Raw genomic sequence first — 70,623 nt, forward strand, 5'->3', positions numbered from 1 at the left:
TAATCTAAACTAATCTAATCTGCACCTTAAATGATGAGTTATGTTTTATTGGTTGTTTTATGTCAATCTTGATCGTGCATAGTGTGCGGTTAAGGCATGCCGTGTCTTGAATAGATCTATTGGCTAACGAAAACCGTTACATGGCCTGTTATCACAGCCTGTGTGATTCTACCTCACACCCCACTGTTAGCACCATGGAGCGGGGACTGTTATTTGGTAGATCTGTTCCTGATAGGGCATGACCTTAACTGTGCGCTATGCCTAAATCTGCTGTTTTAGCCGATATCGAGTGCTTTCACATATACAGTTCACGCCATGAGACCGTCGAAGTAAGGGTAGGTTGAAAGATATGTTAGCCCCCATGATCTTATTATTGTATTACAGCCTGCATGATTCTGCCTCATGCCCCACAGATATTAGTAATAAGTTAGGGTCGTCGAATCTATTGTTGTTTCTACGGCCTGCATGATTCTGCCTCATGCCCCACTGGTAATAGCGATAGATGAGATCTAATATGTTCATTAGATTTATCTTTATTAAATGGTTAAATGATGATGAACTGTTACCAAATATAAAAAGGGATTCGGTTACTTGTAGTCATTGGCTTAGCATAAACTGATTAGTGTTGACATCCTATTGTCATTGACTAATATTCGTCTAAACAATGATATTCATACTGAGCGATAACTAATTTTCCTTCCATAATTCCATGAGCTTTCACTGATTTATTCTTATGAGTATGCTGGAATCGACTATTTAGTCGATTTCCTTCCACATCGGCTCTCAGAGCCGCACATTAGGAACTGTCTGGCAAAACCGGCATGTTCTGCCTTAAATTACTGATTAATTTTCTCTCCTTGTCAATTGCAGGGTCAAATTGACTAGCACGTCTTGGGAGGAGTACGTAGGATCGATCATCCCCGTGTTGAAGGCAGGCGGATCTCTAGCTCCATCGAGCAGACCCTTCTGGCTTGCTTGTGTGCCCTCGGCATGAGACACGTTTTTGTGCCGACACAAATATATATATATCCAATAAATCATTCACAACTTGAATATGACACTTGTATGTTGTAGCACTTTTGGACTTCACTAATTTTTGGCTTGGCATTAGGATAGGATTGCATTAACCTTCAATACTTGGCTCAACATATGATGATCAATATGAAATCAATTGAATCAAGCCTCCAATACCGATGGTACCTACAAACAATCATCTACTTTTTGATGGTATCCAAACTAGTTTGGGTGCTCTCAAGTTAGGTGCAACATACTTAGGCAAGGCCCTAGTATGAGTAGCGGGATATTTTGCAATTACAACCAATGAGGTACCATTGCCATCCTTTCTAAGCATATTATTATCAACAATTGAAATAGGCTTAGAAGAGTTACATAGGGGACATGAATGAGCCATGTGTCCCCTTTCTCGACATGAGTAGCACTTTCTTTTTTATTTAGCCTTTTCTTTCTTGCTCATGTGGTGCTCCTCATTGCCTTGCCTCTCATGAGTTGCTTGAGCCTTCTTCTCAAGCTTGGTAGGACACCTTGAGGCAAAGTGTCCCATGTCTCCACACTTGAAGCACTTGATGTGATCATAGGCTTTCTTCTCATCTTCATTCTTGCTCATCATCTTGGTATCTTGGATTTGCAATGGATGCCTCGCCTTTCCACCCTTCTTGTTTTCTTCTTCTTCTTCATCAAGTCACCACCATCTTCATGGTTGATCTTGATTTATTCTTGGGGTGTCTTCTCTTGCTCAACTTGTGGCTTTGGTTGAGGCTCCTTTTGTTGCTTCACCAATTGCTTGGTTGGGCACATTGAGGTAAGGGACCCCAAGTGCGGCTCTTGAAGCACTTGACATGCTTTAGCTTCTCTTCTTCCTTCATCTTCTTGAGCTTCTCAATGTTTGCGCAACCATTTGCAAGATGTCCCGCTTCATAACATCAGTAGCACATGGAGTGAGACAACTTCAATTGTTGTTGCTTCTTCATCTTCTTTGCCCTTTTTCTTTCGCCCTTTGTCATCTTCTTCTTGAATCCAAGGCCACTCTTGTCACCGAAGTTTCTTTGAGTCTTCATCAAATGCTCAAAAGTGACTTTTGAGTTGTAGCACCTCTCTAGCTTGTTGCTTAATTTCTTCACTTCATTTTTGAGTTCATTGTTCTCCTTCAAAAGGTTAGTCTCACAAGAGAAGGAAGTAGAACAAGCATCTATATGTGAAGAGCATGGCATTTTTAATAAATCATCACAAGAGGTGGATACATACTTCTTCCCTACATCACAAGGATTAGCAATAGTATGTGATTGATCATGTGACCCATGTGATGAGCTCTCACTATTTTTAGATTTTTCATTTGAAAGTTCTTTAGTGAGAAAAGCATGGTCTTGTACCAAGTTATCATGAGTAACACTAAGTTCCTCATAAGCCAATTTTAGCTCCTCATGTGAACAAGTAGTAACATAAAGTAGATGCTTTTGTTGTTCACATGTGTTCTTTAGAAAAGGGTTTTCATTTTTCAATTTCTCGGTTTAGCCGTCTCTTTTTCTAAAGCTTTGATCATACAACCATATCTATCTAGAAGCTCCTCATATGAATCAAGATCAATCACATTTGCATTAGATACCTTAGTGTCACCTTGTGACATGAAGCAACGTGATGTAGTTGGAGAGCTTGAAGAAACATCACTCTCATAGCCCGAGCATGATCCATCATTATCACCATCAAGTGTGCACGGAGTAGCATCATCATTGGCATCACTTGTGGCATCATCATCAATCTTGTCAAGTGATCTTGTGGTATGATCATCATCACTTGACCATGAGGTGGAGCAATCTTCCACAATCACCAAATTATGGTCAAGCTCAACACACTCATGCACCTCCTCCTTCTTGAACTTGCCATCATCCCATGTGGAGGAATCACCAAAGTTGTGCTTGATTGATTCCCATATTTCATGAGCGGTTCCCACATAGTTTATCCTTTTCATCAAATCAAAGCTCAAAGCATCCATTATATAACAACAAGCATGTGCATCAAGTTCAAAGAGAACCTTTTGAGCTTCAGTTAGATTTCTATGGTCAAAGACATGAGTGAGACCACTAGTGACAATCCACCAAAACTTAGGTCCCTTTGCACGAAAATGATCAAGCATGTGATTTTTCCAAAGTGCAAAGTTTGTGCCATAAAAAATATGTGTCTCACAATCATCTAGCCCACTAGACGCCATCCTCTCGGGTCAGTGAAGACCACAAATGAGAGACCTTGCTCCGATACCAATTGAAAGGTCGAGATGGCGGACTAGAGGGGGGTGAATAGTCCTTTCTAAATTTAATCACACCGGCTAACCGAAACAAATGCAGAATTAAAACAATCGGTCTATCCAAGACTACACCACTCTATCAAAGTTCACAAGCACCTTATAAAGATCCTAATTAGCCAACAAATGTGCCAGGCTAGCTAGAGCTCACCTATCCAATTCTAGGAGCAAGGTCACACGAACCTATGCCACTAGTATTTTGCACACCGGGGAGCTCCTACACAATTCTAGTAAGCAAAAGCACAAAGCTCCTAAGCTCACTAGCAATGCTCAATAATAAGGCAACCAATGCCAAATTAGAGAGCGCAAATACTTAGCTACACAAACTAAGCAATGTGACTAATAAGGTTACACAAACTAAATTAGCCACGCAAGGGAGCTACTTCTATGCTATACAATCAAGAAGGTAACTAGTGAGCTACATAAGCTAACAAATTACAAGAGCAACTACACAAGCACAATGTATATGAAAGTAATTACAAGCGTGTGTAAGGGGATTGCAAACCAATGGAAAGAACAATGTTGACACAGTGATTTTTCTCCCGAGGTTCACGTGCTTGCCAACACGCTACGTCCATGTTGAGACAAGCTCCAAGGTTGCCGCCGGTCCTCTTGCAAGTGGTGACCCACAAGTCACACTCGCCCACGTGGAGTGCTTACCACAAGCTCTAGCACTTGACCTAGGCGGACCACTTGTTGCCCTTCACGTCTCGCTCTACTAGAGTTGCTCTTAGCGGCTCCCGTGGTGCGAGCACAATGCCCCTCACAAATCTCTTCTCCAGAGCACCGCACAAGCTTCTTGCGGGCTTCGACGGAGACCACTACCAAGCCATCTAGGAGGTGGCAACCTACAAGAGTAACAAGCACCATTGGCTTGCAAGATGACCACCTAGTGCCACTCGATGAATCCTCACGGTGCAATCGCACTTGAATCGCTCACTCACTCGATCGGATGAACACTATCAAGCTCAAGTAAGTTAGAGGGCTCCCAAGCACTCCCACATAAGCCACCAAGGCTCTAGTGTGCTCAGCGACAAGCCCAAGGCCGGTCAATGCTTGGTTTTATAGCCCCCAAGAAAATAGAGCCGTTGTACTCCTTCACTGGGCACAGCTCGGGGTGACCAGACGTGCAGGTCCAAGTGACCGGACGCGCCGGTCCCTATGTTCGGTCGCTGTACCGCCTCCACGTGGCACTAGCCGTTTGAAATAGCCATTGCCGCCAATGGCTACCTCGCGTGCGCGCCTTCATCCACCGATCGGACATGCTGCTTAGCTTGACCGGACTCACCATACCTCAACGTCCAGTCAACAACAGAGAGCTCCCAGAGCCTCCAAAACACGACCATATGCGTCCATTCGCATGTGACCGGACGCACCACCGCCTGAGTCCAGACGTTTCTAGAGAGCTCCCCAAGCCTCTATTTTGTGACCGGACACGTTAGGTGAGTCACGATCGGACACAACACCTGAGTCCTATCCTTCACCACCTACGACGTGTCAGAGCTACGCCCACGCCATTGTGTCAGCGTACATCAGAGATGACCGGACACGGCTCCTGCGCGTCAGGTCACTCTTCGCGCCAGTGTCCGGTCACAAGACCAAGACTGCACACTCTCTGCTGCCACTTGGCCGGACGCACCGGTCCTACCGAGGCCAGCGTCCGGTCACTCACAGTGACACCTTCTTGCCTCCATTTCTTCACCAAGTTGATCCACATCAACTCCAACTTCTTCTCCTTTGCAAATGTGCCAACACCACCAAGTGTACACCATCATGTGTATATGTGTTAGCTTTTCACAAACATTTTAAGGAGTTAGCCACTCAACTTGCCACGCCACTCAATCCTAGCAAGGATGCAAAGTTAGATCACTCAAGTGGCACTAGATGACCGATATGCAAACAAGTTTGCCCCTCTTGATAGTATGGCCATCTATCCTAAACCTGGTCATCAACTTCTCTACACACCTATGACCGGTGAAATGAAATGCCCTAGGTTATACCTTTGCCTTGCGCATTCCATTCCATCTCTTCCAATGTCGATGCAACATATGCACCAACACGATCAACAATGATATGATCCACTTCATATCATCACGTGATCATATTGGTTCATCGATCTTGACTTCACTTGCTCTTCATCGTTGCCTCGGTCCATCGGCGCCAAGTCATCACTCAACTTGCCCTTTACGCTTGCAACCGGCCCATCGAGCCAAGTCATGTCTTGATCTTCTCCACCTTGATCACATGACTCAATGTCATGTCTCATATGCAATGAGCTCCTTCATCATCACATGTGTGAGCTTTGCAACATCTCCGAGCCATTCCCACTTCCATGGCATATGTTGCTCACACACATGTACCTATGGACTAATCACCTGTGTATCTCACATAAACACAATTAGTCCACCTAGGGTTGTCACTCAATTACCAAAACCAATCAAGGACCTTTCAACACCACACCGTGCTGTACTCATCACAGCAGAATGGCGTGGTGGAGAGGCGGAACCAGACGGTGGTCGACATGGCTCGATCCATGATGAATGCCAAAAGCATGCCGACAAAGTTCTAGGGAGAGGCGGTGACCATGGCGGTGTTCATCATCAACCACGCGCCCACTAAGGCCCTAAAGGGCAAGACGCTGTTCGGGGCTTGGCATGGATGCAAGCCAAATGTGTCCTTCCTCAGGACATTTGGCTGCATCGGCCATGTGAAGAACACCAACCCTCACCTCCTCAAGCTAGAAGACAGGAGCACGCCGATGGTGCTCCTGGGCTATGAGGAGGGCACCAAAGCGTACCAGCTCTATGACCCACATGGAGGCAAGGTGGTTGTCTCGCGTGACGTCGTGTTCGACGAGAAGGTAGCCTAGGACTAGGACAGAACGGGCATGGGGGAAGCTGGCGGCTTCACTAGCACCTTCGTCGTCGAGCACTTGGTCATCCACAGTGGTGGAGACGATGGAGAGGAGGTGCCGACCACTCTAGCAACAGAGCCGAGTACCCCTGGGGCGGTGCCGACCACTCCGGAAGGGGTGCCGAGCACTCTAGGAGTGGTGCCGAGCGGTCCTGTAGTGGTGTCGACCACTCCAGGACTGGTGCCGAACGCTCCCGTAGCGGAGCCGAGAGGTCTTGTAGTGATGCCGACCACTCCAGGGCGGGTGTCGAACGCTCTCGTAGCGGAGCTGAGAGGTCTTGCAGTGGTGCCGACCACTCTAAGACTAGTGTCGAGCACTCCTACAATGGTTCCAACCACTTTAGGAGTGGTGATGAGTGGTCTAGGAGTAGTGCCAAGCACTACAGCCGGGGTTCCAGGCACTCCAGGTGCTGTGCCGACCACTCCGGTGGAACAAGGACTCCATCGACGTCGATCGAGTTCGCCTACCATGATGGTGAGGAGGTGCGGTTCCGTAGGCTGGATGACATCATCGGTGGCACGGGGTCCTCAAGCCTGGCGGGTCGGCTACTCAATGACATAGAGCTGCTTCTCGTCAGTGCAGAGGAACCACCCATGTTCGCACTGGCTGAGCGCGATGCAAATTGGCGATGAACAATGCTGGAGGAGATGAAGGCGATCGAGGAAAACGAGACTTGGGAGCTCATCGATCCACCTCTAGGATGCCGTCCGATCGGCTTGAAGTGGGTGTACATGGTCAAGCGGGGACGAACGCGGTGCCATTGTCAAGCACAAGGCGCACCTTGTTGCCCTAGGCTTTGTCCAATGTGAGGGCATCGACTTCGAGGAAGTCTTTGCGCCGGTAGCGCGCATGGAGTCTATCCGACTGCTGCTGGCTTTGGCAGTAGTGAAGGACTGGCGCGTCCATCACCTGGACATAAAATCAGCCTTCCTCAACGGCAAGCTGGCGGAGATGGTCTTTGTTAGGTAACCTCCGGGTTTTGCTGTCAAGGGAGCGGAGCACATGGTGCTCCGACTGCGGAAGTCGCTCTACGGGCTACGGTAGGCCCCGCGAGCGTGGAACGCCAAGCTTGACGCCACACTGGGCAAGTTTGGGTCCACGTGGTGCGCAACCTAGCATGTGCTCTACACGTGGCAACGGGGAAGGAGGAGCTCATCATCGGCGTGTATGTGGACGACTTGATCGTCACTAGCGCGCGTGTGGAGGACATCGACAGCTTCAAGTGCGAGATGGCGGCTTGTTTTCGAATGAGCGATCTCGATGCGCTCTCCTACTACCTCGACATCAAGGTGAGACAGGGGAAGGAGGCGCTCATGATCGATCAGAGCGCGTACGCCTTGAAGCTGTTGGAGCAGAGCGGCATGGCTGAGTGCAAACCGTGCGTCACTCCAATGGAGGAGCGGATGAAGCTGACGAAGGCCAGTACCACGGCGAAGGTAGATGCAACACTCAACTGGAGCATCGTCGATGGTCTACGCTACCTAGTCCACACGAGGCCGGACATTTCATTCACCGTGGGCTACGTCAGCCGCTTTATGGAAGATCCTCGAGAGGATCACTGGGCCACGGTGAAGCGGCTGCTGCGCTACGTCAAGGGGACGGTGGATCAGGTGATCGTCTTCCCTAAGACCGGCGAAAGTGGGCTGCAGCTCACTGTGTTCAGCGAGTAGACATGGCGGGGGACATCGACGGACGGCGGAGCACCTCTAGCGTGCTCGTCTTCCTCGGGTCAGCTCCAATCTCATGGTTGTCACTGAAACAGAAGGTGGTGGTGCTATCCACGTGCGAGGCAGAGTACGTGACGGCGGCCACAACGGCGTGCCAAGCTGTGTGGCTACGCCGGCTGCTGGACGAGCTGACCGGTGTGGAAGCTCACCCACTAGCACTGATGGTGGACAACTAGCCCGCCATCGCCCTCGCGAAGAATCCGGTTCTCCACGACCGGAGCAAGCACATCGACATCAAGTTCCACTTCCTCAGGGACTGTGTCGATGGAGGGCAGATCTTCATCGAGTTCGTTGAAACTGGTCCACAACTCGCGGACATCCTCACCAAGCTGCTCGTCCATCTTCGATTCACAGAGCTGAAGAAGATGATCGGCATGGTGGAGGTTTTAGAGTTAGCAGCAGGATTAGAGGAAGAATTGTAAAGTAATCTGCTGCTCTCCCTCTGTACACGCAGCAGGGGTAGGTGCCGAAAGGGCTTCCCTGCTGCTGCATTGTAGCCGCGGCAGGGGCAGACGCCGAAAGGCTCCCCTGCCGCACTGTAGCCACAGCAGGGGCATGCGCCAAAGTCAGCCCTGTTGTCACATCTAGTCACTGTAGCAGCCTGACATGTCTGTGTACTATGATTAGATGGGTAGAGTTCTATATATAGCTTCCCACTACAACTCACTGAAGAGAGTTCAGTTTTGCCATCTCCTATGCAGAGCTCCGACCAACGCTGGTGCATGTGCTGTGTGCGTGCGCTCGGTAATCCCTCCCTCTTCTACCTCCAGCCGTAGTGTGTGTGCGAGAACACCGGTGAGCAATCGGCTCACCCGTGCGGAAGATCTCAGAACCAACAAATAGGTGGTAGGATAATGAGTTGAATGTGCATATAAACTATTAGCAAGTATAAACCTGCTAATACGGCTAATAGTTAGCAGTCCTCCAATTAATAATTAGTATGTTCACTAGCAAGTCTGTTTAGATCCACTGGTAGTAATTTTAGCTGCTAATTTTAGTGTGAGCTGGAGAATTTTAGTGTGAGCTGGAGAAAGAAAAATGGTCAAGGGAAGTTACATTGTAATTATATGATCAGAAAAAATTGATATAGCCTTTGGCCATTTGAGGGATCCACTCCACTGTGACTGTAAAATTTGGAATTTCTTCCATTGCAAACCTTGGTTGAACTTCAATCTGTCCTGCTACAAGTATCGGCAGTCAAAAGTCAAACCACGACCACGCACGCAAAATGCATCTCTGGACGTCTCTGGCCATTCAATCAGGTGCCTGGTCCGAGCGGCCGCATGCGCACCCACGCGGCGCTGCTGCTGGGCACGCCGGCGTGCACCACGAACCACATGTAGTATCCGGGTGGCGCCACCCCGGGCGTCGGCGGCGCGGCGACCACGGCCTCGTAAACCCCGACGTCCAGCTTCGCCACCCTCCCCACGGCCAGCTCCACCACGCGCTGGTTCATCCCGAACGAGTGCGTCGCGAACGCCGGAGCCACCGCGGCCACCCGCACCACCTCCCCGCCCGCACCCGCACCCGCACCTTCCGCCATCATCCCGGCGGGTATCACGAACTTCACGGCCGTTGCCTCGCCGTACCCGACCTCAGCGGGCCCCAGCAGCACCCGCGGACGCGCGCTGTCGTGCCGCGGGTCCATGTACGGCGGCAGGAACGCCTCCATGCTCAGCTCCGTCGGGTACGTCACGTTGGCGAACACGTACCCGACGTGCGGGTTGCTGCCGCCCACCAGCACGCGGCCGTACGTGTCCAGCGCCGCCGACGAGTGGTACATCCGCGGCACCGCCGACGCCGCCAGCGGCGACGACTGATCGAACCGCGACCCCAGCGGCGCGTCGGGCCTGTACAGCACGGGCCGCGTGACCGGGTCCCGCCCCAGCTCCCACCCGGCGGTGCCCGCCGCGGCCCCGTTCACGATCAGCACGTCGCCCGTGGGCAGCAGCACCATGTCGCCCATCACCCGGGCCATCGGCATCTCCTCGATCGCCCACACCACCGGGTCCGGGTCCGTCGGCGCGACGCGCGCGCAGGTCCGGTCGGCGGCCACGAACGTGCCGTTCCGCAGCGCCAGGTGGTACGAGCCCCGCGGCGCGCCGCCGCAGACCAGCACATCGGCGTGCGCGGGCGCGTCGGGGCGGAGCGGGAGGAGCACGGACGAGCCCGACGACGGGTAGTTCCGCGGCACGCCGCCAGCGACGGGCGGGAGGCGGCGGAGCGGGGCGCGGTTGTAGGGGTCGAAGACGACGGCGCGGTCGTTGGCGAAGACGAAGACGGTGCCGTCGGGGAGCAGGTGGAGGAACGGGTACAGGTTGTTCTCGGCGTCCGGCTCCGTCGTCTCGTCCAGGAACGGGAAGAACGTCAGCGCCGGCGCGGCGTCGGCGTGCGGGAAGTACTCGAGGTTGAACTGCCGCCGCCCGCCGAGGATGAGCACGCTGCCGTCGGGGAGGATCATGTCGGTGGCGTACCACCGCCGCGCGGCGAGGAACGAGGGGAGCTCGACCCAGCCCGTGGCCGGCGAGAAGAGCCGCGCGACGCGGTCGCCGCTGGAGAAGCCGCCGGTCTGGAGGAGCGTGCCGTTGGGGAGCAGCTCCCCGGACGAGCACCACGGGTTGGTGGCGAGCGGGTACGGGTGCAGCACGTTGGAGCGGAGGTCCAGGAGCACCGAGTGCGCCGTGCAGTCGGCGCCGTCGACGGTGGCCGCGCACGGCGCCAGCGCGGCCAGCGAGATGTTGGAGGGGCCCGTGTCGGTGCGGTCGAACATGAGTACGAAGTCCCCCGGGAGCAGCTGCATGTGCATCGCCGATGCTCGCGTGGAGGAGCTGCCATTCTCCCTGGGATGGGGCATCATCGGCGGCGGCGGCATTGGCAATGCAGCTGGCGATCAGGAGAAGGTGGAGAAGGAAGGATCTTGGCATGGGCATGGCTGCTGAGCATGCGATCTTTAAGCCTTTTCATGCATCCTTGCAATGTGATAAGCTAAGGTAGGGTGTACAGAGTGTGTTGCATACTTGCATCGCATTGTGACGTTGTGTTGGTGGAGGGTTGGTACAGGGAAGGTTGTGGGGAAATGGGGAATACGCATTTCATGCTTGGAACCGGGTATGCGATTTAAATGATACAAACTTTTTGGACTCGACGGAATTAGGTGAATCTTGCAATTTTTGGACCTGCATTCATTCTGTTCACCAGTGAAAATATTCAGGTTTAGCTAATAATTAGCTGAATTTTTGCCAAAATTTGATCAAGAGGCCGGCATAAAGAGGAAACTAATGATTAGAAGTATGCACTTTTACACTGAAGGAAGAACTTGCGAGTTTGTTTGAACTCTAGACTAGACTAAAGTTCAAATCTTGTCCAACTTTTTGACTGGTGCAATGTTGTTTTAGCCCTCACCGAAATAGGTGAATTTTGCAGAAATTCAGATGTTTCGGACCAAATCCCGGAAACCTCCTGAGGTAGAATCACCCAATTTATAAGAGCTCAATTATGATGGTCGCCATCTTGAGGATTAATAGCAGCTGCGCACTTGAACTCTATAATCTAGTAGTCTGTTGAGGGTCGAAGGACCAGGATGACACCATCTATCGCAGTCTGGGATAGAGTACAACACATTGATACATAGGGTTACAATAGAAGTGGTTTACAAATTAGAGTGTGGAAGTATAATTTATTACACTAACTTGATTCAAATATAAGTAGTTCAAACCTACCTTGAAACACTCAAAATCAAGTAAGCCGGTAAAAGGATGTTCATTACGTATAAGATCAACATGAGAACCGAGGGATGTTAGAGCATATCTTCACCGGATTAAGAATAAAATGATCCCCTTTTTCTGTAACTAGTGATAATAAAGATTGAAGGCAAAAAGTAAACTCCACTAGACCCCTTTCTAATCTCCTTACACTATTGTTTTATTAATTGAGAAAACCACCCCTCAATCCCTCAAAAGAAAGGGGAGATCAAATCAATCCCCCTTCCCTTACCCTCCCCCCATGCAGTGGTGTGTAGTGGCTAGAAACATGGCGGAGAAGAGAGGGCCTTTGTTAAGATGCTAAATTTTGCTACAATCGTGACACAGGATTTCTTGGCTGCAATTTTTGTGAATGCGGTAGTTTATTTAATCTTAATTTTCTTTGAACTTTGTGACAAAGCTAAGCATCAACCAAATAGGCCATCGGTTTGTTTTGTGGCCAAAGGTTTAGCGTGCCATGCATGCTTTATGCACGGGCGTGCCTAGTGCCCGGACGTTCGGATGCCTACGCCCGCGACGCCTGCTGCGTCTGTCCCGCCTACCACGCTTGCTGCTAAGCCTGCCCTGCATGCAATTGCTGCGCCTACACGTCCACCCCGCTTGCCGCATGCAACTGCTAAGCCTGCACACCTGCCCCTGTAAGTTGATACGTCTTCGCATGCAGTTGTGCGCCTGATGCGCATGTAGGTGGGGAACACCCATGCCCGCTTCGCTAGCCACGCACGTGGGGACCACTGCGCCCCATGGACTGCCTCCGCATGCGCTCGCTTACTGCGCCTGCTAATGTTCCAACATGAAGCACTTCTGCAACATACGTCTGAAACAGGTGAAACATTTGCAACATATGTGTATAGCAACCGCAACATATGCAACATCTAGATAAAAACACTTGCAATATACGTCTGTGTATATAGCCATTGAAACATATGCAACATCCAAATAAAACACTTGCAACATACGTCTAAAACAGATGAAACATTTAAAATATACACTTGCAACATACTTGTATAACCATTGCAATATATGCAACGTCCAGATGAAACACATACAACATCCGGATGAAACACAGGCAACATCCAAATGAAACATATGAAATATACATCTAAACGCATGAAATATATGGAGCTGGTGCCATAGAGTATGCGGGCCCCGCGCTCCTTCTCTCTGCCGGTCCTTCTCTCTCTGGTCACAGCGCATGCAGAGGCCCTCACGCATTGCATGCACCCCACGCCGAGCGAGGCCAAATGCGCTCCCATGCGCTGCCCTACGCCCCACGCAGAACGAGTGGCCGCACGAGCTCCCATGCGCTGCCCCGTGCCGCATACACCCCACGCCGAACGAGAAGCCGCCCATGCTCCCATGAGCTGCCCCGTAGAAAAGGACCGGTGCAGGCCCCGCCTGACTGCAACTACACGCCCCGCTTTTTTTTTTCTTGGTCGTCACGTGCATGCGGGGGTTGGTCTAGACGGATGGACGGACGCCCTCAACCAAGCATTACCGTTTACGCATCCTCCGTGTGGATATGAATTTTGATCATGGGCCACCTAACTCGACCTTCCAAAAGTTTTTGACCTGACTTAACTGGCTGGTATGTCGGGTCAGATTCGAGTTATGATTTTAGACCCATGACCCGATCCAACCTGAGAAAGCTGACCCAAAGTAGTAAAACCTGATCTAATCCCATCTGCCAGTGCGTCGACGGACCAAAAATTTTGATATGACAATTTTTTATTGGCCCAAGTCGAGTCCGACCCGATCCCAGTGTTTAGCATCATCTAGCAGTTCCTTTTACTCCATTTCTTTCAAGACAACTTAAGACTCTTTCAATTCTTTTGGACACTTCTATCGGACCAACAACAAAGACGGGTCGGTCCTTACCAAGATCAAACAATAGACCTTATCTATAGAGATTCAAGTTCTATATATTTTCGGTCATTGTGTTTTTTTCGGTCATTGTGTGTGACCCGAAACTTGATAAAAATGAATTACAATGCTGCCACGTTCAACTAATCTAATCTAGGGGAAGAAACAAACTAAACTACTCCGACCTATAAAATACCAAAACGGCTGCCACTTGCATCCTTACTTTATGTCAGCCCAGTTGGCCCACTATGAAAATGGATCGCCATGCTCGAGCCCAAATGAGGTAATGAGTTAATTTCTGGTGAGTGTGTAACACTGAAGATATTGGTAGAAAGTTCAGTAGACCGTGGAATGAGTATGAACGTGTTTGAGACTTCATGTTATATGTCATCAACACAATAACACCTAACACAATTCATGTTCCTTGTTACATATAGTTCACGAATCAAAATATTTCATTATTAGGGTATAATTGTTTGGTGAGGAGAAGGCGTTGAAATAAATGCTGTAGTAGATTTTTTTTTTGCTGTAGTTGTTGTTTGGTCATGTATTCGTTCCACCACTATGTGCTTATAATTATTTAACAATGGTTATTTATTGTGCATAAATCGAAAGCTGCCTGTGTTCTGTACACGTATGTCTTACTTACTTATGCTAATAATAGAACTACTATTGAGGTCATTCATTCTAGAGAATTTTCATGATCTAGTTTATCGGTGGCAAGCATAAAGTGCCCTATGTAATGGTTTTTGGGTACAGTGTGAACTTACAATGCTTTGCTGATGCATTTAATGCACAGAATATGATGTTTGATCAAAATATTTGTCTATTTCTAAAATACTATTATATGAAATGGATGGCACTGGGATATGTAGCATCTGATGCAATGTACCATATCCTCACTTAATCCAGAGGTTTTCAGACATCACCATGGTGGCTCTTCTAATCATATATTACCCACATTTGGTTCTCTGTTTGTTAAATAATGTTATATGGGAAAGAGATATTACTAAATCATCTTGCATAAGTAACCGTCACTTTTCTATTTTTTTTAATTTCAGGATCAGATGATCTTTTCTGTTCTTGCTTTCTAAATTAATCTTATTTGGTATAGACCGTGTACAACAACACTACCACAAAAATGATTTCAGGAGACCGTGGGTTTTATTTACAGAGGTGGACATTTTCTTCCATTGCCTTTAAAAATCTCTCCCTGCCTCTATAAATAGATTTTCAAAGGTGTTAAAAAGACCATATCTGAAAATAAGGTCATTTTCAGAGATGGCCTTCTTATGAGGCCGTCTTTGAAAATCCAATTACAGAGGCAGTGTGTCACGCGGATTACAGAGGTGATTTCTTACACATAGGACTTCTTACACAGAAGCTTATGGCATGACCCTCGATAACTATTTTGCGGTTCGGGCAATCTTTTGCCCGAGTTATCGGCGGCCATGATTAATGTGCCAAAATGCTAAACTGAGGCCAGATGTATCTCTCCACATTTTTATTAATCAGAACAATCTTCGTGCCTAGCAGAGGCACTGCTTTTCCTGTTCGTCTTTTGCGACTGGGGAGACGAGCAACTGAGCACCAGCACCGTGCTCACCAGGCCCGAGCCGGTGGTCGCCCAGAGAGGCCGAAGGCCTGCGCCAAGCAGCAGGAGCCGCGTGCTGCCACAGCCCGAGCGGCGCTCGCCCAGGTGGCCAAGCAGCAGGAGCCGCGTGCAGCATCTGGCCGGCGGCGAGCAGACCCACCGCTGGTTGTTCCTCTCTCCATCTCCGCTCGGTACGTGCAACCCCGGGCCGTGCGGTAGCTGTTTCCCTCCGTTCGTGCGGTTTTTCTCTCGGTTCTGTTCGGCTGTCGGTCCGGATCGTGCGGTGCACCGCTCGGCAGTGTCTGGTGCCCTTCGGTGGTGTCCGGTGCCTGTCAAAAGTGCCGGCCCAATTTCCAGTCTGGCAGGTTCGAATTTCCAGCCCTGTTTTTTTTTTTGTTTCATCCGTGGTTTGCGTGTTTGTGCTCGGATTTAAGTTCCAGCGTTGGTTTTCCATCGATTCAAGGAACTTATCTAAGTATTCTCGTCACAAGTTGGCATGGATATTTTAGATTTGGGAACTTCTTTTGGTTTGCTTGTTTGGCGGTGATTTGGGGACAACGGCCAAATATTTCGAGAGAAATTTTACGGCTCCCATTTACCCCCTCTGGTCACCGTTTTCGGTGCTTTATATTGCTACTAATTTAAATATCTGAAAAATAAAAGGAGCCTCGTTAGGAAGCTGCATTCTCATGGCACTGGCAGCATATATATGAACATTTAGTTGGCAACCTACGTACATTTTCAGGCTCACAATGAATCCGCAAGCCGGAATAAGCTGTATCATAACATTTGTTTTGTAACATGACGACTCACAACTTAATTATATGTACAAGGCTCTGTATTCTCAGGTGGTAACCTGCATCCACAGTAACACAGATTCGAATAAAAAAACTAATTCACATCACATCGCATTCTAGTCACCATGAATTTATTTGCAGTGTCCAACATCTCACTGCCTCACGACGACCCGCAGCGTAGTAATCGGCTCCATTGCTTCTTCTTCGGCCGAAGCGATGATAGCTCCAGCCTCCAAGGCTGCTTTTTGTCCATGCGGCACTCCACCTGCAGGCGAGGTCTTTTATGCATTCTATAATCGATAGTGCTAGAGACGTATGTAGTAATAATAATATAGTCTTGGAGTAGCATGCATACTTTATTGTTACTCCCTCTGTTGTTCCACGATGAATTCCCTTCAAACTTGCTCCACTTTGTCCAATAACACCTCCTCTGTTTCATCCCCTGAAACGGACCGTCTACTCAAGTAACCAGATATTCCAATAGCAAGAAAGGTATATGCAACATATAACGCAGCAGTGTGCTGATGTTGGTCTTGAAGCTGAAAGGATCTATCGTGTACTTCACGTACCACTTCCTTTCAATGTTGTTGTCGTTATCATGTGCATATGCCTTGACCTGCTTGATATGGCTAAACTTGTCCCACTCAGGGCTAGATTTCCCTTTAGCTATGGAAGTGAGCAACAGGACATCACACTCTAGATCCAAATGCCTTGGCTTTACGTCCTGCAAATATCCAGGGAGTGTTTCCATGTCGTAGTCCTCCAGCTCGAGTCTCTGAAGTGCAGGCAAACCATCTATCACCTTCAACTCTGGGCATCTTATGATCCCGAGATACTGCAATTTTGGCAGATTACTGATCCTCTCCAGGCTAAGACATCCAGCGACCTGAATTTTCAAATCAGAACCAAAGTTTTCCAAAGTGCTTGGGTGCTCATGATGGTGTGGTAGTAAGAACTCTGGCCCAACATGCTTGATGGCTGGGGCGCTTTTAATCTGTAGGAACTCCAAGCTGGGGAGCTGGAACAAGCTGTCAGGTAGCTCTATGCAATAAGGCAAGTCTTCCATGAATAGAATCCTCAAGCATCCAAGGGACACAATTGCTGTCGACGTCATCCACCGTGGAAGTCGTTGACCAAAGTACCCTTCGATTACTAGTTTTTCTAAGCAAGGTGGAGGGCAGAGCTCATCAAACACCTTCTCGATTTGTTGCTGCTCTTCCTGTTTCACCAACCGGTGAGCACCTCCACTACTACTAGTGCACTGTAAGCATAGATCGCTGAGGCACACCTTTTCACCAAGCCTGGCTTTTATAGCAAATGAGGAAGAAGATACATTCTCCAGGCCATGTATACGAAGACGCATGAGCTGGTTAAGAGGTCCTAATTCTTCCAAACTACACCAATCACCCTCCACGTGGGCAGGAAACCCATCCAATACCCTTAAATTAGTTAGGCCACTGAAACCCCTGGGTATATTATTTATACAATTTCGACAAGCTCTCATCATCTGACTAACGATTAACTTAAAGATAAAACAGACATAAGGAAAACTAATATCAAAAGAAATAAATCTTTTTGCCAACTAATAAGATGAATGATAATGGAATAAATTTGAAGTATTCATAAACTCCAAACTCAAGAATATTTGTTCAAAATACAAAATGTATCTCAAACTAAGATGACTTAAGCATCATTAAGGACTAAATTTTAAACTAATCTAAATGCGAAGCTCCAAGGCTTGACTTCATCTTTATTCCATCAATGGCTCCTTAGACTTTTGTCCCCTTGCTCCCCTTATTACTTATGGTTTGGCAAAACCTGAGGAGAAATTAAGATGTGCATTACTGCACCTTAGTTAATCCACCATATTTTGGGGAATATCTTAAGTAAAACTTATGAGACAACTTAAGTTACCTGTCTTTCGAAGCCATTCTTATACTTATCATCATTTTGGTAACTTGCAAAATTTGCAGACCATTGGAACCTTATCACTTTGGGCATGTTTGGTATGGTTTTCTGGCATAGAACTCGTAAGGCAATTTACCATAAACTCATTGGACACATCTAATCCAAGTGCCTTCAATTCATAAGCCATATCAAACAAGCTTTTAACGTGGTTACCTAGACCACTTATCCCATCATAATGGGAATTAATTAACTTATCAAAAGGAAAACCTTTTCTAAAGTTTGCTTTTATGGAGTTGTGAAGCTCCTTAGCACTTAATCCCTCGGAGTTCTTTCCATTAGAAAGAAACCATTTCATCATCTGGATGCACTGGTGGCAGTGCTAAATTAGTAAGCGATTCTAATAACATATTATTTTCTAATCACACATACCGTTTTCTAATGTTTCTCCCTTTAATGTTGCTCAGTGTCCGAAGAAGACATATCTGTGGGACGCTGGTCCCATTCAAGGTTGTTGAAATGGAGGGAAAGTACCTATCACAGCCGGCGGGAAACAATGAATGCGGGTTTTATGTAATGTGGGCAATGCTTCGCTACATCGGCGGGAAATTGGAAGAAGCCGATAAGTTGGTGTGTATAATCCCCATTTCATTTATGTTTGTTAATAATTCAACAAAATGATTTACTATTCCTCTTTGGATATCATCTTTTTTGAACGACAACGCAAGAAATATAACCACGAAAGGCTGTTAGACATGGAGATCGTCACACTGCAATCGGAGCTGGCAAAATTCATCTTAGCCGAGGTACTCGAAAAATATGGAGTATTTTCCATTGTACAATCCGTGAAGTACAAGGACCAGTATGGCCCAGAGCGGCTCGCCAAATTATTGTAAGAAGTCCGAGAAGCATTGTACAATTTGTGAAGTCCGAGAAGATTTCTTTTTTATTTTAAGGGATCGAGATCTGAATAAGAACATTTGAATTGTAACCGTAACATTTGTAATGTTTAATATTGATGGACATGTCGTCTACGTAGCGTATATAAAGCGAAACCCGATTTCACGAAGAAATATAAATTAAAATCAATTATAAAACAATAAAATACGAACGTGACATCACTGCCGATTATCAGGAACCGGCAGTGTTGTCGTAAACATCACTGTCGGTTATCAACAAAATCGGCAATGATGGCACAGCCGGCTCGAGCTACAAACCGACAGCGTTGGCTTAGCCATCACTGCCGGTTCTTGTCATAAACTGGCCGTGATTCTTACTATAACACTGCCGGTTGAAACACAAATCAACAGTGTTGTTGGAACTGAACTCTACCGGGTGGTCTTATGAACCGACAGTGAGGTTGAAGAACACTGCCGGTTTGTAGGAACCGACAGTGATAGCTTACCCTCATCACTGCCGGTATGGTTGTGCCGGTTCAAAATCTGGCAGTGATGGGATATTTTGAACCGGCAGTGAAGTGCTATTCTGACGTAGTGGGTAAAGCTTTTTTCCCGTTATCTTACCCATGGGTAAAAAAAATAGCCATACCCTTGCCCTAATGGTTGTTCCTCAATCCATCTCCGCTCGGTACATGCAACCCAGTGCCGTGCAGTAGCTGTTTCCCTCCGTTCGTGCGGTTTTTCTCTCGGTTCTGTTCGGCTGTCGGTGTACACCGCCTCCTGATCGTGCGGTGCACCGCTCGGCAGTGTCTAGTGCCCTTCGGTGGTGTCCGGTGCCTGTGCCTGTCAAAAGTGCCGGCCCAATTTCCAGTCTGGCAGGTTCGGATTTCCAGCCCTATTTTTTTTTGTTTCATCCGTGGTTTGCGCGTTTGTGCTCGGATTTAAGTTCCATCTTTTGCGTTGTTTTTCCATCGATTCAAGGAACTTATCTAAGTATTCTCGTCACCAGTTGGCATGGATATTTTAGATTTGAGAACTTCATTTGGTTTGCTTGTTTGATGGTGATTTTGGGATAGCGGCCAAATATTTCAAGAGAAAATTTACGGCTCCCATTCACCCTCCTCTGGTCACTATTTTTGGTCCTTTATATTGCTACTAATTTAAAAATCTGAAAAATAAAAGGAGCCTCGTTAGGAAGCTGCATTCTCATGGCACTGGCAGCATATATATGAACATTTAGTTGGCAACCTACGTACATTTTCAGGCTCACAATGAATCCGCAAGCCGGAATAAGCTGTATCATAACATTTGTTTTGTAACATGACGACTCACAACTTAATTATATGTACAAGGCTATGTATTCTCAGGTTGTAACCTGCATCCACAGTAACACAGATTCGAATAAAAAAACTAATTCACATCACATCGCATTCTAGTCACCATGAATTTATTTGCAGTGTCCAACATCTGACTGCCTCACGACGACCCGCAGCGTAGTAATCGGCTCCATTGCTTCTTCTTCGGCCGAAGCGATGATAGCTCCAGCCTCCAAGGCTGCTTTTTGTCCATGCGGCACTCCACCTGCAGGCGAGGTCTTTTATGCATTCTATAATCGATAGTGCTAGAGACGTATGTAGTAGTAATAATAGTCTCGGAGTAGCATGCATACTTTATTCCAATAGCAAGAACCGTCTGTTGTTCCACGATGAATTCCCTTCAAACTTGCTCCACTTTGTCCAATAACACCTCCTCTGTTTCATCCCCTGAAACGGACCGTCTAGTCAAGTAACCAGATATTCCAATAGCAAGAAAGGTGCTCAGTATATGCAACATATAAAGCAGCAGTGATGTGTGAATTTACCTGAAGCGTCGGCAGAGGGGCTGATGTTTGTCTTGAAGCTGAAAGGATCTCTCGTGTACTTCACGTACCACTTCCTTTCAATGTTGTTGTCGTTATCATGTGCATATGCCTTGACCTGCTTGATATGGCTGAACTTGTCCCACTCAGGGCCAGATTCCCCTTCAGCTATGGAAGCGAGCAACAGGACATCACAGTCTACATGCAAATGCCTTGGGTTTACGTCCTTCAAGTATCCTGGGAGTGTTTCCATGTCGTAGTCCTCCAGCGTGAGTCTATGAAGTGCAGGCAAACCCTCTAGTACCTTCAACTCTGGGCATCTTATGATCACGAGGTTCTGCAAATTTGGCAGATTGCTGATCCTCTCTAGTCCATGACATCCTCTCACCACAATTTTCAAACCAGAACCAAAGTTCTCCACAGCGCTTGGGTGCTCATGATGGTGTGGTAGTAAGAACTCTGGCCCAACACGCTTGATGCCTGGGGCGCTTCCAATCTGTAGGAACTCCAAGCTGGGGAGCTGCCAAAAGCCATCAGGTAGCTCTGTGCAACAAGGCAAGTCTTCCATGAATAGAATCCTCAAGCTTCCAAGGCACACAATTGCTGCCAATGTCATCCACCGTGGAAGTCGTTGACCAAAGTACCCTTCGATTGCTAGTGTTTCTAAGCAAGGTGGAGGGCAGAGCTCATCAAACACCTTCTCGATTTGTTGCTGCTCTTCCTGTTTCACCAACCGGTGAGCACCTCCACGTCTACTAGTGCACTGTAAGTACAGATCGCTGAGGCACACCTTTTCACCAAGCCTGGCTTTTATAGCAAATGAGGAAGAAGATACATTCTCCAGGCCATGTATATGAAGAAGCATGAGCTGGTTAAGAGGTCCTAATTCTTCCAAACTACACCAATCACCCTCCACGTGGGCAGGAAACCCCTTCAATACCCTTAAATTAGTTAGGCCACTGAAACCCCTGGGTATACTGTTTATACCTGAGCCAAGAAGGCTTAGATACCTCAGCTGACGTAACTTTCCAATGCCCACAGGAAGCTTCGTCAGACTTCCACAGTTAGAAAGGTCAATGCACTGCAAGAATTGCATCATGTCTATTTTTTCTGGCAGCCTAGATGTGTTAGTGCCATCTAGGCACAAATACCTCAAGTGTTTGAGTTGGACCAAAGATTCAGACAATGCATCAAAATTTCCATCTCGTATATGTAGGGTCCGCAAACAAGGAAAAGATGACAGTGAATCACCTGGGTTGATCTTTGTTTCCCCAACTAAAATAAGTGTTCGCAGTGATATATGTGCTCGTAGAGTACTCCACTCTAGCTCATTTGACTCTGATTCTTTGGAATTTAGTGATAACCGAATAACATTTTGTGGGTTAATGTTATTGGTATGGCCAGGCTCAGTTTTGTGAGCTATCACTGCTTCATCTCTAGTCAAATACTGAGCGAACGAGCGAACAACATCATGCATATTGCAAACTATCTGGTCCACATACCTTGGAGCAGGCTCTAGAAGGTTCCTAGCTATTAATTGGTCATAGTACTCTTTTCCTAACACTTCCAAATCCTGTGAGTTTCCATGAACAAATCCTTCACTAATCCACATGGCAACAATACGGTCATACCCGAACACCGTGTTCTTTGGGAGGAGGGCGTAGTGCAGAAAGCAAGACTTCAACTCAGGGTTCAGATCTTGATAGCTCAGGTATACTGCATAGTTTAGCTCTTCAGGCATTTGAGATACTGACCATGTAGAATCATTAAGGACCTTTGTCCAATCGCTTCGCCTTGTCCTTTTCTGGCGGAGGAGGCCTCCTATTACTTTGACTGCGAGAGGCAAACCATCACATTCTGCTATAATCGACATTCCAATGTCCTTCAGTGTATCAACCTTTTGTTCATCATTATTTTCATTTCCGACCACCTGCAAGCAGCTAATTAAGCCAGTTAATTATGTGGAATATGGAGATATATATACATTTCGTCCTAATCGGAGGCAAAATCGAGTGCTCGTAAATGATTCTGTGTGTGCAGAGGCAAAATCACGTACGACGTTCTAAGCATATGACCGATGTAGCACTTCCGTGCACCTATAGCACTACGGTGCAACTAGGTGACGTCTGTGCACAAAAGTAGTTCTCTCAGCAGTCACTCTATAATTACCAGCTCTTGTATTTTATAGTCACTGTATTATGTACCATAGTCACTCCAGTATTTATTGTAGCTTTTAATAATTATAATTTTATTTTACTAAAACGGAATGAACTGTCCTCTAAGCCCTGCACTGTGGCACTAAAGATATTGAATTTTCTATATCAAATTTTTTTGCAGTAATATTATTTTGTATAAATATAGAATAATTAAAATTAAATTACTAGCATTGATATGACATAATATTTTTTGTCAAAATTTATAAACTTATTTAAATTAAAGGGCGTACCCAGTGCAGAGATAAATGTAATTAACAAAAAATTGTTAGTATCATTATTTATTTGTGGTTTGTTATAGAAGATTTTTAGCTCTTGATTAATTATTAAATAAAGAGTAAATTTCACTAGTGGTCCTCGAGCTTGTCCTAAGTTCTCATCCAGGTTCTAGTACTTTTAAATTACACACTCAACTCCCTAAATTTGTCATGAGTTCTAATCCCGGTCCTAGTATATGCAAATTGCACATTTAGCTCTCTAAACTTGTTCTGAATTCTCATCTCGGTCTTGGTACTTGCAAATTCCACACTCAAGGTTCCTAAAATTGTATTATTATACCATTATGGTCCATTCACCCTATAACATTGTCCCCACCTCCGTCACACCACACATGCTTGCCTTACTACCCTCCACCTGCCTATGTTGCATCAACGGACGGGCGGGGGGGGGGGGGGGCACAGATGGCAGTATGTGCAAACGTCACATGTATCTATTTTAAAATGTTGTTTATTATATTTCTTTAAACGATTTCAAAGACCAAGGTGAGCATCACCGTCCAGTTTCACTGCGAAATCGCAAAACTGACGGTGATGGCAGTTTCTAAACAGGTGGGGATAATGTTTCTGTAGTAGTGTCTTCAAAGTAGTTTGTAGCCTAGATTCATAATACTAGTGCGAAAATAAATAACCATCTAGGTTAATTTGCATATCCGTGTGCATAAGAAACCTAATAAAAACTACTGAAAATGCATAGATGTTATAAATTATAAATATTACATAGGGGCACTTTGTTCTTGAGCCAATTTAAGCTCAGTCAGTAATAACAAATGGTGATGATAACGATTATAATTGTTAGAACATTCTGGATGGCCAAAGAATTCCTTGCATGCATATATTTGTTTCCATAAATAAACTACCCTCAACTAACGTTTACAATTAAATGGAAGTTACAACAAATCTTAAAGGTTTTGTAGATAACTTACTAGCCCAAATGTGCATCGGGCAGTAGTGTCGTGCTAAACAAATTTGTTTCTGAAGAAAAGCTACCACAATAGAAGGTGAAGCTTAGGGGCATGGCATGTACAGACCGACTAGCTAGACAAACTATGAAGCAAATGTACAAGACTACCAACTATCTAGATAGATTGTGAAGCAAATGTGCACACATGAATACATAACATATTAAATCCTTAAATTAACTTATACGAACCTGCTTCTTGAGCAAAGACCAGGCATCTTCTTGCTCTAGTTTGTCGACATGGTGGTAGGGAACCTCTGCCATCATGCCTCGAGCAACTGCATCTTGTCTCGTTGTAACGAGAACACGGCTTCCTCGAGCAAGTGATTTTATCAATGGAGGCTTGAGCACCTTCTCCCATGCATGGTGGTCCCAAACATCATCCATCACCAATAAGGTCTTGCACCCCTCCAGGGCTTCCTTAAGGGTTCGCTCTAGTGCAGCCTTTGTGTTTCTAGCTGCTTGATGATCTCCTCGTGCTTCAGTGATAGCTCTCTCTAGTAGACCACTGTCGCTAAATTCTTGATTGACGCTCAACCATAGTCTCTTTTCGAACTCTAATTTCATGAAGTCATGGTTGAAGATCTTCTTGGCAAGGGTGGTTTTGCCAATCCCTCCAACTCCCACAATAGCATAAACCATAACTTTTTTGTGTTCATGTATGTTTTTCTCCTTCTTTGTGAGTAAATTCACTAGATTTCTTGTGTCCTCCTCAATCTTCTCACCAACCACACCTAACTCATCCTCCCCCGTCGTCTCACGCCTAGCGCGAAGGGAGGATTCTACCTTTTTCTTGTCGTCCTCATAAGAAGCAAGGTTGATGAAGTTGAAGGTTTTGCTACGCTTCTCAATGTCATCTAGCCTCTCATTGAGATTCTTTATGCGATTACCAATGCCATGAGCATGGAGAGGATTTCTCAAACAAAAGAGCAAGGGATTGAAGCAGCCCATATCCTTGGATGGACCCCGTTCCATGGCCTTGAGCTGGCACAAATCAAGAATGTTGGTTGCATCATACATGGCATTCCTAAGCTCTCTCACCCATGATTGCACACTCTCGTCGCTGATGTTCCTCTTGTCAGCATCAGCGATGAACCTCTTAAGGTCCCCGAGCTTGATGCCCATCTTTTTTATCTCATCAGGAACACCTAAGAGCAGATGCACCTCTTCTTTAGCCATCTCCAACAGCATGTGTTGTAGATAGGATGCTAAAGCGTCCAATACCACCGCCATTGCTGCTTCGGTGTCTACAAAGTCAAAATTAGATAAAAATATCACGTGATTTGTTTCAAGCAAAGGTAATATTTATGGTAAAGGAACCGAGGTCCCTGTAACCATAACACTAATTATTGAAAAGTAGGTCCCTGCAACAATAGATATATAGGTACTAGAATAATTACATCTAACGATAACCGAAGGCACTACTACACAAAATATTTTGCGCAGCGTTTGCAAATAGGCCTCAGAGGCGGGCAGATTTTTAGACTGCCTCGGTTAATGCCTCGATTAACCGAGACGATCATTTTTTATTAACCGCCTCCTAAAATCTATTAACCGAGGCGGACAATTTAACAAAACCGCCTCGATTAATGTCTGTCAACCGAGGTGGTTGCCTTAACGCAACCGCCTCGGTTAATCGATTAACCGAGGCGGTCATCTATAAGGCCTGCCTCGGAAATTCCGGCCTAGCCCGCTACTGTTTCCTTGCCCAATATCTAGCTCCGACTATATATACCGGATGAAAACCCTAACCTTCACCACTCCCTCCCAGGCGCCGCTCGCTCATCTCCCAAGCGCCGCATGCTCTCCTCCAGGCGCCGCGCTCTCTCGCTCATCTCCCGACCCTTCCCTCTCACTCTCTCATCTCCCTCACTCGGCGCCACTCTCCTCTCTCTCCACCACCGCCGCACATCACCTCGATCTCATCTTCCTCTCGCGGGCTAACTGGTGGCGGGCACCCCTTTCTCTCTCTCCGGCGGGCGACGGGCCAGGCTCGCGTGGCCCAGCGAGCGCACGGCGAGCGGGGCGGCCCAGGAGCACAGCGAGCGGGGCGGCGGCGGCTTGTGGGGATCTTCGGTAGCTGTGCTCCTAGGCAGATCTAGGGCGTGGATCTCCGGCGGCCGCGCCTCCTCCAAGCACGACACGGTGCCCCCTCCCTCTCCCTCTCCGGCATGCGGTGAGCAGCGCCTCCTCTCCTACACAACCAGGCGGCGGGGAGCAACCCTCCGGCGGCGGATCCGGTCGCGCTCCGACCTCCTCCCCCCTCCCACCTCTCCCTATGGCGCACATCCGGCCGAGAGGTGGCCTACAGCGGCGGATCCGGCGGGTTGGTGCCCGGTGGCTGCGGATCCGGCCTCCTCCCCACCCTCCATGGCTCCACAGCGTGAATCCAGCAGTGGAGGTGGCCTCCAGCGGCGGAGAGGCACCACAGCAAGCAGCGACGGCCGCGGCGGCCCATGGATGGGCTCGGCGGGCCTGTCCACGGGGTTTTTCTTTTTTTTTCTTTTTTATTCGATTTATGGAGGCGGGCATCAAACCACCTCGGTAAAGGTCCCATTTACCATGAGTCCATGACCATTTGTTCGAGGCGGTTGTCGGTAAATCCATTTTGCCCGCCTCGGAAAATATTTTGTGTAGTAGTGAGGGCCAGGTTGGGTACTTTTGGTACCAGACCTGGCACCTTGATTTGCATTAAGGTACCCATCTCAACCCGTCACCCGTGTGTGAGTATATTTGTGAGTGGAAGATGAATAACATCTCCAATAAAAATAAGAAAGAAAGAGGATGGAAAGAAAAAACAGAGAGAGCTGGGAGAGACTAGGCATATGCACCTTGATTTGCAGCGGCGAGAGAGAATGCTGTGTCCTACAGTTCCTTGATCTGTTGTGGAGTGGAGCAAGAGGACTGGCCGGGCCAGACTGGGGGTACATTTGTCACAGAGATGCCAAATTGTTAGATTTGTGGTTGATGTATAATAGTGTATATAAACAAGGACACAAGTTTGAAAGTAGATCTTGGACGCAGAGCTAGCTACGCATGAAAAATTGAATGCAGAGAAATAAGGCGTCGAGGAAACGGACCTGTTGAGCGATGGCTGGAACTGGAGGTACGTTGGACCAAGTGCAGGCGTGGTTTGTGGAACGGCGCCTGCTGCCTAGCAGTCGCAAAGGTTGGAGATTGGCCGGATCCGGCCGGCCTCGGTGCAGTCGTCGGCAGCTTGCCGTGGCTGCTGCTTTGCTCGACGGAGGCTGGCAGAGATGGTGTGTGCGTTAAGGGCTGAAGGCTGACGGGCTGGTGACGGGGATTGCGGCTAGCCGGCGCCGGAGGGGGCGGATGAGCTGGAATCGACTTGACCGAAGAAGGGAGCCAGGAGACGTGAGGTGTGGCTGCGGTGGGTACGGTTGGCTGCTTCAGTTGGGGAACCAAGGCTACTTTATTTTTGGGCACGGCCGCCTAGTTCACCGAGCTGGTAGTGGACTAGTGGCAGACAGACTATTTTTTTTACTCTGAACAGCTTCAAATACAAAATTAGTCGACTATAAAGTTAGGGCTTGTTTAGTTGGTAAAAATTTTGGTGAAATGATTTTGTAGCACTTTTGTTGTTATTTGACAATTAGTGTTCAATCATAGTGTAATTAGGTTTAAAAGATTCGTCTCGTGAATTTCGTTTAAACTGTGTAATTAGTTTTATTTTTTATTTATATTTAATGCTTCATGCATGCGTCCAAAGATTCGATGTGACGGAGAATCTTGAAAAATTTTAAGAACTAAACACTGCCTTAGATCGCATCAAGCTCAATAATTTTGTTATAAAACATCTTGATCTAACTTTATATAAAAAAGTTATGGAGTTGTCAAGACAAGTATTTAAAAAACGAGCTTTGTGTACTGCACACCTCCGCCGGCGAAGCTACGTTGAGGCCACCACGCACGGACGGACGGACGGCCGCCACTACGCACGGACGGCCGCGCTGCTCAGGCAGAGCAGCAGCGCGAGCGCCACCACCCCCTTGCTCCCCATTAGTCCATGATTTGATAATATGGTGCTACAGTAAATATGTACTAATAATGGTTTAATTAGGTTTAAAAATTCGTCTCGTGGAGTACCGACGAATTATGTAATTTATTATTTTATTAGTATCCAAATATTCCATACAACATTCTCCCAACGCACTTTCTAAATTTTAATCATCGAATCAAACACCCCCTTGTATAGCCGTGACCGCAGTGCAGTGAATCTATATGGGGTAGGACTGTAGGAGCTGAGCACCGAGCTGATCAGAGCTAGCATTAAGTGATGGCTATCTGTGCACTGGACTGGCCATGTGGTGGGGGACGGAGGACAGTGGCCATGCATGGCGCTGGCGCTGGCGCAATAAAGGAGCGAGGGTGCAGCTGGGTGGGGATGGATGACTGGACGAGGGGAGGAGTAAAGAGGGTTACTGCAGATGGAGAAGAAGGGCTACACGCTAGCTTTTGAATTAAGGGCGCGTTTAGACGGTGAATTTTTTTTGTTTGGGCCACTGTAGCACTTTTGTTTGTATTTGATAATTAGTGTCTAATTATAGATTAATTAGGTTCGAAAGTTTCGTCCCGTGATTTCTCATCCAACTGTGTAATTAGTTTTTTTTCATCTACATTTAATACTCCATTTATGTGCCGTAAGATTCGATGTGACATTTTGGAGCGAAAATTTTTGAATGTAAACCGGGCCTAAAACCATCACGGGTTCGTCGCCATTGGCGTGTTCGAGCCGTACGTACTACTACTATCGTATCGATCTAGCTAGTACAGCCATGCATGTATGAAGGCGTACGTGTTGCACGTTACATGCCGGCCGGGTGGCTTTGGTCACAGATGAAGGCTGGACGGCTGGTACAGCGGTCAGGGGATCAGGACAGTGGCTGTGGCGTGCATCACAGTGGCCTTTATTGCGCCAGCGCCAGCGCCATGCATGGCCACCGTCCTTCGTCCCCCACCACATGGCCAGTCCAGTGCACAGATAGTCATCACTTAGGGCGTGATTGGTTGCTCCTTATTCTGCCAGCCGAGATGGAGGGCCTATGCAGGCTCGAACTATCTCAGATGAGACCATACACCTTGGCCTCTTTGGTTGTAAATGAGTGTAGCATATTGGATCATAGGAATTGTGTTTGGTTGCTTGTGTGGACGGTTTTGTGGTATGAATTGATGTGTCCAGCTATGTTTGGTTTGGCGCACGAAAGAAGGTGTGAGCATCCAAGTATGGTTTTGGTGAGGTTACCACCCTACTCAACAGTACAAGACAGACAATAAAGATGTTTTTGCCTCAGTTCATTGTGCGCCGTCATTGACAATGATCTTGGAGCATCTAATGACAAAATACAAGCATACAATAATTTTCCCATCTAATAGTCAACAACATTACAGTCACGGTACCTCACAAGGTCATTGGCATTACAACTTTGCACGACAGTTTGAAACCATCACAGGCAGTTTGAAACCATACCAACAACAACTAACAAAGGTGTTTTGTTGACCACCTGTGAAGAGGCTTCATAAACACTTTCTCATCTTCACATCCCCTGAACTCCAAGAATGATGCTACCGCCTCTGCTTTGGTAAAAAAAGATTTTGTAACAGTAGTTTGGAAAATCAGTGACCTGTGCATGGCATGTAGCCCATGTACACAAAATACCAATAATAAGATGGTGATCAAATGATGTAGTATTCAACACATTAGCCTCAGATATCAGTTGCTCCTCGGTTGACCTTGAGCTTGGAGCATAAGAAACAAATAGAGTAAGAAACAAAGTTCTAGTACCTCAGCACAAGCTCAAGGTCATCACTTCTTGGTAACATAGTTGACATGCTTAATATGATATCATCATTGGCAAAGTAAGTGAGGCCTCAGCTTAACGATATGTTGGTACAATTCCCAAATACTCAATCATAGGTGGCTGCCAAGGCAAACAAAAACAGATAGAAGAAAACTAAGATCATGTCCCATGGTTTGATGACAGTCATGAGAATCATATAGAATGCACAAAAAACAAATTGCAGCCACCTCAGAGTTTATTTTTTATGTTGCATCATTGGCCAAAGAGATATCAAGAGTTTGAACATCACAGTCATATCAAGAGATTGAACATCACAGTCATAAATTCTAGATGCTTCAGCACAAAGAACCCTCACTAGAATCAGAGCTATGGACTTAAGCAAGACGCGGCTGCCACACCAAAGGGTGCTCCTCCAGCGACTAGGGTTACAAAGTAAACATCATCGACCAAGGCACTTTGCACAGTTTGTAAATCGGACTAGGCATCATCATGTGCAAAATCTAGGCGACAACACATGTGTACAACAAATAAGAGGTGCACATCACAAAAATCTAAGGGCAGAACAAGACGAAAGCAAATATAAACATGTAGATCAGCAAAAATGTCACCTAGATCTAAGTATCTAAGAACATGAACCCTAATATCAGTGGACGGCAAACAAAATCCACAAACGATTCAACAGAAATCACCGCACAGAGAGGGGTAGGAGATGGGGGCAGGTGAGATATACTGTCGGAGCACTGGAGGACCAACACGAATCCGCCGGTGGAGGTTGACCGTATAGGTCAAGCGAGCTCGATGGGGAGGAAGAGGAGAGAGCGCACCAAACCAGAGGAGGAAGGAGAGGCGCGAAATGGGGGGCGGTAACCCTAGCCCAGGACGACAAGATCTCCCGCGCAAGCCGAAATCGTTCCCGCCAAGCATCGCGGCGTCCAGGACCAAGAGGGAAGGAGAAATCGAGAAGATGGAGGCGTGCGGGATGGCGGAGGGGAAAGGTATGGAGAGGAGCAGGCATATGGTGCGAGCCGGGATACCAATCCGCTCTCACTGCACCAACTCGTGCCGGATAGGCCTTAGGACCGCCCCGTCGGGGCAACAAATCACCCCCTTAATGCTAGCTCTGATCAGCTCAGTGCTCACTTATTACAAATACCTAACATCATAGTGTGAAATGCTCGGCGCCAGAGTGCGTGGCGCCGAGGTCGGCGTCAAGATCTGTGCGCTGGCGCGGACCTAGCGTACCGGCCACGTCAACGCCACCTAGGATGTCCTACTGTGCTCGGCCAGGCACCTCGGAGCCAAGATCTGTGACGCCAAGACATGTTACCTCGGCGCCATGAGTGCTGGCGCCGACCCCAGGATTAAAAGATGAGTTTACGTTTCTCAGAGGGCTAAACGTATTTTTTCTTAAAAAAAGGATCAAATTATAAAAAATTGGGTCACATGAATCCGACAGCATTTGTTGGACGAATGCGTCCCAGTGTGCTAGCCACATTGCTAGTCTTGGTTCAATGTGCTAACCACAAGTTGTGCACGCGGGCTCTTTGGGGCAGGTCCCCCCACCCCACCCCACCCCCAAGGTTTTTTTTATGGATTTCATGATCGGCTGGTGTGTGTCCTCTGTTCAGACTTTGGTGGTCCTCTCTCCAGACTTTAGCCCTTGTTTAGTTCCACCCCAACTTTCAAAAAGTTGCTACAGTACCTGTCACATCGAATGTTTGCGGCCCGTGCATGAAGCATTAAATATAGACGAAAAGAAAAACTAATTGCACAGTTTGGTGGGAAATTGCGAGACGAACATTTTGAGCCTAATTGGTCCATGTTTAAACACTATTTACCAAATAAAAACGAATGTGCTACAGTAACCCCAAAATCCAAAATCATCGAACTAAACAAGGGCTTAGTTTTGTGAAGGAAAAAGTCATTTATCATTTTGTGGTCCCCTCTTAACTATAAAATTTCATTTTAGAGCCCCTCAACTTTCAAAACCGTTTGAACTCACCTTGGACAATTTTAGCCGTGTCTTTTCTGACGTGGCCCTAGTCAACCGTTCAGTATGATGCCAAGTCAGCTAAGTGGGGGTAAATCAGACTACACTAATAGTTCAGAGGTAAATCAGACTACAATTTATTTTGAAAAATTTGACGAAAAATTCATAAAAAGTAACTTTTACAAGAATTTAAACAAATATTTTTACATGAAAAATGGAATTAAAAGTCCTAAAATATGGCTTCATCTTATAAAATTTATAGAAAATTTATTTTAGCTCAAATAATTATGAAACTACTTTTAGATTTTTTCCAAAATCATGCTATATCTTATGGTGGTTTGCTCCAAATTATTTGAATCTTGGTGAACTCATATTGGTGTTTATTTTCTAGTAAAAGCTCTTATTATCTATTATAGTTAAATATATGAGCCCCAAAAAATGAAACTAGTTTCATATTTTCCTAAAATCATACTCTATCCTATGGTGCCTAAATTAGAATTAGTTCAATCTTATATAAACTTCTTTTCGTGCTTATTTGCTAGTAGGTGCTCTCGTTATTTATTATAATTAGTCTATGTTTACCATCAAGTGACTTTGATGATAAGACCAATGTCATGTAAATACATCATACTTAATATTTACTAGTGTGAATATCAGTGTCACTCGACCATGTTCACGTCACTTGATCTTATCTGTAAAATAATCATGTCCCCTGTCTACCATTTAGATTTTCCTACCATACTACGCTATATAATTCATTGTATTAAAACTTAATAAAGCCAATAGTATGTAAAACTTAACTAAATATATTAAATATAGTGTACAGAGATGCATATGTGTGGAAGTCTGTATGTAGCCACGCAGGCTCACATGGGTGCTTTGAAAATTTATCTACGACAGGAGACCCTGAATTACACTCCACGGGAGCTTCTACGTAGTTCGGACGATCAAACCCGACTAATTCTAATACATAATGAGATTTTCTACTAGAAATAAACAACAAAACGAGTTCATCAGGACTCAAATAGTTTCAAGGTAGAAACCATAAAATAGAGAATGATTTTAGAAAAAAAAATTAAAACTAGTTTCATAATTTTCTGAGCTAAAATTAAATTTCTATGATTTTTCTAAGATTAAACCAGATTTTTTAATTTCTAATTCAATTATTTTTTCATGTAAAAAGTATTTGGATAATTTCTAAAAAACTATTTTTGGATATATATGTTAAATATTCTTAATCTGATTTACCTTCCGAACTTTAAACTTAGTCTGATCTACCACCTCTTAGCTGATATGGTGCCATATAGGACGGCTAACGTGGCACCATGACAGCAAAAACCGCTATCAAAACAGTCCGGGATGAAAAAACAAACAGTTATAAAAGTTGAGCAGATCAGAAAACCGGTTTTGTATTTAAGAGTGGAAATCGGACGACCGTGAAAGTTGAGAGGGGTGAAAATAACATTTTTTTTCCTCTTGTCAACGGTAGGCACAATCTAAGGAAGCAGCAAGGCAGCCTAGTTTCAATGTTTGGGCCCTGAAGATTTTGAGAATCGTGGAGGACTCAAAAAAAAATTCTAGATTTAGGACAAGTCAAACTTAAGTTTATGTAAAATTAGTATACATGTTTAATATGAAAATATACTTCAGAATGAATCTAACAGTATTTAAATAATATCATAATTGTTGTACTTTTCTATAAATTTGATCAAACTTAGATTAATGTTTTGACTCCTCGAGAATTGCAATTTTATATCTACTCGATTTGGAGCTGCACCTTCAGTCGTGGCTTTGGGAAAATCGATGCTGCAAGTGCTTTTTCTCTCGGTATCGATGATGGAGGGAGATCGGGATTGAGCGGGCCTGCGGAGGAAGAAGGGAGAGGGATGCGACGGATTGGGCCAACAGGCCGAAAGCCAAGAAGGAGAGGGGGAAAGGAATTCCCTTTTTCTTTTTCTGAATTCTGAATTTTCCAAAGCTATTTTGAAAAGGATTTAAATTCAGTTTGAGTTTCAGTTTAAAACCAAGCAATACAGAAATAAATATGCAGCAACACGTATGCAGAAACATGTTCCTAACCTTATAATGGATTTTAATTCAACAAAAATTACTATTTCCTATGTTTGAATGCACACATAAAAGCATAATTAAATCAATTTCACCTATTTCAAAAGAATGCAAATTTTAGGGTGTTACACCAAAAGAATAGATCAGATGTCTCCCTTGGGCAGAATTCTACTACAACACTACTTACCATAAATCCATCCGCACTACACCATTCAAGCTAGTCTATGGACGTGACCCTCCACAGTTGAAAACCTATAGCCCAGGTGATGCTGTAGTACCTTCAGTCGATGACTTACTTACAGAACGTGATCAGTTTCTGGAGCAAACAAAGGTACGCCTCCAACAGTCCTAGGACTACTACAACAAATATTATAATAACAAGCATACGGATCGGTCATTCCAAGTTAGAGATTGGGTGTGGCTCAAATTGATGGCTCGAGCAGCCGTGGGGATCTCCAATCTTCAAAAAGGCAAGTTGGCTCCAAAATACTTCGGCCCCTTTCAGATAAGTGAATGCATCGGCTCAGTTGCCTACCATTTGAATCTACCTGACCAGGCTCGCATCCACAATGCCTTTCATGTGAGTATGCTTAAACCGCACAAAGGTACACCACCTTCGGAACCAGGACAGATGCCGACCATGCATGAAGGAGCGACAGTTCCAGAACCTGACCTCATGCTTAAATCGAGACTATACCGAGGACAACTTCTAGTGTTGATCAAGTGGAAGAACCAGCTGGCTGTGGAATCCTCTTGGGAAGATGCTGAGCTCTTCCAGAAGCTCTATCCCAAATTTCAGCTCGAGGACGAGCTGATTCTCCAGGCGGGGAGAGATGTCATGGTCGGTAAGACCTATGCTAGAAGGCGACAACAGAACAAGGCGACAGGGTAGTTAAAGTGACGAGGGGCAATAGGCCCAGCTGTTATAGATCAGGCCTCGATATGAGGATAGACTCATGTGCTAAGCCCATTAGCAATTGTAACCCCCTTATATATATATGAGGGAGACACTTAATGAGAAGGCAAGCAAGATTAGGGTTAATACCTTATATCCTCTCTCCCTCCCCTCTCCTCTCTGTGCGCCGCCCTCCTCTTCTTCTTCTGCGCCGCCGCCGCCTCTCTTCCTTCCCTCTGCCGCGTCACCCCAGGCCGCTGCTAGCCAGCCGCCACTCAGCCCTGCCAGCCCGCCTTCGCCGGGCAGCCCTAGCTGGCCGTCGTCTTCCCTGTCAGCCGCGAGGGTGATTAGGCGACTGACAAAATCTGTCCTTATTTGTCCTAATTTACAAAACAAAAAAATTAAATAAATACATATTTCACAGTTAATTCATAGTACTACAGAAAACCCACGTATAAAAACATAATAACCTGCCAATAAGTCGCTGCCAGATGAAATACTGCACTAACACTTGGATTTAACCTCCATTGAAACCACGTGTAATGCCCTTTTCCTGGGATACAACAACATCGATCTAGCTAGGCAGTGATGTAGACTATTGTGCTAGACAAAAAGGTTGTAGAACTTGTTGGAGGAGCGCAGTGATGTGTCATAGTCTCATGAAGTGTAACTTAATGGACATATATATGTAGGACAATTAACGGTTAGCATGCAGGACAGGTAACAAATTGATTAGAATATTAGAAGTACATGATTATAGCATACGTACTAATCAAATATGTTCACGTGCACATCATCACAAAATGCCTTTGCTGCTTGAGCCTATTGTAGTAATGGAAAAGCTGACAGATCCTTCTAACGTTCCTCAACTAATTCTGGCTTGTCAAAACGAACACTTAAATGCACCTCATCAACAATCTTATCTGGTTCTTCTTCATTGAACATTTCTTCTGTAATATCCATAGATGTAAGATTCTCATGCCCTAAGGTGCTCTTCACACAGAACTCCTTCCCGTGATGATGTGGTGGTTCCTTTCCTTGTGCTTGGAATGTTATTGTGACTGAGCAATTGGATTGTGGTGGGATAACGCCTTTGTCTGGCCGCACGAAGTATGGGATCCGCAGTATGTTTATTGGGATCCAAAAGGCAATGTAATTGTTCGTATCATTTGTCAGCTCGATTGAGCATGATATATCCATGTCAGGTGCAGATGGAATGTGGATTTCGAGTGGCTCAATCCCAAGCATGTCATTCATGAAAGTTTGTGTTATCTGCGATGAAGGAGACAAATAGGTTACCATAGCTTGTCCAAGCAATTAGCTAGCACTACTAAAAAAGAAGCTACCACACTAGTACTACTACTACCGGTTACATCACTGCTAGTTACATTAAAACTGGTAGTTTCAATTCATATCACTACCTGTTGCTTCCAAAATTGTAGTGACAAATTGTCAATGCCAAATTTTAGTATGGACCAGCAGTGATGTAGCCACAGATTTGAAAATAAAAACTGAATTCAATTAAATTCAGATATCCCAGATTTGGCTACTTCTCTCAAACCGGTTAAGTCCGGATCTCAAGTGCGGTGTTCTCTCTCACTCTCTGTGTTCACCTTCCCTCTCAACACCTCCCTTCCCAACCGTCTTCTCCTCCAGCGTTACCTTTATACCCCTAGCCTGCCTCTCCCTCTCCTCCAATGCGGGGCTGTAGCTCGAGGGTCCGACATGGGGCTTCCACACTTTGGGGTCCTGTGGCTTGGCCCTCTCTTCCCTCGGTTGCACCACAACCTTCCCCTGACAGTGAGTCGGCATGTGTTGTTAGCATTGATCTTGGCTTGTCAAAGACATGATGAAGCCTGGAGGGGTCTAACAACTTTTGATTAAGATCTTCCCATGATCGGTCTACCTAGTAATCAACCGAACAGCCAGGACCTAGTCCACCTTGAGGTAAAAGAAGGGTAACCCATCCCTAACAAAGTTATGGGTCACGATTAGGGTCGTACGTTGTAGCCTCGCGATCAGGTTACCTCGGGTGTTGTCTGAAGACAAGTGGCTAGCTACCAGCTAGGAGGTGGAGGCAACCAACAAGAACTGTGAGTCATCGTCAACTAGTTCATCAAGAACATCATGTCTTCTATTATTAGCAGGAATGGAGACATCAGCATTCCTGAAGGGCATCTACACCTTCAATAGGTAAGCTCATTTTTTTTTACATAAGGTTTAGGTGTTCATGCATGCCGCTGATATTAAGACCCTAATGAACCATAATTCCACCATGTGGTATACCAACCACACTTCTACCATGTGGTATCCCAGGGCTGCGGTGAGCTCCATCTTCGCGCGCTCACACAGATGGCGAGCAAGCAGCGTGCGGCTGGGGCACATGCAGTGCCAATCATGGGTAGTGTACAAGTGCTTTCTTCTTCTTTTTTCTGAAGTTCAAAACTGAACGTGTTCGATTCATGAACCATTGGCCCGTTGCTTGCTTATATGGATCCACTGCATGTATACATGGATTTGCTGCTTTCTTTCATGGAAATATTTGTTTATTGCTTTGTATATATGGATCAACATTTGTCTGCGCATGGATTACTTTGCTTTCTTGAAGGATTTGCGGCTCGCTTGTGAATTATTAGTTTGTCTAGAATCATTTATTTGGAACAAAAATCTAGTTTTTGTTGCACCAAAATCAATATCACTGCCAGTTGGTGGTTTGCACCGGCAGTGGCAGTGGTCTCTTCCTGTGGCAGGCCAAATAAAACTGACAGCGACAGGGATGGCTCTCACTGCATTCCAAAACCCAGCAGTGAATTGGGTTTTGGAACCGGCAGTGATCTGGCTCCTGAGGTTCAACGAAGAAAACAGGGTTACCTGTTGAGATGTAAATTCAGTGTCATCTATGATTTGCTGAGCCCCCCCAGTATATACTTTGTCCAGCTCACGGATTATATCCAATATGCATGGTCTGTGTTTCGGCTCTTGTTGTCTGCAGCGTAGTGCTAACTGGAGGCATTTTGTAACTTGTTGGTGCCCCAATGGTGTATACTTCGATGATTTATTCCACCTGTGCCTCCATCTTCTAAGTACCTGCCATTTTTCTCAGAGACTATTTAGTAAATGATACATAAATACCTAACGCAAATCAAACTTTGTGTCTACTATAATCAACTCGAGAATACATGATACATGATACATGAGCCAAAGTTTTAAATCAGTACTATGGTCCATTTCTATTATGTTGAACTCCACCAATTCCAGCAGTACTTGAGCTGGTTTACATTAAAAAAACATACAAGTTTTACAAAATTCCCATGAGAATATCCGAGTACTATTTCATATGTAAAAGTCTAATGGGAACATGCAGTACTATTTCTCCCTTATTTTCCTTAAATTGATATTGTACCTGATGATATGTATGTCCTGTTTCACTGCCAAGGTTACTGATAAGGAGTTTTAATCACTATTTAATACTTAGTATAATAAAAATGTGGGACTTAATTAATCCTTTGTGTGATGGTAGTGCATCTAGTAATCCGTTGTAACATGACTCAACCTACATAAGTGGCATAAATTCCTACGTATTGAATGGGAGAAGTTCAAACTCTTATCTTTTTCTCATGTTTTTAACTAAGGATTATTACATTTTGAACATGCAGTTATTCTTTGCTGAATCTATGAAATACAGTGGTATAGAGGTCCACAAAGAACACGGAATCTTACCAATAGTTTATCAACACAACACAAACATATCCATACATAATGGCCACGTAATTTACATCAGCCAACAATAAATTCACTTGCTCAAAATAAAATTATAAGATGTGCTTTATGATAAGACAGGATGACTCTTACTTTAGCAATATTTGGATTCTCCTTACTTCCCGTTACAGTTTCTATGATAATCATACCCAAACTATAGATATCCGACTTGAATGACCTTTCTCCATCGAAAAGGTATTCTGGAGCACTATATCCTCTGCATGAAAACATTGCAGTTCAATGCAGTGAAAGAAATAAAATGTAAGGGTGTAATTCCGGAAATAACACTGTATTCTCTTAATGTAAAGCTTACGGTGAAAAAAGGCGGGTACTCATAGTTTGTGATTTTCCATCAAGTCTTGATATACCGAAATCTGAAATCTTTGGCACCATATGATCATCTATCAGTATATTGGGAGGTTTGAGATCCATGTGAATAATACCCTTTTTGTTGTGAAGATAATCCAAACCCATGCAAATTCCTTTAATTATTTGATAGCGAGTATGCCACTCAGATCCCCTTAGTTCATCTGCAAAAGTAAAATAAGAATAGATAGAATGTGGAAGTACAAATATTCTAACATTTTGGTTACATATGCAGAAATTCCAATATACTAATGGATATTATATATTATATTTGTTCAGCTGTTCCACAAAGTTAAACAGGAAATAGGAAAGATGACGTTGACTAAACCATATGGAAATTACTCTACACTTTGTTCTAGAAAACATAAGAAGTTAATTATTGTACCGGTAATATGATTCTCAAGGCTTCCATTGTTTATATACTCAAAACAGAGTAACCTTTCTCGTTTCTCGGCGATAACAAAGTTTCCTTCCTGTGATGATGATGCATGTCCTTGTGTATCAGAACAATAACCAAGAAACCGTACTATATTGTTGTGCTCAACCAGCATCATGCTTTTGACCTCCCGACCAAACATCTTGTCTTCCATTGTATAGTTTTCGAAAAGCCGCTTCACAGCAACAATCCCTCCATTTGGCAGGACACCCTGTTAACTTGACGTGTAAGTATAGCTATAAACACTAGTTCAGCCTCAGCTCTTTGGAGTAAACAAACTTGAAAGTGTGATACATCACGTAACAATACTAAATTACCTTGTAGACTTCTCCACATCCACCATGACCAATTTTACACGTATTAGAGAAATTTTTTGTGATAACCTTTAAAAGGGACAAGCTTAGATTACAAGGCTTTTTTGTTTTGGCAAGTATATGCTCCAAAGCTTCAAGTTCGCTTGTTCGATCTCTCAATCCTGTAAACCATAAATCTTCTTGAATCAGAGCAACAGAAACTTTTTTTATCGAAGGATATATATATGAATTTTTTTGCCAAAAAAGGTAGATCAATTTTTAGGACAAGACACTCCCAAAACTATAATGTACTAGTAAAAATCCTTGCACTAATTATTTAGGGCCTTCTCAAGAAACATATAGTACCTAAAAACCTTTGATGTGGTATATTTAAAGTGAAATTAAGAAACATGGTACAAATGGGTTAATTGACAAAAAATACAAATTAGATATTTCATTTACCATGAGCTATGACGGAGCGGGTGATGTTTGTCTCAAAGTTGAAAGGATCTCTCGAGTATCGCACATACCATTTACATGGAATGTCTCCATCAGATGTATATGCCTTGACTTGTTGCTTTCGGATGCACTTGTCCCACTCTCGGAAATCAGTGGCAATGGAAGTGAGCAGCGAAAAGTTGCACCACAGGCACAAATATCTTGGGTTCACGTCCATTAGGTACTCTGGGAGTGTTTTCATGCTGTAGTCCTCTAGCTCGAGTCTCTGTAGCGCAGTCAAACCCTCCAATACCTTCAACTTTGGGCACATGATGATCTCTAGTTTCTGCAAGCTAGGGAAATTACTTATCCTCTCCATGTCATGGCTTTCAAACACCTGAATATGAACAACAGAAGTGAAGTTCTCTAGATATCTTAGATGCTGCACATTGTATACATACAGTTTTTTCAAAGCCCGTGCACTGAAAGAAAGGCCTGGTGGAACACGCCTCAACTTGCACCCCTTGATGAGAAGTTCCTCCAAGACAGTCATAGCGTGCACATTCTGTTCCCACTCCCACTCCTCCCATCCTGTCATTCCGGAGAAGTTGAGCTCGCGTAATCTAGGAAAACCAACCGCTGCCTGCTGGGAATGATTGTGGCGATCATGATAGGGATTCTGGAATTCATGCCCAAAACGCTTGATGGCTGGTGCACGGTTAATTTGTAGGAGCTCCAAAGAAGGAAGCTGACATAATCCATTAGGGAGCTCCATACAACAAGGTAAGTCTTCCATTGTTAGAATCCTCAAGCTCTCTGCTGCTGCTGACATCATCCACCTGGGGAGAATTCATACCAAAATACCCTTTAATTCCCAGGTTTTCTAAAGAAGGCGGAGGGCAGAGCTCATCAAATAACTTTTTGATTTGTTTCTTCTCTTTCTCAGGGATGCCACCATCCTCTTCTATCATTTTGTCATCATCTCCATGTCTACTGGTGCAACTTAAGTACAAATCCCTTAAGCGCACCTTTTCACCAAGCCTAACCTTTCTAGCAAAAGAGGAAGAAGATACATTTTCCAGTCGACTTATATGAAGCCTTGTGAGATTTGAGAGAGACCGCAGTTCTTCCAAACTACTCCAGTCACCATCCATGTGGGCTATAAACCCTCCTAGTTTTCTCAAACTAATAAGACCGTTAAAACCCCTGGGTATATTTTTTATACTTGTGCCATCGAGGTTAAGAAACCTCAACCGTTGCAGCATTCCAATGCTATTAGGAAGCTTCACGAGACTTTTACAACCAAAAAGGCTAACATATTGCAAGAATTTCATATTGCCAATATTTTCTGGCAGTATAGATATGTTACTGTATTCTATGGACAAATACCTCAAGTGTTTCAGTTGATACAAAAATTCAGCAAGTGCATCAAACTTTGCATGTTGCACATGTAGGACCCGTAAACTTGAAAAATAAACCAATGAATCTCCACTTTTGATATTTATTTGTCCGGCTGTTATTAGGGTTCTCAGTGATATCTGTGATTCTAGAAAACTCCACTCTAAGTCACTTGATTCTGATCCTCTTGTTTCCAGTGATAACCTTATAAACTTTCCTGAATTAAGTTTATCAGTTATGTCAGTTTCTATACTGTGACATATTAGTGCTTCATCTCTACACATGTATCGAGCAAATGAACGAACAAGTTCTTGCATGTGGCAAACTTGTTGTTCAGTGTATGTTATGTCAGGCTCTATAAGGTTCCTTTGTATCAACTGATCATAGTATTCCCTTGCTATTTCTTCTAAGTCACGTAAAGTTCCATGAACAAATCCTTCACTAATCCACATGCCAACAATGTCATCAACCAAAAACAATGTGCCCCTAGGAAGGAGGGAGTAGTACAAAAAGCAAGGCTTCAAACAAGGGTGCAGATCTTCATAGCTAAGATATATTGCATAATTTAGCTCCTTAGGCATTTGTGATACTGACCATAGAGAATCATCTAACACCTTATGCCAGTCGGTTCGTCTTATCCTTTTCTGACGCAGGAGACCTCCCATTACTTTGACCGCAAGAGGTAAACCATCACATTTTTCTACAAGTCTCATTCCAATATCCTTTAGTATTTCAATCTGGGGCTCATCATTTATGTCTCTGGTAACCTGCAAGTAATCAGGCCAATTAGACGAGCAAGAATTTTTTGTACAGTGTCGAGATATCCTATCAATTCAAAGCACATCAAGAAAGAAACCTATGGCAGTCTCTAGCACACAGTTTTTGGTCAACCTCTTTCATATTATGTATGCATGTGAAAATAAGTAAAAAGAAAGAAAGGCAAGAAAGTCACAAGTAAAATAATATTGACTGCTGATGATGAAGTTCATCTTCTTTGCTTGCAGTCACCTGTGAAAAGTACTACAGTACCTGTCCTAATATGAAACAAAATCAGCACTTTTATCGGCCGTCCCTAAAAAGGAGTTATTCTTGCTTCCTAAAAAGTCAACAACTTTTAACTTCGACCAAATATATTTAACAAAATATTAATATGTATGGTACATAATTAGTAACATTAGGTAGATCGTTGAATATATTTTCATAATAAACTTATTTGGAGATATAAATGTTTATTTTCTACAAACCTAGTCAAAGTTAAGAAAGTTTGACCAGCACGATTCTCATAGTGACTTTTTTTAGGGACGTAGGGAGTATTCGCACCTTATACATTTTGTGCACACCAGCTGCCGCAATAATCGCCACATAATGGTGGTCAATCAATATATTTTGTATAATGAAGCTATAGTCTGTTCATGCATGTAAACTCAATACTAACGAAAATGTTCATTACAAGGTGACACATAGCGGGAAAAAATCTAATAAAGATTTTGTTTACTACAAGTGGAACATACTACTGAAAAACAGTTTTAGCAGACAAGCCCATTTATTAACAGAGGAGATCGAAAGTGTCTTGCTCCTAAAATGCCTAATGATTTTCAAAGGCATTCGGTAGACAATCCAAAAACAACCATCTCTATAAATAACTTTTTAGAGGCAGCTCTCTTAAGAAGGCCACCTCTGAGAACGACCATTAATAGAGTGGGCCTTTTAGGTGTGCCAGTGATTAACAGATGTGAACAGCCGTGGGCAGCAGCTGCTCGCCTGCGTAGTGGTGGCGGCAGCTTGCACATGCGCCTACACGCCCGCAGCGGCTGCTCGCCTGTGTGCCTACGCAATGGGTGGCTATGCAGCCACGACGGCTACTCACCTCCACGCTTGTGCGGTGGTGGTGGCATCTTGCTTGTGCAGTCGCGGCAGTGGCTCGCACTCTCGCATTCCCGACCACACTGACAGCGAGATGAACTCATGTAGTGTTTCTAATGAGGAAGATCATTTTTTTTCAAAGTAGTCCCTCATGAGGTTTGTAAATATTTGTGTAATTTATGTGTCTCGGCCATTTTGTCTAAAACCCCTGTTAATCTTTTATTTCAAGCAAGTGAGTCTTACCTCTGCACGCGGGCTTGAATCAACACCCATTTTGAAAAATCTGAGACCCAAACAAAGTTTAAAGACCGGAATGACATATTTTTTGAGTTTGGGGACAGGGATGAGATAACCTCACAAGTTCGAGGACCGACCATGAAGTTTACTCTTCAATATATTAATTCTAGCCTTAGAACATGTAACACGATGTCATTCACATCCAAACGGACCTTTCCATGCCTCAACATGACACGCCATGGTGGATCCTATCTCGACTAGTGGATCCTACCCTAGGGCACGACACATATATGTTTGCCTTTGGCCCACCATTTCAATCACCCCTCCCTCCCTCCCTCCCTCTCTGTCTCTCTCTTCGCACTACAATATAGTGCAGCAACCCATTATGTGCAACACACCCTCGCGTTGGACTACTTGTTAATACTAGACCACAAATGGATCAATTGTGGCATGCCACATAGGGTGTATAATGGGTTAGGGCTCATGTGACAATTTTGGGGATCTTGATGACATTCTAGTACAAGTGTGGCGGCATGAAAGTAGTGTTATAGGAGTTCGGGACTCAGATTACATCCCAAGACAATTTCGCTAACCTCACAATGCATGCATTTTGAGAGTTTAGGGAGCCAGATGACACCATAAAGAATAAGTTCAAAGACCATTTTTTTTTTACTCTAAAGAGCTTAGTGGTAAACAGACTTATTAAGGTTGCCTTAGTTTGTGAATTAAATTTAGTTGCTAATTCGCCATTTGGTGTTGCCGACGTTACATCCCATGACAGCTCCCCTCGAACCTACAGATTTCAAGTTCTTTTAAAAAAAGGAGGAAGTGTAATACAATGTCCAAGTTTGAATTGCCTTAACAAAAAATTGTGAATACCTGCCCTATGTGGAGTCTGCCTGACTGCATATGCAGGATATTACAATACTAACATATGGAAGTATGGCATTTTGTTTCTTTATATTATATTTCGAAGGTCACCACCGTACGTAGAACTATATGTTTGAAACAAAGAAGAAAAATAGAAGTTGTTGCCAGGACAGGGAATCTAGTTCCCACTACTAAGATAGAAGCAAAACTAAAGTGATGCAGCTAGAAAACAAAATGCATAATTAAAGTAAAGTAATAAATGTATGGATTAACTTGTACCTGCTTCTTGAGCAGCAACCATGCATCTTCAAGCCCAAGTTTGTCAATACGATGGTAGGGCTCCTCTGCCTTCATCTGACGTGCCACTATGTCATGCCTTGTGGTGACCAGCACACGGCTACCTTGAGCTAGCATGGCATTGACAAAGGGAGTTCTAAGCACACCTTCCCATATATTGTAGTCCCAGACATCATCCATTATTAATAAGGTTTTGTGTCCCTTCAAAGCTTCTATTAGAGTCTGTTCCAGTGCCACCTTTGAAATTCCACAAGCATGGTGGTTTCCACCAGCTTCGATAATAACTCTCCTTAGCATTTCAATATTGTTGAAGTCTTGGTTGACACTCAACCATATTTTCTTCGTGAACTCATGTTCTATGACTTCACTGTTGAAGATCTTTTGAGCAAGGGTGGTTTTACCAATCCCACCAATTCCCACAATGGAGAAAATGATTATTTTGTTGGATTTGTCGTCGTCAGTTGGATACTTCTTTGTTAGCATCTCTACTAGATTTGTTGTGTCCTCTTCGATCTTCTCATCAACCAAACCAGATTCATCAAGCCCCCCTTGCGTCTCACGGGTACCAGAAGGATATGATACCACGTTTCTTCCACGGTCCTCATAAGTACCAAGGTTCATGAAGTTGAATAATGCACCACGTGCCTTAATGTCATCTAGTTTCTTGTTAAGGTTCTTGATGCGACTTCCAATGTCGTGGGCATGTAGCGGACTCCGTATGCAGAAGAGCAACGGGTTAAAGCATCTGGCATCATGCCTTTGGCCTCTCTCCAAGGCCTTGAGCTGGCATAGGTCGAGGATGTCAGTGGCATCATACATAGCATTCCTTAGCTCTATCGCCCATGGTTGGACACTTTGGTCTGTGATGTTCCTCCTATCAGCATCAGCAAGGATGTTCTTCAGATCCCGAAGCTTGATGTCCATGTTATCAATCTCACCGGACACTCCAAGCAACATATCCACCTCTTCTACCGCCATCTCCATGAGCATGTTTTTTATGTAGGACGCCAAAGCATCTAGGACACCGGCCATGATTGAGAACTTTGGTTTTTGCTGTTACAAAATCAGAACAGGTGTTAATTTCAACATATCATTTTAATTTTATACAACAAAGATTCAATCATCTGCCATATCTACATGGAGCCATCGCACTACTACTGACTTCTCGTTCATTGATACAACTACATGACAGTGGCAACTATATGCGCAGATCTAGCAAACCTATTTTTTAAAGAAAAAATAATAATTTTTTTCTCAGCATACCATTTGTAGCACCCGGTTTTAAGGACAAAACCAGATACACACCATATATGAGCCCAGGAAGTCAAATCTCACATATAGCTACAAATAAGGGTAATATCAATAGACAAAGCTTAAATACATAACGTATTAGTATAAAGAATATAACCTCAGAGTATAGACAGCGGAAAGACAACTCCGATCTTTAGGCGAAGACTCTAAATCCACAGGGATAACTGACTGGTTGATCACAAGCCTAATTCCTCCAAACTCTAGCAATCTGGTACCCATCCGGGATTTTTCCAAAGATTTAAAAAGTAAAGCAAGCGTAAGTACGTGTCGTACTCAACAAATATGACATGGGGTTCATGAGGCTCAAAAGGCTAATACTGGTTTAACTGCGATTAGCTTTTAATGAATCATCTTTTAGCAATTGGGTGGCAACAAGTTTGTCATAAGTCCATAAACACATAATCAGGTAAACATGAATAATGAATAGCATAAACAGTAATCATTAATAAGCATCTTTATCATTAGTATCATCCGTGTTCATCATCTATTCCGTAAATGTTCCAAGGCCGCTCGTGACCGTGAGCACGGCTGATATACCAGTTTTACACTCTGCAGAGGTTGTACACTTTCACTATGAGTCGTGATTTACCCTTTCGCCCGAGGTGATCAGCCTCTTGACCCACTACCAAGGAAGGTCGGCAGGGTTCACTATGAAGCCTTTCAAAGGTTCGTCTAACAAGTTAGGGCCGCTAAGATTTTCTCATCAATCAGCATGAGCCCCCCTCCAAGGAGTGACTAACAAAATACCAAGAAATCAAAGTGCACCCTCCTAGCAGGCCGAGATCATACAAACCGGAGCCCCTCTTGCGCCATAAAGGTAACCACTAACAAGCTAGAAAAAGGTCCTCATATTGAGCTAAAGCCAGAGCCATATAGCCCTCACAGCTGTACTATAAGTCACGGATGATCACTTACAGATAAGTCCTTAGGGAGAGGAATCTAGAGCACCATAAAACAGCTCAATGCTCTAGCCCCCTTGTTCTATGTTGCTAAAAAGCATCTTTTAGTGTTTATTACATATTACATTAGTCAAGTTACAAGATCATGGTTATAGTTGAGCACTAGCATCATACTATCCAATGCAACAACCCAAAGGTATCAAGGTACCGGGTAACAAAGTACTGGGAAATCCTCAGTGACAGTCAAGGTAGACACATGCATTATGAATTAAATGATTAAAGGTGTATAGGACAACAAGGAAGATCCCATGCTATACTTGCCTTAAACACCGATCCTTCGGTAAGCTTTAATCTTCAACGTTCTTCTTCTTCTTCTTCTTATTGATAACCACGTATATCTCACTGACTGGACGAAATCATAAAGCACCACACAAGCATCCATACAATCATACACGAAGTAAACAATAGATCTAAATTGGAACAGTACACTAAACATAAAATCAAGATGAAAAGTTTATAAAACGAATCTACGTCTTGCTATGAACACACAGACGCGAAAAGCACTCTAATCGGAGCTACGGCGAAAAAGATACATCTACCGACAGATCTACTCATAAAACTATTAGCTTCATGTGTTTTAATTATAAAAAAACATATATAGGATATTTATAGATAATATAAATTAAGTCAAACTTAGGTTAGAATTATAATACTAAAGTAAAACAAATCATATTTTATTTATAAAACCCAGTTGCATAATTGTTATTTAAGATATGATTTAAACCATGATATTTCAGTGTTAGTGACATGATAAACACTGTTACTAACGCGTAGATCTCGTCGCTATGAATCTACCGCAACTTGAATGGACTAAAACGGAGCTAAAACTCGGAAGATATGAAATAAACAAGATTTCCTTTATTAAAGTAATAGATTAAATCTAACCTCGAATTTTTAAAGTTGAAAACATATATAACAGTAGTATGAACATATAGATTATGAAATTACGAACCTAACGCAAGTTGAACGGGTCAAATCGAAGTTAAAACGGATAAGTTATGGCTAAAACAAAATTAGTGGCAAATCTGTAAATAGTTGAAAACGTATTTTCAATCTAACCGAAACAAAGTACGCTTTCAAATGAAGAAAACAAAATCTGAAAACATGTTTTTGACTGCGGGTTCATTTGTCAAAAATAGAGGGACTCTTTAGAAAATATGCCAGTGAAAGAGTATCTTCTAATCTGGACCACAGATCTGAAAAAAGACGGCTCATGATGATGTGTATTTCTATTGTATTTCAAGGTTTGTTTCCTAAAGAAAAACGGCCACAAAACTCATGCGATCTCATATGCCGTCATCAACCTAGCAAACTGGAACAGGCAAAGCCATGCACGGCGGGCTGCTCTGCTAACTCCGCTCGCGCGGTGTCACTCATTCGCGCGCGTGCATGCGGAGGGAGCGCAGAAGCTGTGCGCTCGTCACGGCTGTGCGTTGGGTACGGTGCCGTTGGAGCAGCCGGCATCAGTGTGGGAGGCGGTGTCGGCATGGACGGAAAGAGCTTGGCCTGTTGGTACGGGGATGAAGACATGGCATGCCGAACTCATCTAATCTGCTGGCGTTCACGGCGGTTGAGCAGAGCAGAAGCGTCACGGAGCTAGCTAGCTAGCGCGGCTCGGACTCGACGTCGATACCCCAGCAAAGCAGCACGGTCGACACAAAGAGAGAGGGATGTTCAAGACTAACCTTTGCGCGATGATCGGAGAAGCTATTGCGGCGGCGGCAGAACGGCGGCGGCCACGGAGATGAAGAGCGGTGGCGGCCATGGCTTGGCTCGAGGCGAAGCGGCAGCTTGCGATATGGTTCGAGGGAGGCGGTGCGGAGGCAGGGCCGCTATTTATGGGGGATAGCGACGTGGGCGGCATGGCAAGGCAGTGTCGTAGCGGCATGGGGCTCTCGGCGACGTCCAACTCAAGCAGAGTCCCAGTCGGACACGAGGTAGGAGAAGGCGCTGACGCGTGGGTCCCACATGGCAGCGAAACAAAGAGGAAAAGAAGAGGGACGCGCCTGTGCTTCGGCTGGCTACGGGAGTGGGCCTGGGCGAGCGCGCTGGGCCTGCTGCCAACCGGAGAAAAGGAGAAAGGAGGAGTGGCCTGCGGCCCGAGAAAAAAAAAACAGGACAGGCCGGCAGCTGGCTTTGGGCCAAATAGGAGGGGAGAGTAATGAAAAATACTTTTCCAAATTTTCTTTTCCATTCTCCTTTTTCATTTTCAAACCGAATTCAAACATGAATTAGATCAAATTTGAATAGGATTTCAAATACACTTTTCAACTTAATTAAAAATGAGAAATTTTGATAAGTACTCAAAAATAAAATTTACACCTTTTTAAATTCTTTTATTTTTAAATTTTCTTTTACTTCAAAGCCATTTTTAATTTTATTTACAAAAGCAATTTAAACCATTTTAAATTTTCAATCAAAACCACTCAACCAAATAAATCAAATGCAAGGGCATGTATGCACAAACATGTTTCTACCTTATGATAAATTTTAAATTAATGAATATTTTTTTATTTTTCTATGTTTTCATGAGCACAAAAATACATAAATAAATCATTTTAATCCTATTTTCAAAAGAGGTAAATTTTAGGGTGTTACACCATTGTTGTTTGCTGAGTGTTTTTAGGAATTACACTCGGGCAAACCTATTTTCCAAAAAAAAAATTAGGAATTACACTATCATATATGACAATTTCCAATATACAGACAGTTTCATGCTAATTAGATAATAATTTGCAAGCAGTCAACCAAACAAAAAAACTGAAGGTCTGCTAGGAGATCCACTTCACTGACTCTAGCAGATATAAGTCCAGGAAAAGAAATATAGAATTTATACAGCTGATCACACGCAAGTGCATGAAAAACTGTTGGATTAATTTTTCTTGCAGCTGAGCACCACACAGAATCAGGCACCGAACAGAGAGAAAGAGATGCTAGTAAACTTTTGACCAATCAAAAAATAAGCACGGACTGCTGCACTTGCCGCTCAAAAGCTAACAGCAAGATGCACCTGCTGCTACTGGATCCTACGCTCATGTGCCTGAAGCAGGAACAAGCAACGAACGGAGAGAGTCGGACCGAGCAGCCTGGGAGCGGCGGACTGCTTCCTGGAGTTCGACTCCTTTTCACGAATCAACCAGAGAAAGAGAAGAAACACAGAGAGAGGAGGGAGCGTACCAGCGCAGGGTCTTTGGACCTTGAATCCGGTGGCCCAACAACGGTACCACACCGGTGTGCTCTGTGCGCTAGCGAGCACGGACTCGGGCGCTGGGCGCGCTCCTGCGGACGCCGGACAGAGCCGACGGACTTAAGCAGAAAAGGGACGCGACCAAAAAATTCAATGAAAACTAGATCAAATCAAAACGAATCGCTTCCAAATTTTGCACAGGCAATCACAGCGGAGGAGGGAAGCTATTCTCAAGAAATCATTGCCCCATTTGAACTCTGCCTCCAGAAAATTCAGATCGAAGTCAGAGAACGAAAACTTTTCCCAAAACCGAAAAGCAGCTCTCGTCTTGATCCAATCGAATTCATTTATAGAGCAACATCAGCACATATCATTGCACGAATCTAGCCAACCGAAACACACCCAAAACCTCGAATCAAACAGATCGAAGCAAGAACAAAAAAGAGGAAAACTAGAACACAGTAACACGAAAATCACGTACGGACACACATGATGAATCCCGGACGACGATAGGAACATTCGAAGATTTCTGCGGTGGCCGGAGGGGAAGAGGGCGGTCTGGAGAGGAGGGGAGGGAGGCGGCGCCTGCGGGAGGAGAGGGGAAGAAGAAGGGGTGGGGACGGGAGGAGTGGGCGCTGGTTAAATACGATATTTTGTTTGTTTGCCGAGTATTTCGATCGGACAGTTGGCAAAGTTTTTTTTTTATTTTTTTTTCTTTTTTCCTTTTTTTTCTAGAAAAAATATTTTATTTATTTACCGAGTGTTTTTTTTAACACTTGGTAAATTCTCTATTTATCGAGTGTTTTTTTTTATCCTCGATAAATTCCTATTTACCGAATGTTTTTTTTTTTGTCGAGTATTTTTAGCGTAACACTCGATAAAGAACTCGTTCGTCGAAAGGATTCCGGTAGTGTATCTTCGCCAAACAAAAAATGAAAGTTAGGGTTTGAATCACAACGAATGGATGCAATCAACTCTGCAAAAACGAATGGCTTATTATTCGTCAGTGGTTGGTTGGCTGAATACGACCTCTAAGGGAGGGTCATTCTTTTTCATTATTTCAAATAAAAGAAAAACAGACAGATGGAGCAGAAGTGCTTACAGTTACCGAGCAGGACTGACGATCGACGAGTTCGCAAGCTCGCAGCTGGCTCCTTCCGATCCGAGGCTCTCGCGCCCGGAGGCGAGAGTGGACGAATCGATCAGCAGAACAGTGATGTGTGTGACATGAATGAATGAATGAAAGCGAGATGATGGGGATAGAGAGACGCGTAGAAGCAGAGGAGAGGAGGCCTGCATGCTTTATACACACACGGCCTCCGGAGAGGACACCATGTTCTATCCATGGCAGAAAAACAGTAGATAGTTGAATGATTGCTACTGCCAACCAATAATGGGCCCACTCGGTTTCAATCTGCTTGAGGAAAACTTTGGCGTCCGACGAGCGACGACTCCGAAGGTGACCCCGAAACCGAAACCGAAGCCGAAGCCGGATTCTGGCCGAGCCTGGGCCCCCGGAGGGACACAGAGGACAAGGAGGCGAGGCTTGACATGCACACCGTCAAGCGGTACTACGATCCGTAGCAGCCTGGGCCATGCGATGTTCTCGCTCCTGTCACCATCGGCACGTCAGCTTATCACTTTCATCTCGTCTCAGAGTGGTCGAGAGACTCCGATGCCCGTGCAATGCAGAGCAAAATGCTGTAGAAGTACAACTAACTAGAGATGCCCTATTGGCTTTGTTCGGCACCCAGAAACCGACTTGTTCGGCTTGTTTTTTCAGCCAGAACAGTGTTTTTCTCTCACAACAATCCATTATAAATATCAATATAACCCAAAATAATGCATGAAAATGATCACCAACACAGACTTAGGGGTTTAGACGGACAATTTCTACGAGTTTTGGTGAATCGGTGTTTTCAGCAGGGTTTATTCAGAAAACCGTCAGGGGGACCTATACGCCAAAGGAAAAATCGGAATTCCACCGCGAAACCAACTCTAGAACGTTCCAGAGGACTCCAGAAGCCACGTCACCCATGAAAACATCTAGGCCCCTAGTTTGATTTCGGTGATTAATGATAATACAAGATTACTATGACTAACGTGTGTTTTGCAGAGTCAATTAAGTTAGGTCATGATAATGGAAATCGATTGGGCAATCATGGATGTCATGCCCCTACGATGGAAATCGTTTTGGTTTTCAAAGGATGGACGACAAGGTTAAGGATGACTAGTTCTAAGTGTCGATTGGAGTTGGAGAGACACTTAGAGTAGTTTAGGACTGGTGCCTCCGCGGGAGGCTCGCCCGTGCTGGCGCTCAAGTCGTGACACTCCAAGAGGAAGCGGCGCATGAAATCCGAGCTTCTGGTGGCGGCGGCGTCAGCGAACGACGCGGTGTCGGGCACGAGCAAGGTCAAGAACGCCGCGGCGCAGACGAGCAGCAGCGCTTCGTCGTGGAGCTGGAGGACCTCGGTGTTGAGTACCTGGAGGAGCTCCTCAGAATCTCCGAGAGCTAGCTATGTGATCACCGTGCGTCGGCAGAATTCAAAGGTAGCTTGGGCCATAGGGAATGAATCTTGAATGCAATGTCCAAATCCCCTTTAGTTGTTGTTATCAATGAGGGGCATCGTATTTCATTCAGAAGTGTTGTGATTTAATAGTGCTAGCTAGCATAACCAAATACCAAAACTTCCCTACAAAATACCCTTGCTTGCTTTCCACCGGCTGGGAAAAGAGAAAAGGTACACATGTTCAGTTTGATCGCCTATCTGAAATCCAATGTGCACTCAGAGTAAGCAGATCGAAGTTCCACACCTGCCATTTGCTATCGTATGCACAGATTGCTGAACAGTATCAGCTTACATACAAGTGACAAGTGATGAGCAATTTGATGTCTATCCTAATCCAATTTGATGTCAGGTCGCCCAATCAAGGATGGGATCTCTCGCCGATCCGTATGTGATACGCTATGTCTTCGACCTGCCCCTGCCATTCTGCTCCGTGTTCATGTTCAGGTGCGACCCGTGCGCTAATTTATTGATTATTATCAAGCTACCCGTTCGATTTTTGCTGTTTATACACTGTGTTTCTGCACTATTGTCTTTGTTCAGTTGTGCGATTGGAGATGGTTCCAACTGTGTAGTAGTCTCGCGTATTGCATTATTGCATGAGATTGTAATGGTTGGTTAATGGAATTTGGAATTGTTGGGGAATATAAAGTAATATTGAGAGACGGGTGTAGAGGTGGGATTTAGTGATCGAAGTAATGTTTTGGTTTCTATGCAGATACTTCACTTCCTTACAAAGTGAGTGCTTCCATGTATGTGTGCTTCTTCTCAGATGTGAACATGGTTTTCTCGGTACCTATGGGGAGTGGGAAGATAGTACTGTTTCAAACTCCGCGTTTTGAGGCTCCTCTCAAGGTTCCTTTCGCCAGATTGGTTCAATTTAAATAAAGGAACTTTAAAAACAGTACGCTGATTCTGAATGCCATTTTACAACATTAAATTAAAAGGTGAATAACACAATTTACTTTGAGGATTTTGTGGAGTACTCGCAATAAATTAACTATAAGCAGGCTGAATGCTGAGGTGGTGGAGAGAGGAGAGAGGGCTCTAAGCTTACTATGTCTTATTAAGATGGTTTCTATCACAAAGATTGGGTATTTTGGTCTTTTACCTTTGGTTTCAATGCGGCGTCCTATTAATTCCTCCCGTCTGTAATTGATGCGCAGGTTGCAGCTTCGACTCTTCGAATTATGATGCATCACGTTTGTACTGGGAAATATACTAATAGCTAAAACATTTGTTTGTGAATTTGTGTTTATTTCATCAGTTGATTTATTTTAGTTTTATGATTTATTTTCTAGACACCACCGTAGCGTTAGTACGGGCACTGTACTATGTCTTGCTATGTATGAGTGTTTTCCAGACTATATACATAGTCATATACAATTCCGTAAAAATATTATCATTTCGTTGTTTCATGTATATGCCTGAAATGAAACCGTAGCGTTATACTAGTTATTATAAATACGTACATCGCACATCAAGTTTCTTCACTCCGCTTTCCATCTAACTTCCATCGTCTTTGCCTGACTTTCCAACTTCCAGTGCTTGATTTTGACGACGAACTTGGACATTGGTTCGGCATGCAGCCAGAGTCTTTTGTTCCCTCTTTCTGAAAGCAACTTTCTCAATTGACAATAAAATGGCGACGACACGACGAAACGCTTTCCATCCACACACCGGACATCGGGTTGTTCCGTGTCCACCTCGTAGCTGCCACTGCCAGTCGATATCATCAAAATGTCATTCCAAGAAATGTACCAAGTAATTGCCTTCACTTTCACAAAGAAAATGCGACTCCTTCTCATTGTCTTCTAAGACATTGATGCCATATTGCCACATCAACAAATTAAAGCTTTGTTTCGCACAGCTCTTGATGGCTCTGTCTCCATTTTATAAATCAACTCTTTCTTGCTAAAATAATCTGGAAGCCTGGAAAGCAATTTTTTGTAACTTCAGAAGCTCCTAGGGCTCTATGAGTCAGTAAAACTGTAGCAGGAGACGTACCAAACAGGTGAATTTATCAATCAATAATAGAACCAAAAATGAAAAAGAAAGGGGCACTGGAACTAATCGTTGTGCTAGATATAATTAACGTACCTGGTCTACTACTCCCTCTGAACGATTCAAAAAAAGGCAAACGCAAAAGAAGTTGGGGTGATTAAAAATGTGCCTTGCCTAATTAATCCTCAGTAAGCATGTGTCTAAACGGCACTAGAATAAATTTATTAAGCCTAATTAATCGTCAGTAAGCATGTGTCTCGCCTAAAAATGTGCCTCGCCAAAAAAAGGTATGTGAACGAATTTATTAAGCCTAATTAATCCGTCATTAACACATGTTTACTATAGCACAACATTGTCAAATCATGAACTAATTAGGCTTAATAAATTTATCTCGTAAATTAGTCTCAATCTATAAAATTAATTATTTTTAGTCTATATTTAATACTCTGTGTCTAAACGTAGGAAACTTTAGCCGGTGAAAATAAAAGTCTGCATGAATTTGAACTGTGTGCCGACCGCACCACGTCACGGGGACGCGTTGATTCCAGCACACATCACAAACGACAAGGCCCCTTTCCAGCGTCTCATTCGTCACAGATAAACAGTAGAGTAGTTGACGGACTGCGAATGATTGCTACTGCCAACCAATAACGGGCCCACTCGGTTTCAATCTGCTTGAGGAAAACTTTGGCGTCCGACGAGGCGACGACTCCGAAGGTGACCCCGAAACCGAAACCGAAGCCGAAGCCGGATTCTGGCCAAGCCTGGGCCCCCGGTAGGGACACCGAGGACAAGGAGGCGAGGCTTGACATGCACACCGTCAAGCAGTACTCCGATCCGTAGCAGCGTGGGCCATGCGATGTTCTCACTCCTGTCACCATCGGCACGTAAACTTATCACTTTCATCTCGTCTCAGAGTGGTCGAGAGGCTCCAATGCCCGTGCAATGCAGAGCAAAATGCTGTAGGAGTACAACTAACTAGCGATGCCCTATTGCCATCTCAAGGATCCGATTCCCTTCAGGTTGATAGGGCCGTTGCATAAATTAAACTAAGAAGGTAATTAGGGCCAGTTTTGCCAGCTGGGAGGAACTGGAAGGCGTGCATCTCTACCTTTTGATGCGTGATGCCTCACATGTGAACGTGGAGCACCGTTTCTGTTCAGGCCTTTGATTCAGAAGGTAACACTTTTTATGTTTTCGTCCATTTGTTCTAAGAAACCGTACGGCCAAACTAGGAAACTCATATGCGCGTCTGGGCAAAGCCGGATGAGCCAGATGACGCGTAGTTCCTCGGCACGCCGCATGGGACGGCTGGGAGCCATCGGAGCGGAGCACACGGTTATATGGGTCGAAGTCGACGGCACGGTAATTGGCAAAGACAAAGACAGTGCCGTCAGGGAGGAGGTGGAGGAACGGCCGAAAGGGTACAGGTTGTTCTCGGCGTCGGGCTCCGTTGTCTCGTCCATAAACGGAAAGAACGTCAGCGCCGGCGCGGCGTCGGCGTGCGGGAAGTACTCGAGGTTGAACTGCCTCCGCCCGCCGAGGATGAGCACGCGGCCGTCGGGGAGGATCATGTCGGTGGCGTACCACCGCCGCGCGGCGAGGAACGAGGGGAGCTCGACCCAGCCCGTGGCCGGCGAGAAGAGCCGCGCGACGCGGTCGCCGCCGGTCTGGAGGAGCGTGCCGTTGGGGAGCAGCGCCCCGGACGAGCACCACGGGTTGGTGGCGAGCGGGTACGGGTGAAGCACGTTGGAGCGGAGGTCCAGGAGCACCGAGTGCGCCGTGCAGTCGGCGCCGTCGACGGTGGCCGCGCACGGCGCCAGCGCGGCCAGCGAGATGTTGGAGGGGCCCGTGTCGGTGCGGTCGAACATGAGGACGAAGTCCCCCGGGAGCAGCTGCATGTGCATCGCCGACACGCCGATGCTCGCGTGGAGGAGCTGCTATTCTCCCTGGGACGGGGCATCATCGGCGGCGGCGGCATTGGCAAAGCAGCTGGCGATCAGGAGAAGGTGGAGAAGGAAGGATCTTGGCTTGGGCATGGCTGCTGAGCATGCACGCATGCGATCTTTAAGCCTTTTCATGCATCCTTGCAATGTGATAAGCTAAGGTAGGGTGTACAGAGTGTGTTGCATACTTGCATCGCATTGTGACGTTGTGTTGGTGGAGGGTTGGTACATGGAAAGTTGTGGGGAAATGGGGAATACGCATTTCATGCTTGGAACCGGGTATGCCATTTTTGGACCTGCATTCATTCTGTTGACCAGTGAAAATATTCAGGTTTAGCTAATAATTAGCTGAATTTTTGCCAAAATTTGATCAAGCGGCCGGCATAAAGAGGAAACTAGTGATTAGGAGAAGTATGCACTTTCACTACTGGAGGCGCATGCTTTGGCCTCTAGCCCTCGGCAAAGGCCCAGAAACCCTCGGCAAAGGCTTTGCCGAGGGCTGCCCTCGGCAAAGACCCCTCGGGGAATTTTTAGACGGCGAAGGGGTCTTTGCCGAGGGCCCTTTATCGGGCACTCGGCAAAGCCTTTGCCGAGGGCCAGGACGGCCCTTGGCAAAGAAAAAAAGCCGTCAGGCGCCGGCGCCGTTGGTGGTTTCTTTGCCGAGGGCCGACCCTTGGCAAAGAAATGTGTTTTTTTTAATTTGTTTGCCGAGGGCCGACCCTTGGCAAATAAATTTTTTTATTTTTTTAAAAAACCTTTGCCGAGGGCCTCCTCCCTGGCCCTCGGCAAAGAAATTTTCAGGATTTTTTAAAAATTCTTTGCCGAGGGCCGGCCCTCGGCAAAGAAATGGTTTTTTTTGAAAAATTTTTTAACCCTTTGCCGAGGGCCTGCTCCCTGGCCCTCGGCAAAGAAATTGTCAGGATTTTTTTCCAAAAAAATCTTTGCCGAGGGCTACTGCTTGGGCCCTCGGCAAAGGACCCTTCTTTGCCGAGGGCCTTGGTCATTGCCCTCGGCAAAGAGACAGAAATTTAAATTTTTTTTTTGTTTTTTGCATTCTATCGACACAAGCATTTCATATATATACATATATATATATCACACAGAACCCATTTTCACACACACACAGAACCCATTTTCTCACAATATATCACAACTATAATTGTGAACCATAAATCACAATATATTACAACGACAAGTCACATGTTCATCATCATTCACATGTTTATTACGACAAGTTAATGAAATACAAGCACAAGTCACAACCATAAATCACAAATCACGCTGAAGTCCAACCACATCACTTAGCACGAGTCCTCATCAAGCTAGCCTATGAGACGATGGTGAAGGAAAAGCAGGATCACCCGGTGACGCACTAGCGGGTTGATTGGAACCCACGGACGGAAGCTGCACAAAGGAGCAGAGATTGCATGTGTGAGTAATCGGGGAAAACAGTTTTGGAACTTAGAGATTGCATCTAGTATTGTAGGAATACAAAAAGATTAGACTCAATTGAAAATTTCGGCAGCACCTCCCCTGCACGGGGAGGTTTCCAAAACCTGCAAGAAACGACGGCACGAACGCCGACATCCACAACGGCACGAAGGCCGACATACATGCAAAGCACAAGCGAAAAGTGAACTTTCATACTTACAGGAGTAGCTGCAGGAGTAGGAGGTGGAGGAGCTGAAAACTGCACAGGTACACCCAATGTTTGCCCAAGACTTTGCATGATCACCATCATCTCCGCCATCTGCTTCTTCTGCGCGGCCTCGAACGCGACCTTCTGGGCCTGCAGCTGTGCGGTCAGCTCCGCGTTCTGCTCTTGACTTTGCCTTTTTGTTTCTTGTAGCTCGGCCTGCAATATTTCACTCTAATGTATCAGTAATGCAAATCTAATTTAGGTGTGTAAATATCTACGTACGATGAGTAAAACAGGAATTACCTGGAGTGCTTGGACCTGCTGTAGTGCTGGAGAAGGCCGTGGACGTATGGGCTGGCTAGAGCTCGTGCTCCGTGCTCGGATAGCGTCGAGGGAGGGAATAGTGGTGGAGTCGATGGCGCCGTCTGCAATCCACAGCCGCCCGTGCTTCTTGCCTCCTTCGAGCCTCATGATCGCCTCTGCATCAATGGGCTCAGTGCGCACATTGTAATCTTCCCCATAGATCTCCCTTACCGTTGACGTGTACTCTTGGACTTTAGTGTACACGTTCGGGTCGGAGTACACCTGGGGTGGGGCAGCCGGGTCAAAGGAGACAGAGGACGACGCCCTACCCATGTGGGACATAGCCCACACAGAGAACTCCGAGACCTCCTCGCCCAGGTGCGCAGCCTCCTGCGAGAAAGACGGGAAGATAGTGAGGAATCAAGTAGAATTGAGCGTCAAAATAAATGAAAGAAATCACTTACGTATGCTTGTTTGTATCCGGGGAGGCTACGGCTGCCTTGATGGTGAGTTGGACCTTGCCTCATCAGACGCTGTTCCCGCTGCCTCTCGTGCGTGTCAACAAAGTCCTGTGATAACCACTTGTCCACGATCATGGCCTAGCACTCGGGATACGATCGGCACCACCAGGGAATCACCTACAAGTCATCGAGTATTTGACATATAAGAAGATGAAATTGAACCTACTTAATATCAAAACGAATCATTATGAATGTTATTCGCCTACCTCAAGGTACTGGTCCCGGGTCAGCGTAATCCGTCTTGCTTGAGGCTTGGGGAGGGACTGCCTAAGTACCGACCTGTAGTAGTCTATGTGGGCCTGGATGCGCCCATGGTGGTGCATTTCGGTGACGTACTTCCTACAAGCTGCGACAGCCGCCCGATCCGCCTGGGCCTCTAGTCCTTCTTCGGCCTTGAAATATTTCTGCATACAAAACCGATGTATCCATTCATTATTTCGATAAAAGATTTAACCAATGAATGCGATGTATTAAGCAATGTTGTGCGAGCGAGACTTACCCAAAACTCCGCCAATACTCGCTCCTGCTTGTTGCGGTAAGTGTCATCCGTGACCAGCGCGTACCTGTCCCAGTTGGAGGCCAGCTCCCGCACCACCGGCTCTTCGGACAGTTGCACAATGCCGGGGTACCATTTCCTGCACAAAACACCAAGGATGCTCACGGGGGTGTGTGCTAGAGTACCCGACAAAACCAACCAGGCCCTGCACAAGTGATTAAGAAAATTTATTAGTTTCTCTTAAGATTTTCAACATATCTTATGAAGTAGTTGTGATAACATCCATAGTTACTTACCTCTTTGCCATAGATCGAATCACTGAGCGGTTGTGAGGAAGCAGAACCAGAGGGAGGCTCGCGGGACCTCGCTTGTAGAGAGTCCGGGTAGCGGTACCCTCTCCCTCGCCCTCGAGCGCCTCGCCTCCCTCGCCCTCGAGCGCCTCGCCTCCCTCGCCCTCGAGCGCCTCGTCTCCCTCACCCGTCTGCTGACCCCTCTCGTCCTCCGACGAGGCCGAGGCCGTGGCCGTCACGTGCTCCTCCTCCAGCACCTCGTCACGTGTCGAGGGAGGAGACCGCTGCCTCCTGCGGCGGCTGCCCCTGGTCCTCCTCTCGTCACCTCCTGCGGACGCTACCCCGGACGACGACCCCTCACCTCGAAGGAGAGGGCGGTCTCTCCCGTAAACCGAGGGCGTGTCACGGCGTGGATGTCTGCTCGCCATCTTTGTCCAATCACCTGCAATCACAAAGAATGAACAAGACTAATTAGTACATATATTAGAAATAGATTCAAAATATATAAACAAAACACAAATTAAAAACCATAGTATTACATGTATTAGGAATAATGTTCATGATTGGGATCATAGGTCCCATCATCACTGTCAAAATTGTCCAAATGGGCAACACTATCTGAAGGTTCTATGTTGTCATCGTCGTCATTGCCTAGAAGTAATCGCTCAAGCATTGCTATGTCCTTGGCATTTACCACCACATCTCCATCGACCTCGTCATCAACCGTTTCGTTGTCTACTTCCATTTCGATTGCTTCGGGTAAGACTATCTCAAACATGCCTGGTAGCCCATCTTCTTGATAGAACTGACCATCATATGTGTTTGCGTTGAAGTTGTAATCATCATCGTTTGGGGCAGGTAGTTTACCATGTGGAGATACCTGGTGCACAATAGCCCAACCCTTAAGATCCTCTTTGTCTTGGTTGGCGTATCGAGTATAATACACCTGCACGGCCTGTTGAGCCACAATGTAGACATCTTTTCCAGGATAGATGGAATCTTCTCGAATCTTCACTAGCCCAAGATGAGCGGTTCGTCTCGTTGATCGAGGATTAAACCAATGGCATTTGAACATGACAGGTTTAAGATGTTCGTCTCCATGAAATGAGAGTTCATAGATTTCCTCAACTCTACCATGATAGTCGAGGCCATCAGTGCCGGGCGTACAAACTCCGCTATTTATGGTTTTTCGTTTGGGCCGAATCTGCTCGTAACTTGTTGTGTGGAAGCGATATCCGTTCACGTCATAGTCGGTAAATGACTTCACCCTAACATCACAGCCGTTTGCAACCTGTTTCAACTCGTCGCTCATGGACGAATCGGTCTGGGCCTGCAAGGTGAATCATGATAGATCGTTATATTAATCAAACGTACGATCACCTTGGACGATCAAACGTACGAGCTAAATTGGACATTACCTTTTGTTTGAACCCAGAAATGAAATCAGGCCTCCCCGCTCTCGCACCCCGCGAAACAAGGGTGTCTTGTTAATGCGAGGTAGGATCCCTTGATTGATGCCAGAATTCACGAACAAATTCCCTGTCCGAACGAGAATCAATGGGGTTAGATGCAGAATAGTGACGGCATATTGAAATAAGTTCGTTGAGAACTTACTTGATGAACGGCTGCACCTCGGTAAGGTTATTCAACACATATAGCATGATACTGCGCCACTCTTCATTTCCCAATAGCTTTGGGGTTGATCTACTTGCGCTGCCGAGTTGGCCTTGGAAAAGGCTCAGGGTCGATTCATTTTCGCCAGTATTGTAACGAGAGGGTGAATTATGATTGCTAGAAAGGTTCGGCTTGTAGTATAGCGTTGTGAAGTTTGCCACCTCCTCCCGAAGGCATGCCTCTGCAATGGAAGTCTCAATTCTGGCTTTATTTGTACATTTTTTGCGAAGAATCTTTAGACATCTTTTGATTGGATAGCATCAACGGGTCTGCACGGGTCCCTCAAACGTGCCTCGAACGGGAGGTGCACAGTCAGATAAACATCGCCATTGCTGGTACCAGCACACATCGTCTCAGTCGTCACAGAAAAACAGTACAGTGCGAATGATTGCTACTGCCAACCAATAACGGGCCCACTCGGTTTCAATCTGCTTGAGGAAAACTTTGGCGTCCGACGAGGCGACGACTCCGAAGGTGACCCCGAAACCGAAGCCGAAGCCGGATTCTGGTCGAGCCACCGAGGACAAGGAGGCGCGGCTTGACATGCACACCGTCAAGCAGTACTCCGATCCGTAGCAGCCTGGCCCATGGGATGTTCTCACTCCTGTCACCATCGGCACTCAGAGTGGTCGAGAGACTCCAATGCCCGTGCAATGCAGAGCAAAATGCTGTAGGAGTACAACTAAGGCCATGTTTAAATTCCAAAAATTTTCACCTCAAGGTGTCATATCGAATCTTGCGGCACATGCATAAAGTACTAAATATAGACGAAAAAAAACTAATTGCACAATTAGGTGAGAAATCGTGAGACGAAACTTTCGAACCTAATTAGTCCATAATTAGATACTAATTATCAAATACAAACAAAATGATACAGTAATTAAACAGTAGCCAAACCCAAAAAAAATTGGGAACTAAACGCGCCCTAACTAGAGATGCCCTATTGCCATCTGAAGGATCCGATTCCCTTCAGGTTGATAGGGCCGTTGCACAAATTAAACTAAGAAGGTAATTAGAGCCAGTTTTGCCAGCTGGGAGGCACTGGAAGGCGTGCATCTCTACCTTTTGATGCGTGATGCCTCACATGTGAACGTGGAGCACCGTTTCTGTTCAGGCCTTGGATTCAGAAGGTAACACTTGTTTTCGTCCATTTGTTCTAAGAAATCGTACGGCCAAACTAGGAAACTCATGTCGGTGGCGTACCACCGCCGCGCGGCGAGGAACGACGGGAGCTCGACCCAGCCCGTGGCCGGGGAGAAGAGCCGCGCGACGCGGTTGCCGTTGGAGAAGCCGCCGGTCTGGAGGAGCGTGCCGTTGGGGAGCAGCCCCCCCGAGGAGCACCACGGGTTGGTGGCCAGCGGGTACGGGTGCAGCACGTTGGAGCGGAGGTCCAGGAGCACCTAGTGAGCCGTGCGGTCGGCGCCGTCGGCGGTGGCCGCGCACGGCGCCAGCGCGACCAGCGAGATGTTGGAGGGCCCCGTGTCGGTGCGGTCGAACATCAGGACGAAGTCCCCCGGCAGCAGCTGCATGTGAATCGCCGAGACGCGGATGCTCGCATGGAGGAGCTGCCATTCTCCCTGGAACGACGAGGACGGTGTGGTGGGCTCCTGCGACGGGGCATCATCGGCGCCGGCGGCATTGGCAATGCAGCTGGCGATTAGGAGGAGGTGGAGAAGCAAGGATCTTGGCTTGGGCATGGCTGCTGTGCATGCATCCATGCATGCGATCTTTAAGCCTTTTCATGCATCCTTGCGATGTTGATAAGCTAGGTGTAGGTGTAGGTGTAGGTTTGTAGCTAGCTTGTGTACAGAGTGTGTTGCGTTGCATTGTGATGGTACAGGGAAGGTTGCATTGCATTGTGTTGGGTGGAGGGTTGGTTCAGGGAAGGTTGGAGGGACGAGGGAAGGGAAATGGGGAATACGCATTTGATGCTTCGAACAGGGTTACACTATTCAAAGAGTCATAAATTTCGGACCAGACTTCATTTAACCCGTCAAAATATCAAGGTTTTAAATCTCCGGCTATAGCCTCCGCTATCTCCGGCTATAGCTATTTGAAAATGATTTAGCTAAATTTTTTCATGTATAAATTAGCTCTTAACTGCCGCTATAGCCCGATATAGCCAGCTATAGCCTGTTTTTGGATATAGAGAGCTAAATGGCTTAGCCCGTTATTTAAAACCTTGCAAAATATTCATGTTTAGCTAGTATTTAGCTGAATCTTTGCCACAATTTGATCAAGAGGCACAGAGACGAAACAGATGATTATAGTTTGATAAGTTTGAACTTTTATAGTGAAGGAAGAAATTGTGAGTTTGTTTGAACTATATACTGGGCAAATTATAGCAATTTCTGAGCATTAACAATTGACGTAGGTGAACTTCGTAAAGATTGGGTTCACTGCCTCAGTGACCGGTTTAGATTGGGACCTCAATTTGCACCGCCCCATCACAGCTCTAAACCAATCTGTAAGGAAAATGGACCCCTGGCCCATTTACTTTCGATTTTGGTGTTTGATGATCAACACAACCAAATTGTACTAATGAATTTGCAAGTGTTTATTTTGTAGTTCAATAGGGTGGAAGACGTGACTTGGACGAAGGCGACGTGGTGATCCGATGATCAACACTTTAAGAAAAACCTTAGAAGCACAAGAGAAGACCCAAGATATCAAGCAAAGTCCAAGCACGAAGATTGAAACCAAGCCATACGCAAGATCGCGAAGAAATGAGCTCACTGTGGTAACCGAATGCAGGACCGGACGCTGGACAAGCAACCGGACGCTGCGACCGGACGCTGGGCAAGTGGCTCGGCAGATAGGCGACCGGATCCCAGACCGGACGCTGGCGGCAACCGACCGGACGCAGGACAGCAGCGTCCGATCGATTACAGTAAGGTTTCTGAGCGGCAAATCTGCGACCGGACGTGTCCGGTGGCAGACGACCGGACGCTGACCAGCGTCCGATCAGTATATTGCCGGCTCAACGGTCAGGACGATCGGACACGTTCGGTCAGGACGATTCAGCGTCCGGTCAGTAGCAGTTTCGCGGGAATTTGACCCCAACGGCTACTTTCTTAGTGGGGCTTATAAATACAACCCCCAACCGGCCACTTGAGAGTAGTGGAGCTGAGGAAACATACCAAGGGTGTTGATACACCATTTTAGTGATCTCCACATGCATAGTGCTTAGTGTTTTATTAGGTGATTAGCATAAGTGCTTTGCGAAGTGCTTAGGTTGATTAGACCACCGTTTATGCGCTTGCTCTAGGTTTATGCCTAGTGTTTAGTGAGGTTTGCATACCTCTTGCCACCCCGTGCTTGCGAGCACAAGTGTTGTACATCGGAGGGGCTTGAAGTCTTGCGAGATCACACCAACCGCGTTTGTGGTGTGGCCGCCACCGTGTACCAGAGGGAACAAGGCCCGTGGCATTTCGGCCGGAAGCTTGATAGTGAAGACGGCGGGGAGCATCTGGGAGAGGCTTGTCGGAAGGCACATCGGAGACCCACTTGCGCGTGGGGAAGGCCCGAGGCTATCCACGGAGTTACCCGACCGGGAGCTTGGCCCTTGCGAGGGATTCCTTGCGAGGGGCTCCAACGAGGATTAGGGGGAAGCTTGCGCGCTTCTAGATACCTCGGTAAAAATACCGGAGTCGTCGACGGGAGTTTGCATATCTCTACCTCGCTCTTTAGCTTCCGCACTTACATTGATTACATTACTTCTATTGCGGTAGAGATAGCAACACATTAGTAAAACCGTAGTTGCACATTGAGATAGTTTATCTTTTACATAGGTTTTGCTAAGGTTAGGAAAAGAGGCCAAAGTTTAGAGTTGAAATTTTAAGTTGCCTAATTCACCCCCCCTCTTAGGCGTCACGGTCCCTTCAATTGGTATCAGAGCCGGTTGGTTCAATTTGGACCTTTGGCTTAACCGCCGTTGAGCCGATGCTATTTAGAGTGATTGGGATGGATACCGCTAGGCCTCCGCACTTTGACGGCACTAACTTCCCATACTATAAAGCTAGAATGGCTTGCCACCATGAGGCGGTTGATTTAGGTGTATGGAGAGTCACTCGTGATGGGATGAAACCCATCAAGATTCCCGAAAAACCCACAAAGAGTGATGAAAAAGAAATGCACTTCAATGCTAGAGCTAAAAATTGCTTGTTTGAATCACTTAGTATGGATGTTTTTAACCAAGTATTCACTTTAAATACGGCACATGAAATTTGGTTAAAACTCCAAGAGCTCCATGACGGCACAAGCAATGTCCGTGAGCAAAAACATTGTCTAGCAAAGCAAAACTATGATTCCTTTACTATGAATGATGATGAGCTTGTTCGTGATATGTATTCTCGTTTGAATCTAATTATCAATGAGCTCCATTCTATAGGATTATTAAAGCTAGATGATGTGGACATCATGAGGAAGATCATCTCCATGCTACCACAAAAGAAATATGCAAGCATCATCACCATCCTTCACAACATGGAGGACTTGAGCAACATGACCCAGGGCATAGTCATTGGCAAGTTAGTGGCATTTGAAATGTCACGTAAGATGGGTCAAGAAGAAGCTTCCTCATCAAGCAAAGGCAAAGCTCTCGCTTGTAGGGAGAAAAAGAAGATGAAGGGCAAGCTAGTTGAGACAAGCTCAAGCTCAAGTTCCTCAAGTGAAGATGAAGAAGAAGATGAGGACGATGATGATGATGATGAGGATTTAAGTGATGATCAATCTTCCTCCTCCACCTCCGATCTTGATGAAGAATCAATCAAAGTGATCAACAAGGTGGAGAAGATGATCCAAAGGCTCAATGTCAAGGGTGTGCCCATCCAAATTCAAGATTTCATTTTCACAAATCAAAGAAAAGAGCAAAGAAAGAGAGGATGCTATGGATGCGGCGAGTTGGGGCACTTTATGGAAGTTTGTCCAAATAAGCCCACACCCAAGACAAAGAAGAAGGCATGCAAGAACCAAGCCCTCACATCAATAAGATCATGGGATGATTCTTCAAGTGAAGAAGAACCCCATCACAAGAGGCGAGGCCGCAAGCAATCATCATCAAGCTCTTCACGTGTGTGCCTTATGGCACGAGGTAACAAAAGCTCTTCCTCTAGTGAGAGTGATAGTGATGATGATATGCCTTCTTATAATGAAATTGTGCAAGAAAATCTTAAATATGCTAAAGCTATCACTAGTCAACAAAAGAAGCTCAACGGTTTAAAAGAAAAAGCTAGATAGTTCACAAAAAGCATACAAAACCTTGCTTGAACAATATGAGAACTTTGCCAATCTCAATATTGAACTATCTACTAAAATTGAGAAGCTTGAGGCTAGTGCAACAACAAATGCATGCACAATAAATGATGAGCAACTTGTAAAGAAAAATGAAAAATTAAAAGAAAAGTTAGCTAGCTCACAAGGAGCATATAATAGTTTGCTTGCTAAAATGGAAACCATGTGCAAATATTGTGATGAGCTAACTAATAAAGTTGCTAATCTTGAAGCCGTGAGCACAACCCCCACCAAGGCATCTAAAAGGAAAAGTTCTATCTTTAACTTGTCTAAAAAGGATGCCTCTACTTCTTGTAATGATTTATGTTTAGACTCACCTTTGTGCAACCAAGTTTGTGTTGAGAAAGTTGTTGTAGATACATGCACACAAGAGGTTGCAAAGGAGAATGAGCAACTCAAGCAAGAAGTAGCTCGCCTCACCAAGGACTTGACTCAAGTGAAAGGCAAGGCGAAGCAAACCCAACTTCATCAAGATAACACCATCAAGGGAGTGAAGAAGCTTGATGAAGGACAAACCGTGGTTTGTTACGTGTGCCACAAGGAAGGTCACAAGTCCTATGAGTGCAAGGTGAAGAATGGGGGAGGAGCAAAGAAGAAGGAGAAAAAGCAAACAAGCAAGCTCTCCAACACCTACACCAACAAGGTGGACAAGAAGGCCCCCACACCTTATCTCTTGAAGAAGAAGAAAAATGACAAGGTGGTGGCCATCAAGGTGAACAAGCAAGCCAACAATGGGGTCAAACGCTTTTGGGTGCCAAAGGAAATCATTTCCAACATGAAAAGCACCAAGAAGGTTTGGATCCCGAAAGGGAAGTGAGAAGTCCGTCGGACTTTGGGAAATTTGGAGACTTGGCAAAGTTTGGGTGCATTTCATGGGGTGCATCATGATGGACAAAATCATTGCCAAGTGGGTTAGTGAATACTATGGACCCAAATTCCCCTTCCCATGTTAGGTAACTAGATGTCATTACTTTTAATTAGTATTCATTTCAATTTGCATTGTTTTTCAATTGATATACTCTTAAAGCATCTAGTTATCTTTCATGCCTATGTTTGCATTTACATGCTTAAATCTTTTGTCATGCATTCAATAGGTATATCATATGGTAGGCTTGCTCGGTTTCATTGTCAACCCTTGGAGCAAACCTACATGGTTTAAAATTGTTTAGGAGCACGGCACATAGCTTATCCTACTTTTGTTTATCTAATATGTGCCAAAGTCCAAATTATAGATAATCTCTCCCAAATATCATTTTTGAAAATGATTCTCACATTCATGAAAAGTCATCTTTCAAATGGTATTTTGATACTTAAATCAATGTGCACAAATTTTACAAGTATTCAACATTTGTGTGCACATATTTAGGAGGAGTATTTCTACAACTTGGACGCCTTGAGACTAACTTTTTTTCAAATGGTATCAATTTTTCAAACCTATCACATGTGTAGTAGTCTCATTGTAAGGAAATTGGAGTCCCCGGAGTTAAGCATCATTCTTCAATTGGCATCATCATGTTGATTTCATTTCTTTTATATGCTTTCTCCATGCATTATATAGATTAAACTCTCTTGTGCAAAAAATTGCTATTTATGCATATGCTTTGCTTTCTACCATATGTATGCATACATTTAGGGGGAGCTTAGTCTATATAATGTGAGAGTCAAATTTTATGATCCATTTCACTCTATACACAAAGGATCACGAAGTTTGACCCTCCCTTGTGCTACTAATGTCTTCCTTTTCGGTGTTTGATGCCAAAGGGGGAGAATTTGAAGGACCAAAGATAAGCATTTAGTTACAAGTAGTAATGGTCCGAGAAAGGGAGGAAAGTGAATTATGGGAGTCTAAGTAATGGGAGAATTTTTTTTAGAAAGCTAGGCTCTACTCCATAAAATCACATAGGGACATTTGCAAGGGCAAGACAAGCTTTTAAGTAAAGTTTTAATTGGTATCTATCAATTAGTATCATATAACCTTGCCCTTTGCATTGCATCCTAGCAAGTAGGTAGTTTTTAACTTCCAAATTCTTATTATTTGCTTGCTTTGGTCGTGTTGGCATCCATCACCAAAAAGGGGGAGATTGTAAGGAAAATGGACCCCTGGCCCATTTACTTTGGATTTTGGTGTTTTATGATCAACACAACCAAATTGGACTAATGAAATTGCAAGTGTTTATTTTGTAGTTCAATAGGGTGGAAGACGTGACTTGGACGAAGGCGACGTGGTGATCCGATGATCAACACTTTAAGAAAGACCTTAGAAGCACAAGAGAAGACCCAAGATATCAAGCAAAGTCCAAGCACGAAGATTGGAACCAAGCCGTACGCAAGATCGTGAAGAAATGAGCTCATTGTGGTGACCGAATGCAGAATCGAATGCTGGACAAGCAACCAGACGCTGTGACCGGACGCTGGCAGCAACCGACCAGATGCAAGACAGCAGCGTCCGATCGATTATAGTAAGGTTTCTGAGCGGCAAATCTGCGACCGGGCGCGTCCGGTGGTAGGCGACCGGACGCTGGCCAGCGTCCGATCAATATATTGTCGGCTCAACGGTCGGGACGACCGGACGCGTCCGGTTAGGACGATTCAGCGTCCGGCCAGTAGCAGTTTCGCGGGAATTCGACCCCAACGGCTACTTTCTCAGTGGGGCTTATAAATACAACCCCCAACTGGCCATTTGAGAGTAGTGGAGCTGAGGAAACATACCAAGGGTGTTGATACACCATTTTAGTGATCTCCACATGCATAGTGCTTAGTGTTTTATTAGGTGATTAGCATAAGTGCTTTGCGAAGTGCTTAGGTTGATTAGACCACCGTTTATGTGCTTGCTCTAGGTTTATGCCTAGTGTTTAGTGAGGTTTGCATACCTCTTGCCACCCCGTGCTTGCGAGCACAAGTGTTGTACATCGGAGGGGCTTGAAGTCTTGCGAGATCACACCAACCGCGTTTGTGGTGTGGCCGCCACCGTGTACCGGAGGGAACAAGGCCCACGGCGTTTCGGCCGGAAGCTTGATAGTGAAGACGGCGGGGAGCATCTGGGAGAGGCTTGCCGGAAGGCACGTCGGAGACCCACTTGCGCGTGGGGAAGGCCCGAGGCTATCCACAGAGTTACCCGACCGGGAGCTTGGCCCTTGCGAGGGATTCCTTGCGAGGGGCTCCAACGAGGATTAGGGGGAAGCTTGCGCTCTTCTCGATACCTTGGTGAAAATACCGGAGTCGTCGACAGGAGTTTGCATATCTCTACCTCGCTCTTTAGCTTCCACACTTACATTGATTATATTACTTCTATTGCGGTAGAGATAGCAACACATTAGCAAAACCGTAGTTGCACATTGAGATAGTTTATCTTTTGCATAGGTTTTGCTAAGGTTAGCAAAAGAGGCCAAAGTTTAGAGTTGAAGTTTTAAGTTGCCTAATTCACCCCCCTCTTAGGCGTCACGGTCCCTTCACAATCCACCATCACTGAGGCGGTGCGACCCTCGTTGAGTGACCGGTTAGATTGGGACCTCAACTTGCACTGCCTCATCATAACTCTAGACTGATGTGCTATTCTACAACTAGGCTCTAAACTCACAATGTACAACCACGTACTGTCGCTCCACAAGTGCCACTCATGTTCTATA

At 45.3% G+C, this 70,623-nt stretch overlaps 6 protein-coding genes and 1 pseudogene across 8 annotated transcripts; 2 read left to right on the forward strand and 5 right to left on the reverse strand.

Moving 5' to 3' along the window:
* Positions 1-7,540: 7,540 nt before the first annotated feature.
* LOC136488182 (uncharacterized mitochondrial protein AtMg00810-like) lies at positions 7,541-7,897 on the forward strand. The gene has a single exon (XM_066485197.1). It carries the CDS (start codon positions 7,541-7,543, stop codon positions 7,895-7,897), a length of 357 nt encoding a protein of 118 aa, XP_066341294.1.
* A 1,315-nt stretch (positions 7,898-9,212) lies between these two features.
* Positions 9,213-11,068, reverse strand: LOC136488183 (aldehyde oxidase GLOX-like; annotated as a pseudogene).
* Positions 11,069-16,429: 5,361 nt separating this feature from the next.
* LOC136488184 (putative disease resistance RPP13-like protein 1) lies at positions 16,430-17,332 on the reverse strand. Its single transcript, XM_066485198.1, has one exon. It carries the CDS (start codon positions 17,330-17,332, stop codon positions 16,430-16,432), a length of 903 nt encoding a protein of 300 aa, XP_066341295.1.
* Positions 17,333-20,008: 2,676 nt separating this feature from the next.
* On the reverse strand, positions 20,009-27,570 carry LOC136487824 (disease resistance protein RGA2-like). 2 transcript variants are annotated; one of them, XM_066484934.1, is made up of 6 exons: positions 27,161-27,570; positions 26,912-26,998; positions 24,273-25,327; positions 20,635-22,561; positions 20,443-20,536; positions 20,009-20,354 (listed from the first exon to the last, which is right to left on the reverse strand). In XM_066484934.1, exons 3-5 carry the CDS (start codon positions 25,311-25,313, stop codon positions 20,490-20,492), a joined length of 3,015 nt encoding a protein of 1,004 aa, XP_066341031.1. In that variant the 5' UTR covers positions 25,314-25,327; positions 26,912-26,998; positions 27,161-27,570; the 3' UTR covers positions 20,009-20,354; positions 20,443-20,489. The 2 variants fall into 2 exon arrangements, with proteins under 2 accessions (XP_066341031.1, XP_066341032.1); XM_066484935.1 differs by having other exon boundaries at positions 20,009-20,367.
* Positions 27,571-29,434: 1,864 nt separating this feature from the next.
* On the reverse strand, positions 29,435-46,092 carry LOC136486351 (uncharacterized). The gene is made up of 12 exons (XM_066483214.1): positions 46,072-46,092; positions 44,791-45,861; positions 42,136-42,308; positions 40,168-40,982; positions 39,730-39,887; positions 39,362-39,623; positions 38,924-39,140; positions 38,704-38,827; positions 37,723-37,938; positions 35,322-36,123; positions 35,002-35,231; positions 29,435-34,813 (listed from the first exon to the last, which is right to left on the reverse strand). Exons 1-10 carry the CDS (start codon positions 46,072-46,074, stop codon positions 35,707-35,709), a joined length of 3,456 nt encoding a protein of 1,151 aa, XP_066339311.1. The 5' UTR covers positions 46,075-46,092; the 3' UTR covers positions 29,435-34,813; positions 35,002-35,231; positions 35,322-35,706.
* A 6,504-nt stretch (positions 46,093-52,596) lies between these two features.
* LOC136486010 (uncharacterized) lies at positions 52,597-54,127 on the forward strand. 2 transcript variants are annotated; one of them, XM_066482774.1, is made up of 3 exons: positions 52,597-52,815; positions 53,185-53,279; positions 53,999-54,127. In XM_066482774.1, the coding sequence occupies exons 1-3, from the start codon at positions 52,615-52,617 to the stop codon at positions 54,024-54,026; spliced, it is 324 nt and encodes a 107-aa protein (XP_066338871.1). In that variant the 5' UTR covers positions 52,597-52,614; the 3' UTR covers positions 54,027-54,127. The 2 variants fall into 2 exon arrangements, with proteins under 2 accessions (XP_066338871.1, XP_066338870.1); XM_066482773.1 differs by lacking the exon at positions 53,999-54,127 and adding an exon at positions 53,376-53,472.
* Positions 54,128-55,431: 1,304 nt separating this feature from the next.
* On the reverse strand, positions 55,432-57,057 carry LOC136489892 (putative aldehyde oxidase Art an 7). The gene is made up of 2 exons (XM_066486403.1): positions 55,948-57,057; positions 55,432-55,707 (listed from the first exon to the last, which is right to left on the reverse strand). Exon 1 carries the CDS (start codon positions 56,741-56,743, stop codon positions 56,009-56,011), a length of 735 nt encoding a protein of 244 aa, XP_066342500.1. The 5' UTR covers positions 56,744-57,057; the 3' UTR covers positions 55,432-55,707; positions 55,948-56,008.
* Positions 57,058-70,623: the final 13,566 nt, after the last annotated feature.

The sequence above is a fragment of the Miscanthus floridulus genome, chromosome 10 (assembly GCF_019320115.1).
Source record: "Miscanthus floridulus cultivar M001 chromosome 10, ASM1932011v1, whole genome shotgun sequence".
Lineage (NCBI taxonomy): Eukaryota > Viridiplantae > Streptophyta > Magnoliopsida > Poales > Poaceae > Miscanthus > Miscanthus floridulus.

Bases quoted from the DNA above. Each gene is read 5' to 3' on its own strand.
- LOC136489892 (XM_066486403.1), bottom strand. From the start codon at position 56,743: ATGCACATGCAGCTGCTCCCGGGGGACTTCGTCCTCATGTTCGACCGC.
- LOC136486351 (XM_066483214.1), bottom strand. The intron at 42,309-44,790 runs GTACAAGTTAAT...GATTACTTGCAG, and splicing joins GGTTGCTGCTCAAGAAGCAG to GTTACCAGAGACATAAATGA. The intron at 39,141-39,361 runs GTACAATAATTA...TTACTTTTGCAG, and splicing joins CCTTGAGAATCATATTACCG to ATGAACTAAGGGGATCTGAG.
- LOC136488184 (XM_066485198.1), bottom strand. From the start codon at position 17,332: ATGCGTCTTCGTATACATGGCCTGGAGAATGTATCTTCTTCCTCATTT.
- LOC136486010 (XM_066482773.1), top strand. From the start codon at position 52,615: ATGAAATCCGAGCTTCTGGTGGCGGCGGCGTCAGCGAACGACGCGGTG. The intron at 52,816-53,184 runs GTAGCTTGGGCC...ATTTGATGTCAG, and splicing joins TGCGTCGGCAGAATTCAAAG to GTCGCCCAATCAAGGATGGG. The intron at 53,280-53,375 runs GTGCGACCCGTG...GTCTTTGTTCAG, and splicing joins TGCTCCGTGTTCATGTTCAG to TTGTGCGATTGGAGATGGTT.
- LOC136488182 (XM_066485197.1), top strand. From the start codon at position 7,541: ATGATCGATCAGAGCGCGTACGCCTTGAAGCTGTTGGAGCAGAGCGGC.
- LOC136487824 (XM_066484934.1), bottom strand. From the start codon at position 25,313: ATGGCGGTGGTATTGGACGCTTTAGCATCCTATCTACAACACATGCTG. The intron at 22,562-24,272 runs GTTCGTATAAGT...AGCTGCTTGCAG, and splicing joins GGTCTTTGCTCAAGAAGCAG to GTGGTCGGAAATGAAAATAA. The intron at 20,537-20,634 runs GTAAATTCACAC...GGTCCGTTTCAG, and splicing joins CCCCTCTGCCGACGCTTCAG to GGGATGAAACAGAGGAGGTG.